The sequence below is a fragment of the Triticum dicoccoides genome, chromosome 5B, assembly GCF_002162155.2.
Source record: "Triticum dicoccoides isolate Atlit2015 ecotype Zavitan chromosome 5B, WEW_v2.0, whole genome shotgun sequence".
Taxonomy (NCBI): Eukaryota; Viridiplantae; Streptophyta; class Magnoliopsida; order Poales; family Poaceae; genus Triticum; species Triticum dicoccoides.
In genome coordinates this window covers 285,261,429-285,313,829 of record NC_041389.1, presented here as the reverse complement: position 1 = coordinate 285,313,829, position 52,401 = coordinate 285,261,429, and the positions used below count along the sequence as shown (strand labels likewise).

General features: G+C 45.9%; 4 protein-coding genes across 6 annotated transcripts; 3 read left to right on the top strand and 1 right to left on the bottom strand.

Annotated features, from left to right (window-relative positions):
• The first annotated feature begins 18,041 nt into the window (after nucleotides 1-18,041).
• Nucleotides 18,042-20,788, top strand: LOC119308454 (bifunctional epoxide hydrolase 2-like). Its single transcript, XM_037584588.1, has 6 exons — nucleotides 18,042-18,239; nucleotides 18,457-18,928; nucleotides 19,031-19,364; nucleotides 19,595-19,693; nucleotides 19,768-19,888; nucleotides 20,097-20,788. The coding sequence occupies exons 1-6, from the start codon at nucleotides 18,083-18,085 to the stop codon at nucleotides 20,309-20,311; spliced, it is 1,398 nt and encodes a 465-aa protein (XP_037440485.1). The 5' UTR covers nucleotides 18,042-18,082; the 3' UTR covers nucleotides 20,312-20,788.
• Nucleotides 20,789-20,885: 97 nt separating this feature from the next.
• LOC119308455 (acetyltransferase NSI-like) lies at nucleotides 20,886-23,814 on the bottom strand. Its single transcript, XM_037584589.1, has 4 exons — nucleotides 23,249-23,814; nucleotides 23,057-23,115; nucleotides 21,552-21,608; nucleotides 20,886-21,379 (listed from the first exon to the last, which is right to left on the bottom strand). The coding sequence occupies exons 1-4, from the start codon at nucleotides 23,714-23,716 to the stop codon at nucleotides 21,298-21,300; spliced, it is 666 nt and encodes a 221-aa protein (XP_037440486.1). The 5' UTR covers nucleotides 23,717-23,814; the 3' UTR covers nucleotides 20,886-21,297.
• Nucleotides 23,815-23,940: 126 nt separating this feature from the next.
• Nucleotides 23,941-26,796, top strand: LOC119308453. 3 transcript variants are annotated; one of them, XM_037584587.1, is made up of 3 exons: nucleotides 23,941-24,145; nucleotides 24,697-26,275; nucleotides 26,728-26,796. In XM_037584587.1, exons 2-3 carry the CDS (start codon nucleotides 24,881-24,883, stop codon nucleotides 26,779-26,781), a joined length of 1,449 nt encoding a protein of 482 aa, XP_037440484.1. In that variant the 5' UTR covers nucleotides 23,941-24,145; nucleotides 24,697-24,880; the 3' UTR covers nucleotides 26,782-26,796. The 3 variants fall into 3 exon arrangements, with proteins under 3 accessions (XP_037440484.1, XP_037440482.1, XP_037440483.1); XM_037584585.1 differs by lacking the exon at nucleotides 26,728-26,796 and having other exon boundaries at nucleotides 23,943-24,145; nucleotides 24,697-26,631; XM_037584586.1 differs by lacking the exon at nucleotides 26,728-26,796 and having other exon boundaries at nucleotides 23,943-24,145; nucleotides 24,676-26,631.
• A 4,269-nt stretch (nucleotides 26,797-31,065) lies between these two features.
• On the top strand, nucleotides 31,066-37,347 carry LOC119308452 (cytochrome P450 714C3-like). Its single transcript, XM_037584584.1, has 6 exons — nucleotides 31,066-31,870; nucleotides 32,300-32,518; nucleotides 35,590-35,816; nucleotides 35,898-36,145; nucleotides 36,298-36,673; nucleotides 36,763-37,347. The coding sequence occupies exons 1-6, from the start codon at nucleotides 31,708-31,710 to the stop codon at nucleotides 37,186-37,188; spliced, it is 1,659 nt and encodes a 552-aa protein (XP_037440481.1). The 5' UTR covers nucleotides 31,066-31,707; the 3' UTR covers nucleotides 37,189-37,347.
• Nucleotides 37,348-52,401: the final 15,054 nt, after the last annotated feature.

Sequence of the window (52,401 nt, the reverse complement as noted above, 5' to 3'; positions counted from 1 at the left end):
ACCTCGGTCATATCGTCGCAGTGCTTAGGCGAAGCCCTACATTGGTAACTTCATCATCACCGTCACCATGCAGTCCTTCTGACACTCTCCCTCGACCTCAGCCGGATCTAGAGTTCGTGGGATGTCGCCGAGCTGAACGTGTGCAGAGCGGAGGTGCCGTACCTTCGGTGCTAGGATCGGTCGTATCGTGAAGACGTATGACTACATCAACCGCTTTGTCATAACGCTTCCGCTCTCGGTCTACGAGGGTACGTAGACAACACTCTCCCCTCTCATTGCTATGCATCACCTACATAGATCTTGCATGATCGTAGGAATTTTTTTGAAGTTACCGCGTTCCCCAACAGTGGCACCCGAGCCAGGTCTATGCGTAGATGTTATATGCACGAGTAGAACACAAATAGTTGTGGGCAATAATAGTCATACTGCTTACCAGCATGTTATACTTTGATTCGGCGGTATTGTTGGATGAAGCGGCTCAGACCGGCATTACACGTACGCTTACGTGAGACTGGTTCTACCGACGTGCTTCGCACACATGTGGCTAGTGAATGTCTGTTTCTCCAACTTTAGTTGAATCGAGAGTGGCTACGCCCGGTCCTTGTTCAAGGTTAAAACAACACACTTGACAAAACATCGTAGTGGTTTTGATGCGTAGGTAAGAACAGTTCTTGCTAAGCCCATAGCAGCCACGTAAAACTTGCAACAACAAAGTAGAGGACGTCTAACTTGTTTTTGCAGGGCATATTGTGATGTGATATGGTCAAGACGTGATGATATATAAATTGTTGTATGAGATGATCATGTTTTGTAAAAGTTATCGGCAACTGGCAGGATCCATATGGTTGTCGCTTTATTGTATGAAATGCAATCACCATGTAATTGCTTTACTTTATCACTAAGCGGTAGCGATAGTCATAGAAGCAATAGTTGGCGAGACAACCACAATGCTTCAATGAAAGATCAAGGTGTCAAGCCGGCGACAATGGTGATCATGATGGTGCTTTGGAGATGGAGATCAAAGGCACAAGATGATGATGGCCATATCATATCACTTATATTGATTGCATGTGATGTTTATCCTTTATGCATCTTATTTTGCTTATTTCGGCGGTAGCATTATAAGATGATCTCTCACTAAATTTCAAGGTATAAGTGTTCTCCCTGAGTATGCACCGTTGCGACAGTTCGTCGTGCCGAGACACCACGTGATGATCGGGTGTGATAAGCTCTACATTCACATACAACAGGTGCAAGCCAGTTTTGCACATGCAGAATACTCGGGTTAAACTTGATGAGCCTAGCATATGCAGATATGGCCTCGGAACACTGAGACCGAAAGGTCGAGCGTGAATCATATAGTAGATATGATCAACATAGTGATGTTCACCATTGAAAACTACTCCGTCTCACGTGATGATCGGACATGGTTTAGTTGATTTGGATCACGTGATCACTTACATGATTAGAGGGATGTCTATCTAAGTGGGAGTTCTTAAGTAATATGATTAATTGAACTTTAATTTATCATGAACTTAGTCCTGATAGTATTTTGCAAATTATCTTGTAGATCAATAGCTCGCGTAGTAGCTTCCCTATGTTTTCTATATGTTTCTAGAGAAAACTAAGTTGAAAGATGATAGTAGCAATGATGCGGACTGGGTCCATGATCTGAGGTTTATCCTCATTGCTGCATAGAAGAATTATGTCCTTGATGCACCGCTAGGTAATAGATCTATTGCAGGAGCAGACGCAGACATTATGAACGCTTGGCTGGCTCAATATGATGACTACTTGATAGTTTAGTGCACCATGCTCTACGGCTTAGAACCGGGACTTCAAAAACATTTTGAACACCACGGAGCATATGAGATGTTCCAAGAGGTATTTCAGACTCATGCCCGTGTCGAGAGGTATGAGACCTCCGACAAGTACTTCACCTAAAAGATAGAGGAGAATTGCTCAGCTAGTGAGCATGTACTCAGAATTTCTGGGTACTACAATCTCTTGAATCAAGTGGGAGTTAATCTTCTAGATAAGATGGTGATTTACAGAGTTCTCTAGTCACTATCACCAAGTTACTGGAACTTCGTGATGAACGATAGTATGCAAGGGATGACGAAAACGATTCTCGAGCTCTTCATGATGCTAAAATCAACGAAGGTAGAAATCAAGAAAGAGCATCAAGTGTTGATGATTGACAAGACCACTAGTTTCAAGAAAAGGGCAAAGGGAAAGAAAGGGGACTGCAAGTAGAATGGAAAGCAAGTTGTCACTCCTGGGAAGAAGCCCAAAGCTAGACCCAAGCCTGAAACTGAGTGCTTCTACTACAAAGGAAATAGTCACTACAAGCGGAAATGCCCCAAACATTTGGCGGATAAGAAGGATGGCAAAGTGAACAATGGTATATTTGATATACATGTTATTGATGTGTACCTTACTAGTGTTCATAGTAGCCCTTGGGTATTTGATACTTGCTCGATTGCTAAGATTAGCAACTTGAAACAGGAGTTGCAAAATAAACAGAGATTAGTTGAGGGTGAACTGACGACGTATGTTGGAAGTAGTTCCAAGATTGTTATGATCGTCATCACACACTCCCTATACTTTCGGGATTAGTGTTGAACCTAAATAAATGTTATTTGGTGTTTGCGTTGAGCATGAATATGATTAGATCATTTTTATTGCAATACGGTTATTCATTTAAGACAGAGGATAATTGTTATTCTGTTTACATGAATAAAACCTTCTGTGGTCATACACCCAATGTTAATGGTTTATTGAATCTCGATCATAGTGATACACATATTCACAATATTGATGCCAAAAGATACTAAGTTGATAATGATAGTGCAACATATTTGTGGCACTGCCGTTTGGGTTATATTGGTGTAAAGCGCATGAAGAAACTCCATGGTGATGGGCTTTTGGAATCACTTGATTATGAATCATTTTGATTCTTGCGAACCGTGCCTTATGGGCAAGATGACTAAAACTCCGTTCTCCGGAACAATGGAACGAGCTAGTGACTTATTGGAAATAATACATATCGATGTACGCGGTCCAATGAGTATTGAAGCTCGTGGTGGGTATCGTTATTTTCTTACCTTCACACATGATTTGAGCAGATATGGTTATATCTACTTAATGAAGCATAAGTCTGAAACATTTGAAAAGTTCAAAGAATTTCAGAGTGAAGTGGAAAATCATCGTAATAAGAAAATAAAATTTCTACGATCTGATTGTGGAGGAGAATATTTGAGTTATGAGTTTGGTCTTCATTTGAAACAACATGGGATAGTTTCACAATTAACGCCACCTGGAACACCATAGCGAAATGGTGTGTTCGAACGTCATAACCGTACTTTATTGGATATGGTGCGATCTATGATGTCTCTTACTGATTTACCGATATCGTTTTGGGGTTATGCTTTAGAGACGGCTGCATTCACTTTAAATAGGGCACCATTAAAATCCATTGAGACGATGCCTTATGAATTATGGTTTGGCAAGAAACCAAAGTTGTCGTTTCTTAAAGTTTGGGGTTGCGATGCTTATGTGAAAAAGCTTCAACCTGATAAGCTCGAACCTAAATCGGAGAAGTGTGTCTTCGTAGGATACCCAAAGGAAACTGTTGGGTACACCTTCTATCACAGATCCGAAGGCAAAGTCTTTGTTGCTAAGAATGGATGCTTTCTATAAAAGGAGTTTCTCTTGAAAGAAGTGAGTGGCAGAAAAGTAGAACTTGATGAGGTAGTTGTACCTTCTCCCTTATTGGCAAGTAGTTCATCACAGAAATCAGTTCCCGTGATTCCTACACCAATTAGTGAGGAAGCTAATGATGATGATAATGAAGCTTCAGATCAAGTTACTACCGAACCTCGTAGGTTTTCCAGAATAAGGTCCACACAAGAGTGGTACGGTAATCCTGTTCTGGAAGTCATGTTACTAGACCATGATGAACCTACAAACTATGAGAAAGCAATGATGAGCCCAGATTCCGCAAAATGGCTTGAAGCCATGAAATCTGAGATGGGATCCATGTATGAGGACAAAGTATGGACTTTGGTGGACTTGCCCGATGATCGGCAAGCCAATAAGAATAAATGGATCTTCAAGAGGAAGACGGACACTGATAATAGTGTTACTGTCTACAAAGCTTGACTTGTTGCAAAAGGTTTTTGACAAGTTCAAGGTGTTGACTACAATGAGATTTTCTCAACTGTAGCGATATTTGAATCCGTCTGAATCATGTTACATATTTTATGAAATCTGGCAGATGGATGTCAAAACTGCATTCCTGAATGGATTTCTGGAAGAAGAGTTGTATATGATGCAACCAGAAGGTTTTATCAATCCAAAGGGTGCTAACAAAGTGTGCAAGCTCCAGCGATCCATTTATGGACTGGTGCAAGCCTCTCGGAGTCGGAATAAACACTTTGATAGTATGATCAAAGCATATGGTTTTATACAGACTTTTTGAGAAGCCTGTATTTACAAGAAAGTGAGTGGGAGCTTTGTAGATTTTCTAATATTATATGTGGATGACATATTGTTGATTGGAAATGATATAGAATTTCCGGATAGCATAAAAAGGATACTTGAATAAGAGTTTTTCAAAGAAAGACCTCAGTGAAGCTGCTTACATATTGGGCATCAAGATCTATAGAGATAGATCAAGACGCTTGATAAGTTTTTTCAATGAATATATACCTTGACAAGTTTTTGAAAGAGTTCAAAATGGAACAGTCAAAAAGGGAGTTCTTGTCTGTATTACAAGGTGTAAAGTTGAGTAAGACTCAAAGCCCGACCATGGCAGAAGATAGAAAGAGAATGAAAGTCATTCCCTATGCCTCGGTCATAGGTTCTATAAAGTATGCCATGCTATGTACCGGACCAGTTGTGTGCCTTGCTATGAGTTTGGCAAGGCGGTACGATAGTGATCCAGGAGTGGATCATTGTATAGCGATCAAAATTATCCTTAGTGAGGACTAAGGAAATGTTTCTCGGTTATGGGGGTGATAAAGAGTTCGTCGTAAAGAGTTACGTTGATGCAAGCTTTTACACTGATCCAGATGAATCTAAGTCTTAATCTGGATACATATTGAAAGTGGGAGAAATTAGCTAGAGTAGCTCCATGCAGAGCATTGTAGACATAGAATATTTGCAAAATGCATACGGCTCTGAATGTGTCAGGCCCGTTGACTAAAATTCTCTCACGAGCAAAACATGATCACACCTTAGTACTCTTTGTGTGTTAATCACATAGCGATGTGAACTAAATTATTGACTCTAGTAAACCCTTTGGGTGTTGATCACATGGCGATGTGAACTATGGGTGTTAATCTGATACCACTTGATAGAGGCAAAGGTGTCCCGTCTTTCGATGAGATGAAGGATATCGCTTTGGTGGAAGTCGACTTTGACGATCCGACTATGAACGTGCGAGGACGTCGCGCCTTAGCAATCACTAAACCAACTCCGAGAGGTTATTGACCACGCCGGAGCACGATCAACCTGACCACGAGGGTCTGTTTCCTGCGAGCAAACGAAGAACAAGCAAGAAACTGAGATTGCAATCTGGATATTGCGAATATAAGATGAAAGCTTTATTGATCCAGGTGGGGTTCTGTGACGCCTGTGTCTGGTCGTTGAACACAAACGAAGTACGCGAAGTTGCAGCTATGGCGAACTTTTAATCTAAACAAAACCCAAAGTCTAAACGGTGCCCTAAGGGCTGTATATATGGAGGAAGAGAGGGGAATTTCATGGCCCTTGGTGGAGGGGTCCGAAATCAACCCTATCTCTTGTTTCCCCACACATACGGACTCTAAAAATAGCCTATACTTATGTATTTCGAAATTACATGGGCCTGGCCCAATAAAAAGGTGACGCAGCACCTATAATAGCCTCGGGACGAAATTTATGAAGTGGCATCTTGTATATTTCGTCCAAGGCTTCATGCACCCATTATGGTGGCTTAAAAGTCCTGAAATCATCACTTGTAACTCCGTTCTTGTTCCCCTTGCACATGGCATCATCTCCATGCTTGTTCTTGCTCCAATGTTCATCCTTCTCCAAGCTAGGCCCTTCATTTGTAAGCAAAACAAATGTATCCAATTTAGGCAGCATCATATTCTCATGAACATTAGAATCATTACCAAGAAACGAAAGTACCTGATAATTTAATTGGCGTGCGCGAGCTCTAGTAATTGGTCCCGTATATGTAGCAGTAGGGGCTGTGGGTGTAACAATGGTATTGATGTCCTCATCATCCTCCCCTTCTTGAAATGAAGTCGTCCTCGATGGAAGCTCATCTTCCTCACCCAAATAAGGCTTCAAATCTGCAATGTTAAAAGTGGGACTAACCCCAAAATCTACAGGCAGCTCAAGTTTATATGCATTATCATTTATTTTCTCTAACACCTTAAAGGGACCATCAGCACGTGGCATTAGCTTTGATTTGCGCAAATCAGGAAATCTATCCTTACGCAAATGTAACCAAACAAGATCTCCAGGTGCAAACACAACATGTTTTCTACCCTTATCTCCAGCAAGTTTATATTTAGCATTCATACGCTCAATGTTTTCCTTAGTTAACTCATGCATTTTTAAAATCAATTCAGCACGTTGTTTAGCATCAAAATTAACCTTCTCCGAAGATGAAAGAGGCAACAAATCAATAGGTGCACGAGGTAGGAAACCATACACAACTTCAAAAGGGCACATCTTAGTAGTAGAATGCAATGAACGATTATAAGCAAATTCAATATGAGGCAAGCATTCCTCCCACATTTTCTTATTATTCTTCAAAACAGCCCTAAGCATAGTAGACAATGTTCTATTGACTACTTCAGTTTGTCCATCAGTTTGGGGGTGACAAGTAGTACTAAAAAGCAGTTTAGTCCCCAACTTAGCCCATAAACATCTCCAAAAGTGGCTAAGAAATTTAGTATCACGATCTGAAACAATAGTATTTCGCACACCATGCAAGCGAATAATTTCACGAAAGAACAAATCAGCAACATTAACAGCATCATCGCTTTTATGACATGGTATAAAGTGTGCCATTTTCGAGAATCTATCCACGACAACAATATGCTATCCCTCCCCTTCTTTGTTCGAGGTAAACCTAAAACAAAGTCCATAGATATATCCTCCCAAGGAACACTAGGTACAGGCAAAGGCATATATAAACCATGAGGATTGAGTCGTGACTTAGCTTTTTGACATGTAGTGCAGCGAGCAATAAAACGCTCAACATCCCGTCTCATCTTTGGCCAAAAGAAATGTGTAGCAAGTACGTCCTCCGTCTTCTTCACGCCAAGTGTCCCATTAATCCTCCTCCATGCGCCTCCCGCAACAACAAAAGACGAATGGAGCTAGCTGGAATGCATAGCTTGTTAGCACGAAACACAAATCCATCGTTAACGACAAACTTGTTCCACATTCTTCCTTCTTTACAATTCTGCATTACATCTTTAAAATCAGCATCATGCACATATTGATCTTTGATGGTCTCCAAACCAAATATTTTGAAGTCAAGTTGTGAAAGCATGGTATAGCGACGAGACAATGCATCAGCAATAACATTTTCTTTTCCCTTCTTGTGTTTAATGACATAAGGGAAAGTCTCAATAAATTCAACCCATTTAGCATGTCTACGATTCAGTTTAGCTTGACTTTTAATATGTTTCAAAGATTCATGATCAGAATGTATAACAAATTCTTTGGGCCATAAATAATGTTGCCATGTTTCTAAAGTCCGAACAAGAGCATATAATTCTTTATCGTATGTAGAATAATTCAGACTAGGCCCACTCAATTTTTCAGAAAAGTATGCAACAGGTTTGCCATCTTGTAATAACACACCTCCTAATCCAATTCCACTAGCATCACATTCAAGCTCAAAAGTCTTATTAAAATCAGGAAGTTGGAGTAAAGGAGCATGTGTCAACTTATCTTTCAATACCGAGAAGGCTTCTTCCTGTGCGGTACCCCAAAGAAAAGGCACATCTTTCTTTGTAAGCTCATTGAGAGGTGCAGCAATGGTGCTGAAATCTCTCACAAAACGCCTATAGAATCCAGCGAGGCCAAGAAAACTCCTCACTTGTGTGACCGTTTTGGGCTGCGGCCAACTCTCAATAGCTTCAATCTTGGCTTTATCAACTTCAATTCCCTGTGGAGTAACAACATAGCCAAGAAAAGATACTCGGTCGGTGCAAAAGGTGCACTTCCCAAGGTTACCAAACAAACATGCATCACGTAGAGCAATAAAAACAGCACGTAAATGTTCCAAATGTTCTTCCAAAGATCTGCTATAAATCAGTATATCATCAAAATAGACTACCACAAATCATCCAATGAAAGCACGTAAAACTTCGTTCATTAGTCTCATGAAAGTACTAGGCGCATTAGTTAACCCAAAAGGCATGACTAACCACTCATATAATCCAAACTTAGTTTTAAATGCTGTTTTCCATTCATCTCCCAATTTCATACGAATTTGATGGTATCCACTACGCAAATCAACTTTGGAGAATATTGTAGAGCCACTCAATTCATCAAGCATATCATCTAGCCTAGGAATAGGATGACGATAACGAATAGTAATATTATTAATGCCTCTACAATCAACACACATACGTGATGTACCATCCTTTTTCGGCACTAGAATAATAGGAACAGCACAAGGACTAAGGGATTCACGTATATAACCAAGTAATAAGGAACATGCTTGCATAGGTACCACATCACAATCAACATAATCAGCATATGTAGAGATACTAAAATGCACATGAACAGTACGTGTTACCTTAACCTTGCCGCTGTTGTTGAACCATTGGATGTAGTAAGGATGTGGATGTGGTCTTGTGGTGAGAGAAAGCTTCTCCACCATCTCCATGCTAGCCAAGTTGTTGCAGCTCCCTCCGTCTATGATGACGCGCACAGAACGTTCCTTCACAACTCCCTTGGTATGGAACAAATTGTGCCTCTGATTTTGCTCAGCTTGTGTGACCTGCACACTCAAAACACGTTGAGCAACTAAACATTCATACCTGTCAGCGTCTTCAGGAGCCATGTATTGCGTCTCATGATCAGAATCATCTCCACCATGTTCTTCACGTGTAATAAGAGCCAACGTCTCCTCATCATAGTCACTAGCGGACTCATATCCACCATCCGCGGTAGCAATCATCACACGCGGAGATTTGCATTCTCTCGCATAATGACCTCCTCCCTTACAACGACGACAAATAATATCACTTGTGTGCCCTGTTGATGCCATGGAAGAAGAAGAACGCTGTGCAGGCCCCGCAGGTGCGCTCTTGGCAGATAATGGTGGTTGTGCCTGTTTTCTTGTATCGCGGCTGGAGGTGGCACCGGATGGAGGTGCTGGTGCAGTTGAAGTAGAAGATGCACGTGGTGTCCATGATGAAGGTCGGCCTGCAGAAAAGTTAGTTCGCCCCAATGCTTGTCGATCCTGCACTTCACGTTCAGCTTTACAAGCAAGATGGAATAAACGAGTGATATTAGTATACTCCTTATAGTCTAGAATGGTCTGAATCTCTCTATTTAATCCACCCAGAAAACGTGCAAGCATAGCTTCATTCTCCTCCACAATACCACATCTAATCATGCCAGTTTGTAATTCCTGATAATATTCTTCTACAGAATTTTTCCCTTGTCTTAAACGCTGCAATTTTTGAAGCAATTCACGTTGATAATATGGTGGAACCCAACGCGTACGCATAGCAGTTTTCAAAGCAGCCCAAGTAGTTGGAATAGGATATAATCTACAATGTTCAGACCACCATACACATGCAAAACTAGTGAAAGCACAAACAGCAGCAGCAACTCGTCTCTCCTCAGGATATTGTAAACATGTAAATCGTTGTTCAGTTTCTAACTCCCAAGTAAGATATATATCAGGAACATATCTACCCTCAAATGGTGGAATATTCAATTTCAGTTTAGGAATATGGACATCATCTCGTACCTGAGGTGGTGGTGCAGGCCTACCATTACGAATATATACCTGAGGTCGACCTGCTGGTGGTGGTGCAGGTGGCTGCACGTAGTGCTAATTTTGATCGACCTCATCCTCATAATCGCCCGCATACTCATCATCCTCCTGGGTACCAGCAGCAGCAGTAGCAGGAGCCAAAGAAGCACCAACAGCAGTAGCAGCGGCACCAGAATTTTGTCCTGGCTCAATAGGAACACGTTGTGCTCGTCCATACTGATTCGGAAGGGGCCGTAGTTGTTGTTGTTGCAGAGGTGCGACAGGTGCAGCCGGTGGTGGAAGACGCGCAAGCAGTTCATTAAATCTGTTATCGAGCTTTGTTTCGAACGTCTTCTCAAGGCCAGTGATCTTCTCCATGGCCTCTTCAAAATTGTTCAGCACATCTTGTACATGTTCAGTCATCATTTGCTGAAACTTATCATGAAGCTCCTTGTTCGATAAGTTCTCCCAGTCAATCTCGTCGGCTTGTGATCCTGGCATGGTTAGCAGCAATAGAAACACACAAGAATATGATCCTACAGACTACGAACAAGTGGTGGTGGTGGATGTCACAAATCCGTCAAGCAAAACTCAAATTCTTACCAGTTCTTACCCAGCAACAGGCGGTGATCGGCAACCGTTGTAGTCAAAACTCTCAAAGCTTGGATAGAGCGATTACCAGGGAGAATCAAACGCACGACGTAGATGTATGTGGAGCTGGGAAGGCTTATAATATGGTAGCAAAAAGGGGTAAGCAATAATCAATTCAGAGATGCAAAGTTGAATAAACGCTCAACGACGATACTGTGCTGGTCCTAGGCTAGACCGTGCTAGAGACGCGAGCCTAGAACACTAACAAAATCATGGCGCTGCACGTAAACAAGGGAAAAGCACACTCTGGAAAAAAAATTCGCTCCTTTTTTTTGCACTGTTTTTTTTTGCGCTGCTCTTTTTTTTGCGAAAAATCACTATAATGGCGAGTGTCTCAAAACTCTTCCCAGGTCAAACTGACAGGATGGGCACGAAATTTTTTTTGACCAATTTCTTTTTTCGACTGCCCGGACCCAAAAACTGGAAACGGGTCAAAAAAACTTTCTATAACGGCGACTGTCTCAATACGCTTAGAAACACCTAAAAATAGGATAGCCAGAATTTTTTTCGACAAGTGCGTTTTCGGAAAATTTTGGGCCTAAACGGAGGGTGGTTTCCGGACTCTTTTTTTCTTTTTTTTCCGAAACCTACTCCGGCAAGGAAACACGAATCGGAAACTAGATGGATCCCGAAAACAAACCTAATAAGCAAGGAACTCGGATTGGTGGTGGATATATGGTGGTGGTATATGGCAGCGGTGGTGGTAGCGGTGGTAGTATATGGATATGGATCGGTGGTGGTATATGGACACGGATTGGTGGTGGTATATGGATACGGATTCGGAGCGGTGGTGGTAGATGGCAGGGGCGATGATGATGGTGCGGCGGCGGCGTGACAACTTATGACCAGAACTCGAAACTCTAAAAGACTAGACTCTAAGACCAGCAACTAGACCGACGATGCAACCGCAAATTCAACAAAGCAAAACCCTAAAAAGATTATGCAAAGGCTCAGATTGGTTCGGATATGATGAACTAACCCTAATTTTTTTTGTGGCTTTTTCATGGACTGTAGGTATGAAGAACAGACTCGATCTAAACTACGAAAAAACTGTAAAATCTCACCGAGCAACCTGGAAATCTGATACCACTTGATAGAGGCAAAGGTGTCCCGTCTTTCGATGAGATGAAGGATATCGCTTTGGTGGAAGTCGACTTTGACGATCCGACTACGAACGTGCGAGGACGTCGCGCCTTAGCAATCGCTAAACCAACTCCGAGAGGTTATTGACCACGCCGGAGCACGATCAACCTGACCACGAGGGTCTGTTTCCTGCGAGCAAACGAAGAACAAGCAAGAAACTGAGATTGCAATCTGGATATTGCGAATATAAGATGAAAGCTTTATTGATCCAGGTGGGGTTCTGTGACGCCTTTGTCTGGTTGTTGAACACAAACAAAGTACACGAAGTTGCAGCTATGGCAAACTTTTAATCTAAACAAAACCCAAAGTCTAAACGGTGCCCTAAGGGCTGTATATATGGAGGAAGAGAGGGGAATTTCGTGGCCCTTGGTGGAGGGGTCCGAAATCAACCCTATCTCTTGTTTCCCCACACATACGGACTCTAAAAATAGCCTATACTTATGTATTTCGAAATTACATGGGCCTGGCCCAATAAAAAGGTGACGCAGCACCTATAATAGCCTCGGGACGAAATTTATGAAGTGGCATCTTGTATATTTCGTCCAAGACTACATGCACCCATTATGGTGGCTTAAAAGTCCTGAAATCATCACTTGTAACTCCGTTCTTGTTTCCCTTGCGCATGGCATCATCTCCATGCTTGTTCTTGCTCCAATGTTCATCCTTCTCCAAGCTAGGCCCTTCATTTGTAAGCAGAACAAATGTATCCAATTTAGGCAGCATCATATTCTCATGAACATTAGAATCATTACCAAGAAACGAAAGTACCTGATAATTTAATTGGCGTGCGCGAGCTCTAGTAATTGGTCCCGTATATGTAGCGGTAGGGGTTGTGGGTGTAACAATGGTATTGATGTCCTCATCAAGAATTGTATTAACCGGAAACTTAGTACATGTGTGAATACATAGACAAAACATAGTGTCCCTAGTATGCCTCTCCTTGACTAGCTCGTTAATCAAAGATGGTTATGTTTCCTAACCATAGACATGTGTTGTCATTTGATGAACGGGGTCACATCATTAGGAGAATGATGTGATGGACATGACCCATCCGTTAGCTTAGCATTATGATTGTGACAGTTTCATTGCTACTGCTTTCTTCATGACTTATACAAGTTCCTCAGACTATGATATTATGCAACTCCCGAATACCGGAGGAACACTTTGTGTGCTACCAAACATTACAACATAAATGGGTGATTATAAAGGTGCTCTACAGGTGTCTCCGAAGGTGTTTGTTGGGTTGGCATAGATCGAGATTAGGATTTGTCACTCCGTGTATAAGCCTTGCAAGCATTGTGACTAATGAGTTAGTTGCAGGATGAAGTATTATGGAATGAGTAAAGAGACTTGCCGGTAACGAGATTGAACTAGGTATGATGATATTGACTATCGAATCTCGGGCAAGTAACATACCGATGACAAAGGGAACAACATATGTTGTTATGCATTTTGACCGATAAAGATCTTCGTAGAATATGTAGGAACCAATATGAGCATCCAGGTTCCGCTATTGGTTATTGACCGGAGATGTGTCTCAGTCATGTCTACATAGTTCTCAAACCCGTAGGGTCCGCACGCTTAACGTTCGATGATGATTGGTATAATGAGTTTATGTGATTTGATGTACTGAAGGTTGTTCAGTGTCCCGGATGCGATCACGGACACCACGAGGAGTCTCGAAATGGTCGAGACATAAATATTGATATATTGGACGGCTATGTTCGGACACCGGAAGTGTTCCGGAGAAGTTTCAGATAAAACCGGAGTACCGGGGGGTTACCGGAACCCCCGGGGGGTTATTGGGCCTCATGGGCCAAGTGGTGGAAGAGAGGAGGCAGGCCAAGGTGGGGCTCGTGCCCCCCTAGCCCAAACCGAATTGGACTAGGGGGGCAGCCCCCCCTTCCTTCTCTCCTTCCCCTCCTTCCTTCTTCTCCTAGTTGGACTAGTAGGATTCCCCCCTTAGGGCACGCCCCTTGAGGCCGGCCGGCCCCCTCCTCCACTCCTTTATATACGGGGGAGGGGGGCACCCCATAAACACACAAGTTGATCAAGTTGATCTTTTAGGCGTGTGCGGTGCCCCCTCTAGAGATTTCCACCTCGGTCATATCGTTGTAGTGCTTAGGCGAAGCCCTACGCTGGTAACTTCATCATCACCGTCACCACGCCGTCGTGCTGACAAAAATCTCCCTCGACCTCAGCTGGATCTAGAGTTCGTGGGACGTCACCGAGCTGAACGTGTGCAGATCGTGGAGGTGTCGTACCTTCGGTGCTAGGATCGGTCGGATCGTGAAGACGTACGACTACATCAACCGTGTTGTCATAATGCTTCCGCTTTCGGTCTATGAGGGTACGTATAAAACACTCTCCCTCTCGTTGCTATGCATCACCTAGATAGATCTTGCGTGATCGTAGGAATTTTTTTGAAATTACCGCGTTCCCTAACATGTATAGCACGGTTAGACAGGCAAAATCCACCCGAACCAGCGCGGATCCAGCAAGACATCGGAAAGGGACAGGACATCGTCGCATCCATCCACCCTCTAGGGAAAGCGACGCGGTCCTCCACCCCATTCGGCGAGGAAGGAAGAGCGCAAGATTAGACAGAGATGGCGGCTTCCAGTCTTCGGGCCGCCAGAATCAGCTGACCCTGCATGCTACAAAGGGCAGACATGTTTTTTTAGGTAAACAAAGGGCAGACATGTAAACCTGAGTGAACGCAACAACGCCACAACATGATGGAGTGGGCCCAGCGGCCTCCAAAAGTGTTTCACCATCTCACAAGCCAGGCCCACGAGCGCTACCACAGCCTTGGCGCAGCAGAGGCCGCGAATTCTCGGGAGCTTAGTTTCCTGCTTAGTGTATGAGGGAGTGACTAGGGGTGAAACCAAGGGTGCCAAGGAGGTAGACATCTTCGCTGTTATTCTCTGCCAACAGGTTAACTTGAGCATCAATTTTTTGATCTCCCTTATTGCTTCCAATAAATACTGCTAAGTTGCCACCTTTTTTACCTCTTTTGACAACATATCAAAAAATTCCATTAGAACAGATTATAGTCTGACACATTTCCTACTGGATCATTGGGTGAGCACAATCGGAAAAGCAGATCCAACTAAAGAAATACGTAGTTTTTCCTGTAAGAAACAGAAAGGCCTAGACCGGACAAACCATGTAATGCTCCAAAACACTTACCACTCTCCCAAAAAAAGTAGGAGAGCTGCTAGAATTTGTTGTGCACAAGTATGTCCCAATCTTTGGTAATCCTCTAGTGGATGCTTCTTTTTGTCACATAAAAAGGGTACTCCTTTTGTCTGCACCAAAAAATTCACCATGCATACATAGAGCGATGTCCTAAAATTAATTGGAATATGATCTCAACTACATACTTGCCATCCATCTTATCCAGCATTGAATGGCAATATGTAAGGCGGAGAAGGAGCAGAGGTGAAGGGAAGTGCAAGCCAACTGTTTGCCGGGGAGGAAAACCACCTGCAAAGATAACAATATAACCATGGCCACAAATTTCAGAACGGCCGCGACACAACTTGTCCGGCTCTGAACATGCACCTACACAGCCTGCAAAAAGCACAAAGAGGAACAAATAACACACTTCAATGGCAAGACAGATTGATAAATAGAGGAAAAAATAAACGGTCAAAAGTTGGAGGAGCTGAACCCAGCACTGCGGCGACCTGCTCGCGGCATCCGACCAGCCTCTCACTGGAATGGCGAAGGATCCAACCCCACGCAATCGTACACCAAGCAGCGCTCAATCCACGACGCCAGCTGAGGAACGAACATACTACGGGCACCCACAACGAGACGGACAACAAGAGCAACATCAAGCAAAAGGAAAAAGAAGAGGATGCGCTACCTTGGACAGGCAACTAAACTGCTTCATGCACGATGTTGGTGCCCGATGTACGCACGACAACGAAATCCATTGGCAGGTGCTCGATGTATGCATGCATGTCCGGCCGGATTTTAACCATCATCTATGAGTCGTCCGAATACAGTTCGTGTGTATAGCACGGTTAGACAGGCAAAATCCACCCGAACCAGCACGGATCCAGCAGGACGTCGGAAAGGGACAGGACATCATCGCACCCATCCACCCTCTACGGCGAGCGACGCAGTCCTCCACCCCATTCGGCGAGGAAGGAAGAGCGCAAGATCCGGCAGAGATGGCGGCTTCTAGTCTTCGCGCCGCCAGAATCAGTTGACCCTGCACGCTACAAAGGGCAGACATGTTTTTTTAGGTAAACAAAGGGCACACACGTAAACCTGAGTGAACGCAACAATGCCACGACATGATGTGAGTGGGCCCATCGGCCTCCAAAAGTGTTTCACCATCTCACAAGCCAGGCCCACGAGCGCTACCACAGCCTCGGCGCAGTAGAGGCCGCGAATTCTTGGGAGCTTAGTTTCCTGTTGAGTGTATGAAGGAGTAACTGGGGATGAAACCAAGGGTGCCAAGGAGGTAGACATCTTCGCTCGTATCCTCTGCCAACAGGTTAACTTGAGCATCAATTTTTTGATCTCCCTTATTGCTTCCAATAAATACTGCTAAGTTGCCACCTTTTTACCTCTTTTGACAACATATCAAAAAAATCCATTAGAACAGATTATAGTCTGATACATATCCTACTGGATCATTGGGTGAGCACAATCGGAAAAGCAGATCCAACTAAAGAAATACGTAGTTTTTCCTGTAAGAAACAGAAAGGCCTAGAACGAACAAACCATGTAATGCTCCAAAACACTTACCACTCTCCCAAAAAAAGTAGGAGAGCTGCTAGAATTTGATGTGCACAAGTATGTCCCAATCTTTGGTAATCCTCTAGTGGAGCTTCTTTTTGTCACATAAAAAGGGGTACTTCTTTTGTGTGCACCAAAAAATTCACCATGCATACATAGAGCGATGCCCTAAAATTAATTGGAATATGATCTCAACTACATACTTGCCATCCATCTTATCCAGCATTGAATGGCAATATGTAAGGCGGAGAAGGAGCAGAGGTGAAGGAAAGTGGAAGCCAACTGTTTGCCGCGGAGGAAAAGCACCTGCAAAGATAACAATATAACCATGGCCACAAATTTCAGAACGGCCGCGACACACCTTGTTCGGCTCTGAACATGCACCCACACAGCCTGCAAAAAGCACAAAGAGGAACAAACAGCACACTTCAATGGCAAGAGAGATTGATAAATAGAGGAAAAACAAACGGTCAAAAGTTGGAGGAGCTGAACCCAACACCGCGGCGACCTGCTCGCGGCATACGACCAGCCTCTCACTGGAATGGCGAAGGATCCAACCCCACTCAATCGTACAACAAGCAACGCTCGATGACGCCAGCTGAGGAATGAACATACTACGGGCACCCACGACGAGACGGACAACAAGAGCAACATCAAGCAAAAGGAAAAAGAAGGGGATGCGCTACCTTGGACAGGCAACGAAACTGCTTCATGCACGATGTTGGTGCCCGATGTACGCACGACAACGAAATCCAGCAGCAGGTGCTCGATGTATGCATGCATGTCCGGCCAGATTTTAACCATCGTCTATGAGTCGTCCTAATACCCTTCGTGTGTATAGCACGGTTAGACAGGCAAAATCCACCCGAACCAGCACGGATTCAGCAGGACGTCGGAAAGGGACAGGACATCGTCGCACCCATCCACCCTCTACGGCGAGCGCCGCAGTCCTCCACCCCATTCGGCGAGGAAGGAAGTACGCAAGATCCGGCAGAGATGGCGGCTTCCAGTCTCCGCGCCGCCAGAATCAGTTGACCCTGCACGCTACAAAGGGCAGACACGTTTTTTTAGGTAAACAAATGGCAAACATGTAAATCTGAGTGAATGCAACAACACCACGACATGATGCGAGTGGGTCCAGCGGCCTTCAAAAGTGTTTCACCATTTCACAAGCCAAGGCCCACGCGGGCTACCACAGCCTCTGCGTAGCAGAGGCCGCGAATTCTAGGGAGCTTAGAGTTTGTAGGGATATGCTTTAACGACGCGTGCAACGACCTAATGCCAAGTTTTTTTTTTTGTGTGTGTGTGAATGAGCTAATGCTAAGCTGGTCGGCACAAGATCCAAATTTTGAAACAGGGGCAACGTACCATAGCACTGACACATCGCTAGCTCCCGGATTACAGCCTCAGGCCGTCGTGCCACTGCCGGCGGCCCCCACGCAATCCACGCTAAGCTTCCGCCGAATCCTTCCAGCCAACGACCATCCGCCCGTCAGCTTCCCGCGCCGGCTGGGGCCTGATCAGATGCTGACGCTCCTCTCCCTCCGACCCCCGCCGCCCGCCGTCGCAAACATTCTCCCCTCCACCGCCGCCGCCGCGCACAGCCGTCATCCACTTCTCCGCGCTCGCCGCACGGCCGGTCCTCCCCCGCCTTCAGCCGCCGCCGCCGAGTTCCCTGCCGGTAACTTCCTTTTCTTGCATTGGGAGTGAAAGATTTTACATTTCGATAGGATAGGAGAGATGCTTCAAATTGGTGTTCCGAGAAAAGGAGGTTGGGGTGCTCTTCTTCTTGGAGCGAAAAATTGGGATCGTTGCGCTAGAAAGTGGTTCGAAATTGCGAATATCTTTTTTCACTTTCCCCAAACACAAGCACGCACTAAACCCCGAAGCAAACGCAGGATCGGTTCCGGGCAGCGGTACGCAGATGCCTCCGCGCCGCCGCCGGCTCGTGGCCGGCATCGACCAGGACGAGCTCCTCGACCCGGACGCGCTCGCGGACCCTGACAGCAGCTTCTACGAGATCAACGGCGTCAGGGTCCACCACAAGGTCTGTGCTCATCACGAGGACGAGGATTCCGGCGACCAGTCCTCGGGCTCCGCCGTCGCCAGGAGTCAGGTCGGGCTGCCTATAGTGCTGCTTCAGGGCTTCGGCGCGTCGGTATTCTCCTGGAGCCGCGTCATGCGGCCACTCGCCCGCATCGCCGGTGCCAAGGTCCTCGCCTTCGACCGGCCGGCGTTTGGCCTGACCTCCCGGGCCAGATGGTCCGGCGATGACACCAAGCCTCTCAACCCTTACTCCATGGCCTTCTCGGCCATGGCCACACTGGCATTCATAGACCACCTCGGCGCCGGGAAGGCCGTCCTTGTTGGGTACAGATGCACACTCTGCACTGCATTTTTCTGTATCGCTGCATTGCTAGTTTTGTTTGATAAGGGACATTGAGATTAATTTTCCGGTTTGGGTCATCCCAGGCACTCTGCCGGTTGCCTCGTTGCAGTGGAGGCGTACTTCGAGGCGCCCGAGCGGGTAGCGGCGCTGGTGCTGGTTGCACCGGCGATTTTCGCGCCGAGGAAGGGTGAGAAAGAGAACAGCGTAGAGGAGCAGGAAGGGGCAGACAAGAAGGATTCTGATGATAACAATGCAGCACCAAATCCATTTGCTAGGATATGGAGAGGGTTTCTTGGCATGTGTATGTGGCTTGCAGGGCTTGTTCTCAAGTTGGTCATGGCAATACAGGATACGGTCAGAGCTTTGTCTTCTAAGGTTCTTGTGGCCTTTCTACGATCTTCACTGGCGGCGAGTCTGGTATGTTGCTCTTTCCTGACTCACTACTGACTAAAACACAAAATTTAGGACCCTAAAGAACCCGCAAAATTTAGAATTTAATCCCCCCGTTCCAAAATACGTCCTGGTTTTAGTTCAAATTTTGAACAAAAACCAGGGCAAGAATTTTGGAACAGAGGGAGTACTTCTTAAATAGTCAAAATACAGACTTCTAGTTCCTGCAACTTTTGTGGTTGGATTCCTTTTCATAGGTGAGATTGATCATGGATAAATTCGGCGTAACGGGCGTTCGTAATGCATGGTATGACCCAAGCAAAGTAACTGATCATGTTATTCAAGGCTACACCAAGGTGAGTTCTCTGTAGGAAAATATCTCCAAGTGAGAAAGACCTACTCATATTGTTGTTCATGGAATTTCTTTCAGCCACTAAGATCCAAGGGATGGGAGACGGCTCTCTTGGAGTACACTATATCCATGATCACAGATTCTACACCTAAGTCAAGAGTGCCAGTATCGAAGAGGCTCTCTGAGATCTCATGCCCAGGTTCAACTATATGCTTCTTCTAGTGGTCATGTTATCCTTATCTGTGTAGTTAGTGCTACTGCTGGACTAAATATGTGCTGATGTCCCTAGAAATTTCAGATGAAGTTTTGAATGCTCTAATACACGATACATAAGACAATCTTCTCTTTAACAGAAGATCGGTAAACAATGTTATTTCTGAATAGTTTTGATTGTCTTATCATTGCAGTGCTAGTGGTGACTGGCGACACAGACCGCCTTGTTCCAGCTTCAAATGCTGAACGTCTAGCGCGTGCGATTCCTGGCGCGACATTTGAGGTTATCAAGAATTGTGGGCACTTGCCCCAGGAGGAACGAGCTGAAGAATTCCTTTCTGTCGTCGAACGGTTCCTACAGAGGGCCTTTGGAACTCCAGATGAGCATGTGTTCCAAGCAGCTGTATGACATGCATGCTGGTAAATGCATATGCAGAAGACCTGTTCTCAAAAAAAAAAAAAACAGATGGACCTACACTTGTCTCGACAGGGATAACGAGATTGCAGTTTAACGATTGGAGATTGCATTTCTGTTGGAGATCCATCATTTAATAGCCATGGGTGTTTATATACGATGAAGCTTTTGTGCAAAGTTGGATAAGAGAATCTTACTGCACAAAACCCAGAGGCTGAGAAGAATTCATTGGATTGGTTGGTCCCATCGAATCATCACCATCTTCCTGTAACTAAAACTTCTTATTTGTAAAGTGGTAGACGTAGAGCAAAGGGTTGTTGTTTACAGAATGTCATGGATGTATCAATTACTCTCTCTGCCCCATAATATAAGAACGTGTGTTAAAAACGCTCTTATATTATGGGACGGAGGTAGTACTGTTTAATCTTTTGCATAGAGTTGAAATCCTGCGGACATTTCCCTTGATTTATTTATGCTGTTGTCTATCCTGCAACATAACTTGATGAAGGAAAATTTCCCAATAAAATTTGACAGCACCAACCGTCCACAAATCTACAGTTTATGTATATCAAAGTTCTCTTTATGTGATTCACTCTTTGTGTGCCGACATCCATGACGACGAAAACAATGTGTACAAACATTTATCTCTGTAAACACACAAGCTTTTACCATCAGTGGTAAATTTACAAATGCTGGTCCGGATTCTGAACATGCTATAAATAATGCCATCTTCCACACATGATAAAAAGGTGAAGTGTACTACCGTGTCCACAAGTTTCTCTAATTTATTCGGCCGGTTTCCTCGGAGACAGAAAAGGCTGGGGCACCATGGATACCGGATCCAGTTAGAGGGGTAAAACCACTGCTGGATCGCAGAACCCTCTTTACAGTCGGCATTCTCAGGTGGCAGCAGATAATAACCAGCAAAAAAGGAGCCGTGGTAGTATCATTGTGCAGATTGCCAACCATCCATAGGAATGCTACTCGTGCAAGTTTCTAGTGTACATCATTGTTGTGGCACCCATGGCATCATCATCGAATCCACATGCTTCAAAAAATGGCCTGCAAACAGTACCAAAAGATGTGTAAACATCATCATATACTGTCATAAGATTCTATTGCAGGTGATATGTGGAGGTAGAAGTAGATCACCGCTTCCCCCTTTACAGATAACACGAAAGATAGTACGTAAGGACATTCATGAAGTCCACCAAATTAGGTAAGAAAGCCATACCTCTCCTTTCCTGTGCATAATGCGGAAATGTCATAAATACCTCTGCTATGGAGTACCCTGGAGAGATTGTTTCAGAAACAAGCAAATTAGATGAAGCTTAAACTTTGGACAGCAAATAAATCAGCACCTTTTAAAATATACTCCCTCTGTAAGTTAATATAAGACGTTTTTTGACACTACGATTATCTCTGCTCAAGTACTTTGTATTGTGCATAAGCATGTTGTTCCAACCTCTGAGTTTAGTCGATCCAGAGATACATTCACTGTTCATGTTTCAATATGCAGTCAAAGTAATACAAGAAAACTGTGAAGTCTGTACCCCAAGAAAAACATAACATAAATCACTTTATAGTCTGTCGGTCAAGTAAGCTTTGCTACCGACAAACAGCCGTGCTAATGTTACCTGTCCAGGTAAGTACTCCCTCCGTCCCAAAATTCTTGTCTTGAATTTGTCTAAATACGGATGTATCAAGTCACGTTTTAGTCAGGGGCGGAGCTTTGTAGGGGCTAAACCGGGCTATGGCCCGCCCAGGTTTTTGACATTTTTTTAGTAAGCTATGTACATTTTCCCAACCCAGCTCAATTGTACTTCGGTTACTAGGCGGTAAATTCCTCAGGCAAGCAGCGCATTGCTCCAAACTCTCCCCGTCTTAAGCACGAAGCAGCGCTGCAGAGCAGGGAGCATCCATTGCCCGCCGTAATCTTCTCCCAATTCAGAAAAAAGTAATCTTCTCGCCTTGATTAACACCTTGCTGCAGCAATCAACGCTCACTAATTCAGTTGTCCCCTTCACAGTTACTACAACACAAATGCATGCATCAGCCACGGTCAGAGACATCTATGCAACCGCCACGTTCGTGCTAGCCTACTGCAATGTATATCTCCCTAAATACTGTATTTTTAAAATTAATACCTTGATTATTTTTAGCTTATAAAAATTGTAATGTGGTACAATTGATTTGGTTTTTTTACATCATGGATAGAGTACTAAAAGAAAAAATGTGGTTATGACCAACTTTTTCTTGGTTCAATTTTAAAAAAAAATTATGCTCTTCTTTTTTTTGGCCCGCCCAACTTTTTCTTGCAAGCTCCGCCACTGGTTTTAGTATTAGATACATCCGTATCTAGACAAATGTAAGACAAGAATTTTGGGACGGAGAGAGTATGATATATGCGTGATGACTGGGATACTATGTTTAACAGAGAAACACAATACCCTGAAGATAGTTTTATCAAGTAAGAAGCATATTTCAAACGCAGGATATTATCTTCTGTTTGCTTATCACTCGGTCGTTTCTTTCCAATGGTGCAGGAGATTTGTATGTTTCGGTGCAAGAGGTCTCTATTTGAGCCCATGAAAGGAACATCATGTGTTTTCTGCTTCGTTATTGCTAACTTGCACAGTTTACATAAGAAGGCATGAATGCTATTTTCCCTCTATTAGGTCAACTCAGAAGTTAGCCCCTTTCAGACTTCACCAGAAAAATCCAATGTCAGCAACCTACCTTGTAATTTTTTCAAGTATTTTGCGCCCAATTCCTCTCCTCTGCACTGATGGATGAACCTGAAAGTCACTGAAGATAGTTCCATGAACACACGCGCTGGAGCGATAACCATTGGTTTCACGCCGTTTGCCACTGTAAAATCAAGAACGCCTCACTGGCAATTCTACAAGCAAGAAGAGAGGAGAAGATCACCACGACGTCATGGACGGAGGCGGTGAGCCCCATGTCGGATACGGCCCGTCCGAACCCGACGAGCCGCTGCTCCCCACGCCGCCCGAGCCCGAGGTCTAGCTCCAGGCCCATGAAGCGCCGGTCGTCCCCTCCGTCGTCTTCCTCCAAGAACCTGGTCCCGCAGAAGACGGACACGACCAGGAAGCTGTGCGCCACGGCGGTGCGGAGCTTGCGGATGTCGACGGGCTCCGGCCGCGCGGCGGCTTCCGGCGGGGAGAGGCGTATGGCGCAGGAGTGCGCGCAGGCGAGCATGAGGGCCTGGAGGTGGGCCGGGTCGACGAGGGCTGGGTCCATGGAGATGGAGATCGGCGGGGGCCAGAGCCTGGGCCTGGCGACGCGCTTGTTGGGGCCGAAGGGGCTCGGTGTCGGCGAGGAGAAGACCGCAAGCGTGGTGAGACGCGGCGGAAGCCTGCTCACGCCGGCGGCCATGGGGAGGGTGACGAGTGAGTGGTCGTGGTCCCGTGGAAGTGGAGCTCTGCGGGTGGGCGCCAATGGAGGTTGGTGATGGCGACGAATCGAGCGGGAAAGACGCTACTGCCCCTGGGACATCGGCGTGCGTGTGGTTCTCAATGGGCCGAGCGCCCAAGCTTCAATGGGCCTACTCGAACAAGCCCGCCACGGTTGTCTCTTTTCTCCCGCAGAAAAAACTCGAAATAAATCCTGCAACTGTTAAAAAAAAAAACTCCAACCTTTCCCTTTCCTCCGCGATCCGCCGATCTCCAACCCCCAATTCCGACGTCGTGCTCTTCCCCTAGCCGAGCCCCAGCATCGCCGAGATTGGTCTACGACTCCCAGATCGCTGTTCCCGCCGGCGAAGTTCTCTCCCGCCGCATCACGGCCTAGATTTTTGAGGCGAAGGTGATTTTCTTCGAACCCTTGGACCTTACCGTCAACTGATTGTTTGCTGTCGCATCGCAAATGGCTGCGGCTCTTCTCCAAATCCGCGCAAAATATTTTCCCCTCGCGTTTGATATTAGCGCCCCGTTGTGGTGGAAATCGGGGAGTCGGCTGCTCGTTAATGAAGCGCGTACGATCTCGGTACCTCTCCTGTGTAGCCAGTGCTGCTTTTCATTATTGTTTAGTTTGTCTGCGTGGATCTCTTGCGGCAGGTTGTTCCGTGATAAAAAGAGGGTGGCGATTAAATTGATAAGATCGTATGTTAGATGAAACTAATGAAGGAAAACACGGGGGACTCCGCAAATGATTTGGTTGGTGTGGTTGCTGGTCCTCAGTAGTAAAAGTATCCAGTTTGGTCATGTGAATACGTTGTTTGTTAGCTGCTGCATTCTATTTGCAGATATGCTTAATCGCTTATCCATTTTTTTTTTATCATAGTCATCTGGTTTAATGTACGCTGCATATTTCTACTGCGTCATTAACTGGAGCAGTCGCTTGCTTTTCTTTGTCAGGTTGACATCTGGAAAGAACTTTTGTGCGTGCTCAACAATGTATCTGATAAAGACCTGACCCTGGAATTAAGCAGGACATACCTCTGTTTCCATTTAGACCACTTGTTATCTGCAACAGCGCCCCTTGTTCTTTTCACCAGCGCACTGCTTACACATCTCAGTGTGTCAGATTTACTAGTACAAGATGCCCATGTCTGGCAATCAGACACAATCTAGCGACTTTGAGCTCGTTGCCAGCCAACCAGATGCTCAATGCCTAGTTTGCACGAGACCTTTTACTTTGGATACTGAGGTGACCAATAGCTTTGAAGCTTTAGCTATATGCAGGGAATGCAAGGCTACTGTGCTTAATGATAGCCAAAGAGATGTAACAACCAGCACTAGTCAGCAGAGACGACAAAGAAGGCGGAGATCTAGGACTGCAAGTCTGGAATCTAATGAGGATGCATTCTCACAGCAGTTCTCCCAACTGATCAACTTAGCTAGACAAGGCCATGAAGCAGATATTGATTCTCCGACCGTTGTGCGACAGCTGGCACCTTATAATTCTACACCAAACCAGTCCCAACGGTGGCATGCTTCAGATGATGAGAGTGATGGCCTCAGTTATGCTGATTCTGTGTTTGACGAGCTTGAATCAAACATCAGTTTTGGTGACTATGGCGGGGAGTCAGATGCTTCTCTAGGTCAACGTAGCATGATGGGAAGGGAGATTACCATTCAACTTGACAACGAGAGCTACATGAATACCGATACAGATATTGATCCCATGAATGCTGGAATAGACCAGTGGGATTCAGATGACCAAGAGGATGAAGATGTGCAGTTGGAAGAGTCTGATTTTGATGAAGCAGTTGACGCCAGGCAGCAGCACCAGCCGCAATCACGTGGCATTGGCCCCAGTGAATTGACTGGGTGGGAGTCTGAAGATGGGGTATGGACTTGGAGAAGTCAAAGACCAAATATGACCAACTTGATGGCAGACATGGAAGGGCCAGATGTCAGAGCACCTTTTGTTGGGAATCCTGGTGATTATGCTGATGCAAGACAGTTTGAGATGATTCTTGAACAATTTGCTGAGGACGACAGTTCCAGAAGAGGAGCTCCACCTGCAGCGACATCCTTCATTGGAAATCTTCCCTCTCTGGTTATCTCCACAAGCCATGAGGCAGATGGTGGTGTGATCTGTCCAGTCTGCAAAGACCCGATGCCTATCAGAACTAGAGCAAAACAGCTACCATGCATGCATCTATATCATTCATCGTGCATCTTGCCGTGGCTTAGTTCCAGGAATACATGCCCAGTTTGCCGATATGAACTTCCTACAGATGATCCAGAATCCGAGAGGTCTGAGCGAGCTGCAACAAATGAAAGAGATGTCCTTGGGGTGGAGGAACACACCCATCTGCAGGAAATTGGTGAAGAAGGTTCTGATGAACCTGAGGTTGAAGAAACTCAGGACATGTTTAATGATGCAGTGGAAGTGACTAATACAAGTGAACATGGTGTTCATGTTGCTGAGCAGTCAAACAGAGCACGTAACCACCGTCGATGGCTGTTTATTGCAGTTGCTCCAGCAGTAAGCTTTGTCGGTTTAGCTCTGGTTTTGTGCTTTGCAAATCCTACCAGTAGTGGTAGAAGGCGACTGTGTCGTGGATCCCAGAGTGCCTCTGCAGCACTTGTAGACACAAAAAGAAGTTGGTGGTCCATGTTCTAGATATCCAGTACATGTGTACTGATCCCGAATTTACTGTGTGGTGGTACTCGATTGTTGGCAGTGCTTTCTCTGTAAAAAGTTTGATTTGAAGTTTTGGTCAATGTGATAAGTGAGGAGACCCATTGAGTTGTTCCTGTAACCGAGTTCAAAACTATATATTTTCCACCACTTTGCTCAGTTCAGCAAAGTGTGTATTGATGCCTGCTGTTGTTATTCAACTGCTACTTGTGATTGGATGTCCTCTGCTTCATATTGCTGTAACTGCAATTAATCTCTGCTTCAAAGTTCAATCCATGTCTTAATATAATCTGCAGTCTGAAGACTCAAGATGCCTCCAGACTCCAGTTCACCTCACGTTAGAAATTTAACCAGCGCTGGCTGTGAGGTATTTCTCTATTCGTTGATGCTCATGTATAGGTTTGTCTTGCCCCTTTTGCTTTTCCATAAGTAGCTCTTGCCTAGCTAAACTAGCTGCTTGCAGCATGAGTGCATGACTGCTGCAGAGGTATTCAGGTATAGGCCTCCTTTGGTCCATAGGATAGGAATATCATTGTAATAGGAAAATCATAGGAAGTGAGATGACATGCATCTCAATTCCTATAGGGAAAGAGATGTCATTTGATGCATAGTATAGGAATTTTTCCATTGAGTCTAGGCTAATGTTTCTTTTTTCCTTTGAAATGTGAAGGATTGATTCATATCCTATGCAGGAATAGGAATCCATTCCTACAAACCAAAGGGCTCCCAAGAAGTTTTTCCTTTAAAAATCCTATCCTACAGAATTCCTACAAACCAAATGAGGCCATATATTTTGTGGTAGCTTGTATGTTTTCATGAGGTAAAACAGGGCAGCGAATAGTACGCAAGCAGAAGGCGGAAACCAGTTTGCTACCATCCTACTGATGAATAGACACCACCATGCATTGAAGATCAATGAAGGCTGTCTACTTGGTGTTGCCTTGTGATCTGAAAACAATGTTTTAATGGTGAGAAATGAATAGATTAGGAAAATAGGAAGTGACATTCATTTCAGGAGAGTACGCGTATGAAGGAGCTGAGCACTAATTACCTCCCATCTCAAACTCTTGTTGACTTATATGAACTGTATGGTAAGTCTAGAGAGTAGATGTGTGGTAAGGAAAGGAATAAACGGTCCCAAGCATGTGTACCTCTATGGCAACACCCAGCAGATGAAGAGGATCCACATGAGGCCATTCCAGATACATTCTATTCCCTTACCTCATTTCCTTCTCTAGAGGAAGACTCGATGCATGCATTTGCTCTTGTATGTGTATGTATGTCTATACTTAGAATCTCAGACTCACAAGGCTGCAACACATCTGCAACGCCACCCAACCCCATCAGTTCATTGACCTTTGGTTGCTTCTCAGAAATATTCAGCTTTCAGATGTGGTCCACAAAATTTCTTGGAAGTGGACTCCTAACTTGAAGTACTCGCCTAGCTCGGCTTATCTGCAGCAGTTCACTGGTTCTTCTGCAGCCACCAATGTCTGGAAGCTATGGAAGGCTAGAGTTGAACCCTAGTGTAGATTTTTCATTTGGCTATGGCTTTGGGAACGCGTCCTCACCAACGACAACCTTCTGAAGCGGGGCTGGCCGAACAATGGCCCTTGCAACCTCTGCGATCAACAGCCTGAAACCCCTGCACATTTGCTACTCCATTGCTCCTTCGCACGTGAGGTCTGGCACCTGACTGCGGATTGGCTTCAGCAACCGGCACTCATCCTGCCTATCCCCGGCCTCTTGGTGGACTGACACTGCATGCAAGCTCCCTGCCTACCACCTCTCGGTGTCTATCTATGGCTGCTGGAACATTTGGAAGCAGAGAAACATGCGAGTCTTTCAAAATTCTATCTGCTCGGCTGACCAGGTACTTAGCATGATCAAAGTGAATATGGCCCTTGCTCACTCCATTACTTGAGATACCTTCGGAGAAAACGAGCCAGAGCCTGAGCCGGATTAGTTTTCTATGCTTTCTTTCTTTTCTTTGGGAAAACTACCTTTGCTGTCTTGTAACTGACAAATCTAAGACAAGTAATATGGATCGGAGGGAGTAACTGACATTATATTGCTTCCCCTCTGAAATGCATCGGCAGTACAACTGCATGTTCCTTTAAAAAAACAATATGAACATTATCACTTGCTGCATTTTGAACCCTTGAGTTTAGTGGCACATCAAATATTCAAATCTAGATTCTACATCTGCTTCATACAACTTCGTCAAACAAAGTTCTGAGCACATTATTGCTTAAGCAGATAGTCAATAAGCATACCTTTATTTAAATTGAGCATGCCCATACGGGTGAAAGCACAGTTTAATATTCGGATCCTTCTTGTTTACCATTCATGTTCATTGTTCGGGTAAAAGATCAATTTCCCACGTACGTAGTTTGTGAGATCACTACTTCATATTTGTAGCGTATTGTTAGATGGTACTCCCTCCGTTCCAAAATACTTGAAGTTTTAGGTTTGTCCTAGCATTTTTAAGTTTGACCAAGTTCATAGGAAAATATACCAATATCTACAATATCATATTAGCTCAGGCGTTCAAGGAGAGGGTCATTAAGGAGGGCCCTTGGGAGGAAGGAGGGGATGCGGACATGGTGTGGATGAAGATGGCGACTTGCATTTGTAAGGTGGCCTCAGAGGAGTTTGGAGTGTCTAGGGGAAGGAGAAGCGAAGATAAGGATACTTGGTGGTGGAATGATGATGTCCAGAAGGCGATTAAAGAAAAGAAAGATTGCTTCAGACGCCTATACCTGGATAGGAGTGCAGACAACATAGAGAAATACAAGATGGCGAAGAAGGCCGCAAAGCGAGCTGTCGTGAAGCAAGGGGTCGGGCGTATGAGGACCTCTACCAACGGTTCGGCACGAAGGAAGGCGAAAGGGACATCTATAGGAGATGGCCAAGATCCGAGAGAGGAAGACGAGGGATATTGGCCAAGTCAAATGCATCAAGGACGGAGCAGACCAACTCCTGGTGAAGGACAAGGAGATTTAAGCATAGATGGCGGGAGTACTTCGACAAGCTGTTCAATGGGGAGAATGAGAGTTCTACCATTGAACTGGACTACTCCTTTGATGAGACCAACATGCGTTTTGTGCAGCGAATCCAGGAGTCTGCGATCAAGTTGGCTTTAAAAAGGATGAAAGGAGGCAAGGCGATGGGCCCTGTTTGTATCCCCATTGAGGTGTGGAAAGGCATCGGGGACATAGCGATAGTATGGCTAACCAAGCTTTTCAACCTCATTTTTCGGGCAAACAAGATGCCATGAGAATGGAGACGGAGTATATTAGTACCAATCTTCAAGAACAAGGGGGATGTTCAGAGTTGTATTAATCACCGTGGAATTAAGCTGATGAGCCATGCAATGAAGCTATGGGAGAGAGTCATTGAGCACCCTCTTAAGAAGAATGACAAGCGTGACCAAAAATCAGTTTGGTTTCATGCTTGGGAGATCGACCATAGAAGCCATTTTCTTGGTACGACAACTTATGGAAAGCAAAAGAAGGACTTGCATATGGTGTTCATTGACTTGGAGAAGGCCTATGATAAGATACCGTGTAATGTCATGTGGTGGGCCTTGGAGAAACACAAAGTCCCAACAAAGTACATTACCCTCATCAAGGACATGTACGATAATGTTGTGACAAGTGTTCGAACAAGTGATGTCGACATTGATGACTTCCCGATTAAGATAGGACTGCATCGGGGGTCAGCTTTGAGCCCTTATCTTTTTGCCTTGGTGATGGATGAGGTCACAAGGGATATACAAGGAGATATCCTATGGAGTATGCTCTTTGTGGATGATGTGGTGCTAGTTGATGATGTGGTGCTAGTTGACGATAGTCGGACGGGGTAAATAGGAAGTTAGAGTTATGGAGACAAACCTTGGAATCGAAAGGGTTTAGACTTAGTAGAACTAAAACCGAGTACATGATGTGTGGTTTCAGTACTACTAGGTGTGAGGAGGAGGTTAGCCTTGATGGGCAGGTGGTGCCTCAGAAGGACACCTTTCGATATTTGGCGTCAATGTTGCAGGAGGATGGGGGTATTGAGGAAGATTTGAACCATCGAATCAAAGCCAGATGGATGAAGTGGCGCCAAGCTTCTGGCATTCACTGTGACAAGAGAGTGCCACAAAAGCTAAAAGGCAAGTTCTACAGGACGGCGGTTCGACCCACAATGTTGTATGGCGCTGAGTGTTGGCTGACTAAAAGGCGACATGTTCAACAGTTAGGTGTGGTGGAGATGCGTATGTTGAGATGGATGTGTGGCCACACGAGGAAGGATCGAGTCCGGAATGATGATATACGAGGTAGAGTTGGGGTAGTAGCACCAATTGAAGAGAAGCTTGTCCAACATGGTCTGAGATGGTTTGGGCATATTCAGCGCAGGCCTCCAGAAGCTCCAGTGCATAGCGGACGGCTAAAGCGTGTGGAGAATGTCAAGAGAAGTCGGGGCAGACCGAATTTGACATGGGAGGAGTCCATTAAGAGAGACTTGAAGGACTGGAGTATCACCAAAGAACTAGCTATGGACAGGGGTGCGTGGAAGTTTGCTATCCATGTGCCAGAGCCATGAGTTGGTCGCGAGATCTTATGGGTTTCACCTCTAGCCTACCCCAACTTGTTTGGGACTAAAGGCTTTGTTGTTGTTGTTATCTATCTACAATATCATATTAGTTTCATTAGATTCATCATAAAATATATTTTCATACTTTATATAGTTGATGTTGTAGACGTGATATATTTTTCTATCGACTTGGTCAAACATAAAGATGTTTGACTTAGGATAAACCTAGAACTTCAAGTATTTTGGAAAGTAGGAAGTAGTACTCAGTGTGGATTAGGTTCCACTTGCAATGTTTTGATCTTGTGTGAGCATGCTTTTCGTGTCCAGAAAATCGTTGGTGAAAATGACTGGAAGTTGACACAAGAGCATGAAAGCAGTGTGAATATTATACCATCATGTTTTTCAGGACCGCAAGCAACTACATACTTACAATATTATGTATCCTTGTTGTCCCTGTCACAATCTTTGTACAGTTTTTTTTACTGTTAAAATTGTAAAGCAGTACTAACATAATTAGTAAAATTTACTAGAGAAAAGACAAAACTTTAGTCAGCCACATATTTTGACTTGAAAATAGAAGTATTGTATGTTCTACTTACTGCAGAAGCACACATGTTGTCTCACATGACTGGATAGTCCTAACCTTATAGGTTGTCTGCATAGGCCTCGTGGCACCATTTTCCAGGGCTTGTTCGATGTTGCACACTTGTACCTCATGGAAGCCTCAAGCGTGGAAGCCAGCGCATATTTCACACGCATTCGGGCATGAGACGAGGAAAAGCTCACAGCAGCAAACCGATGCTCCAGCAAGCGTGCCAGCTCACCAAGCTTGCCTTCACTCCATCACTCATCGCCGAGGTACCGGCACATGCCATCTGTCGTATGTCGAGCCAGAACGTATTTGCCTGACCGATCATAGTTAATAAGCTTGCTATACATGTAAAATCTGGTTGTCAGTTGCCATGGATCTTGTGATTGCTCCAACTACACTTAGTTGCCACAACTCTTTCCTGGGGCTCGCTAACTGGGGCTGCTGTGGCATGGACCATCTAACAATAAACTAATTGTTAATGAATGCCAAGATCTGAAAATAGCGTACCATTAAATAATCATACACCAGAAGAGCAAGTCAGATTCATATGTTCAGTCTCAAACAAATAAGAAGGGTTCTGGCATTGTCTTGTATCTGAATGTTTGACTGGAACACTTCCTCGCCTCCCTCCAGCTCCATGCCTCCTCGCATGGAGAGCTTACTTTTGCTAATACTTGCTCTTCTTCTTTGCTTAGCTTTGTTTTGCTTGTGTAACATCCTATGGCTAAGGCCAGAGAAGATAAGGAAGAGGTTGAGAAGGCAAGGTGTGAAGGGTCCCAAGCCTACTTTGCTCGATGGGAACACCAAAGAGATGAAGCGTATCCGACATGAGCTCAAGCCTATGAAGAAGCAAGACAGCAACAACTACATCTCCACCCTCTTCCCTCACATCCTTGTGTGGAAGGAAACTTATGGTATGTATGCAAGTGTCTTTTGATGCTATGATCTTGCTATGTTCGTATGTGAATATTTCAGGCTGATCCTGTGATCTTGATCTTTATTAGATAGATATTTCTAGTCACTTACAAATTTTGTGAGGCGAATTATCCCCACGAATCAGTTCGAGAGATTGACTGCTTTGGAAAACGATTTAGTTAACAACAATCTTTTAATTGATTTGTACACTGACATTTGATATGTTATATGGATCTACACAAGTGAGTCAGTAACATCAAGTTCTTTAAACAGCAGTTGTCAGAGAAATGGCTACATCGCATTTTTCTAGTGAGTTCATTTGTCCTTTTCAAGGGTAAGTAATACCTAATCCATGTTACACAACTCATTACTAGTAGTACTTAATTGCTATTGATCAGATTGTTTTTATAATCTGAACATTAGTAAATCGATGGGGCAGGTGGGTAGAAGCTGACAAAAGAGCACACAATATTAAACTTCTGCTGTCATTTGCGCCGACTCATGTCATCAAAAATATATATTTTGGCATTCAGGGTGACAAGACTAAAATACCGTCATATCTAAACTTATCCCTGCTACTCTCTATCACTGCAATTTTCTTACAGCGTTGACAGTACAGATTACTTGTTTTTTCTCGAACACGCACACAAACGCACGTCGTTTTGTATTAGAAGAAAACGTCAAGATGGCACCAGATCCATACAATACAGCCCCAAAGGAAAGCTCAAAACAAAAAAGTACACACTACTTCAACTAACATATTTTCCAAAAAGTATAGAACTACAGTCTACAACCCTGAAAACGTTGAATCCCGTACCCTTGCATTCACCTTAGGTTAGTACATAGATAGTCTTGTAAATAATGTACCAAATATTTGTATTGACAACACTTCCACCACCACTAAGTTGCTTTCAAGTGGTGTTTAGATTGAGAAGTATTAGATTTTTTACCTCTCCCTTGACAAGTAATTTTTTTTTGCACTATAAGCCATGATAATATATGCTCCTTTGCACATGCCTGTGTGCACCCAACTAAGCACTCAAAGCATTCACTTACATTTCTCTGTCATTTTGTATCAATATGACTTTCAACTCTGAACAGTCATGTACCCACGTGGATGATGCAATCAATAGTTAAATTGTGATTAATATTTCCATTGACTGAATCTGTACCTTTTCCCTGTATTTTGTGTTGCGAAGGCTATTCATTTGCCAACCACTTTAATATCATGCAAGTTATGCTTTGGTAGAAGGTGTAGGTATTTTAGAATGTAAAATGATGATCAGCTTTATTCTAAGTTATATGTGCGACGCTATTCTTCAGCTTCTGGAACACCTTTGGTGCAGCATCAGGGTTGCGCACCAACATCCAGAAGAGCTCCATGACACCAATTCACTGCAGCGAGGAAGATATTGAGGTCTGCGCAGCGCCTTGCTTGCCCAATGAAGGCATTCCCAATCAATTACTTGGGAATCCTGTTATCTGTTTGGAAGCTTATCCTCGACAAGATAAACAGCAAGCTAGCTGACTGGCATGCTCATGAAAGGTGGCATGCTCGTCATGATCAGGTATTCTGCGCAGTGATCTCAGCTGCACCCATCGATACCATGCTGGCAATTGATATGCCGAGGTGGCTGCGGGAAGCCATTGATAAAAAGCAGGGGAGCTTCTGTTGGACGGGCTGGCAAGACGCCAGCGGTGGTAGCTGCTCGGTCATGTTGCATGAATCTGCCACCCTATGAACTTGGGTGGCCTGGGCATCAAAGACCTGAGAAAGGTGAACTGGTCGTTGAGGGTGCGCTGGCCTTGGTTGCAATGAGCTAACACCTCTCAACCTTGGTCGCAACTCCTGATCAAAGCTAGCTGGCACGTCACCGCTCTTCTCCACATGGGCTCCAGGGTTACAGTTAGTTGGTGACAGTCAGCAGACCCTCTTTTGGACTGACGGATGGACTGGAGGGCAGTTCATCGCTGAATTGGCAGGTTGGATCTCAGACGCTCAAGGCCAGGACCATCGGCGCAGCGCTGCACCAAAAACGGTGGATCCAGGACATCAGCTGAGCACTAAGGGCGTGTTCTGAATCTCTCTAGCTTCTCAAAACTTCACAAATCCGGCTTCTTGAGCTAGCTTCTCACTTCACCTGGCTATTCTGATGCGTTCGGCTTGCTTGGCAGCTTCTCCCAGCCATTCCGATGCGTGCGGGCGGGTTGTTGCGGGGAACAGGAGCCACACGACTGTGCGAATCGTTTTTCACGACTTGGCGGTGGCATCCTCGCTGTAAATACGCTGGACTTCTCGCTTCTCCGGTTCGTGAAGCTGGCAAAAGGCTGCTTCAATATTTTGCACTAGACGCCCGCAGCGCTTCGCGAAGCCCACTCCGTGGAGCTCAAACGTTCGGTCTAGCTTCGCTCGCGGAATTGGAGAAGCCTGGAGCGGGAGGAGTTCAGAACACGCCCTAAGTGTGCAAGGAGTGATGGAACTTCTTCATCTGGTGGAGGCCATTGATGGCATAGACCTCGACTCTGAAGTTATCGACCAGTTTATTTAGTTAGCAGGTGTGAAGTGCGCTGAGAAGGCTCCTTCTGCACGCTAGACCCCCAGATGGTTCTTAGGCCAAGGTCTTGCTGTAGTTTTAGTTTATCTCTGTTCTTTTCAGTGGGTTTTCTAGGTTCTCAGGTTGCCTTCAGTTTCCATTTCATGCTAGGCCTAGGTTTATGTTTTCTGTTTTGCTTGCTGTCCTTTTGTCTTCTTGACACCTTTCTAATGAAAGTGACACACAGTAAGTTGTGTGTCCGAGGAAAAAAAAGAATATTTGAAGTCAGTTCAATCTAAGTGCATCTAAGAATGAATTAAGTTTGTTATGTATTCATATACGTCTTTTATTCTACTTCCTCCGTTCCTAAATATAAGTCTTTTTAGAGATTCCACTATAGACTAGAATCTACGCTCTAAAATTTGTCTATATACATCCGTATGTAGTTTGTAGTGTAATCTCTAAAAAGACTTATATTTAGGAACGGAGGGAGTAACTCTTACATGGAAGTAACTGAAAGTATGAATTTGGGACAGGCTCTGTGTTCCTTTACTCGTCAGGAGGTCGGGAGATATTGCACGTTTCTCAGCCAGATATGGTGAAGGACATAGGCCACTGGACACCATCAGAGCTTGGGAAGCCTAATTATCTGAAGAAAACTCGAAAAGCCCTCCTTGGGGGAGGGTTATTTACGGTGAATGGTGATGAATGGGCCTATCAGAGGAAGACCATGGCACCGGAGTTCTTCATGGACAAGATTAAGGTAACGACACACAGTTTGCTTACAGAGTTACAGTTAACTTGGACTAGTATTCATGGCTATAGGTATGCTGTATATATGCAGGGTATGATACAGCTGATTGAAGATGCAACTGCTCCGCTGTTAGAAGCATGGGATAACATTCTCGACAGTGCAGGAGGTAGCACAGAGATAGTTGTCGATGATTATGTGCGGAACATCTCAGCAGATGTAATCGCCAGGGCTTGCTTCGGGAGTAGCTTCGCAAAAGGAGAAGAGATATTCTGCATGCTCAGGAAGCTTCAAAAGGCGATTTCTCAACAGGATGCATTTGTTGGACTCTCTGCACTGTGGTAAGTAAAAAATATTGTTAATCCGTGTTCCGTGCTTAACCAGTATTTTTCTATACGTTCGGTCAGGGAAGTAGGAAGGCATTTATTTCAGTGGACTGTGCATGAAACAACTAGCGGTGGCCAATCATGCTAATTCTTTCATGCTGTTGCAGGAAGCATCTGCCTACCAAGAGCAACCGAGAGATACGGAATCTGGTTGAGAGAGTCAGGCTACTGATCTTGGAACTGGCAAAGGACAACGTGAACGAGAATGGAGCTGAGAATGTGGCAACTCATAACGGTCTTCTGCGTGCGATCATCAAAGGCTCCCATGGTGGTGGCCATGGCGGCACTGCCGAGGACTTCATCGTTGGCAACTGCAAGACCATATACTTTGCAGGGCACGAGAGCACGGCGGTCACCGCCATTTGGTGTCTGATGTTACTGGCCAAACACCCGGAGTGGCAGGAGCGCGCCCGCGTCGATGTGCTGGAGGTTTGCCATGCGAGGAGCACGTTGGACGTCGACGCCCTCCACCGACTGAAAATTGTGAGCAGCCAACATTCTGTCCATCATCATCATATAGCTAGACATCGTGTATTTGCTATTCATGCATTGCACCGGGCACCGAAATGCAGCTGACGATGGTGATCCAAGAAACTCTCCGTCTGTACCCACCGGCGTCGCTGATGATGCGTGAAGCCCTGACGGACATAAAGATTGGCGACCTGGATGTGCCCCGTGGAACGATCGTCCAGGTGACCAGATCGATGCTGCACCTGGACAAGGAAGCCTGGGGCCCCGACGCCGACGAGTTCCGCCCGGGCCGGTTCGCCAATGGTGTGGCCGGGGCGTGCAAGCCGGCGCACATGTACACGCCATTTGGGCTCGGCTCCAGGACCTGCATCGGGCAGAACCTGGCGATGACGGAGCTGAAGGTGGTGCTGGCGCGCCTGCTGAGCAGGTTCGCCTTCTCGCTGTCGCCGACGTACCGCCACGCGCCGGTGTTCCGGCTGACCATCGAGCCAGGGTTCGGCATGCCATTGGTGGTGAAGAAGCTGTGATCACCATCGTTGCTCATTGACCTGCAGTCGACCAGGTTCTGAACTTGGACAGTCAACACTCACCAGGCGTGCGAGCCACATATATATACTTCATATGTCTCAAAATATAATACGTTTTTGAGTTTTCAGACAGTCCTCAAAACAGTGTGAATAGTCATTTCTACCCTCAACAGTTTGATTCTCAAATTTGTCTCGATCCTGCTTCTTCCTCGCCGTGCACCAGCGCCAGCCCTGCGCCAGCGCGCCGCCCAACGCTAGCATCAGCGCGTCGCCGCACCAGCACCAGCGTGCCCGCCCCTCGCCCAAGTGGAGGCCACCACCGCACCCAGGCTCTTCCTCGCCGCGCCTGGGCTCGCCCTGATCGCCCCACATAGTTCACCCTGCTCACCTCATGTCCTCGCCTTGTTCACACTGCATTCAAACTGCAATTGTGATACTCCATACTCCATGTTGGTGAATTAGAAACTGGAGTAGAAAGACTTGGTGATATTCCATAGTAAATCAAGTTGTGGCAGATCAGAAGTAAAGCAAGCAGCAGTTGCAATATAGCAGCAGTAGAGCAAGTAAATCAAGCTGCCTACCAGCAGACCTCTTCTTGTTCTCCCAGCAGCAATAGAAGATGAACTTTGACCTGAATTTCTCTCCACCTGGAAAAGATGAGGATCGACCTGTGGCAAAGAAGATGATCAACCTGAAGGAGAAGATGATCAGCCTGGAGGATAAGGAGGTAAATTTAGTGAATTCATCTTTTAAAGTTAACTGAATTACAGTGAATTTAAAATTCAGTTAACTGAATTTAAACTCCGTTAACTTTACTTAATTTAGTTTACTGAAGTCATTAACTTTAAAATTCACTTTAACTACATATAAATGCACTTAAGTGTTAAAATGCATTTGAATGCACTTAATTGCATTTAAATTCAGAAAAGCAGTTAACTAAATTTAAATTCAGTAAAGTATGGAGGAGAGAATCCTTTCAAAATTTCACATGTGAACAAGCAAAGATTTGAAAGGGATGGAATGCTACCTCCTAGGATTCATTTTTCTCGTGAAGTCTATGAAAATGCCTTGGAGATTCTATGACAAGATGTCCATTCAGCCTTGTGTGGAGAGGCTTGTGCAGAGAGGCTTGTGATGAAAGACTTGTGTGGAGAGGTTTGTGATGAAAGGTTTGTGTGGAGAGGCTTGTGTGGATAGGCTTGTGTGGAGAGGTTTGTGATGAAAGGCTTGTGTGGAATTTCTCCATATGTTTGTAAGAATTTTGTAATCCATATGTTTGTGTGGAGTATGTTGGAGTATTTGTAAGAAATTTGTGATTGCCCCATATGTTTGCAAGAATTAACAAGATGTCCATTGAGCATTTTTGTGATCATTTTTACTCCATATGTTTGCAAAGGCTTGTGTGGAGTGGATTTTTTTTACTCCATTTGTATGATCATTTTTTACTCCATAAGTTTGTAAAGGAGTATGATTGTTTTTTGTATTTCATGAAAGTTTCTGAATTTTGTAACGGCTTTGCTGAAATTACTCCAAGTTTTTGAATTTTATGAAATTATCTGAATTTTCTTAGGAGAGGAGAGTAGAGGAGAAATTTCATGAATTTTCTGTTGTTTGTTGGAGAGGAGAAACTTAGGAGTAGGAGAGGGGAGGAGAGGAAGGCAAGGAGAGGCCAAAGAAAGGAGTATTCCAAAGCACAATGCTTTGTGCCTGACATGGAGTACTGGAAGTATTCTAAGAGCAACTCTAACGGGCCAACCCAAATGGACGGCGATTTTGTCCGCATTTTGTCCAATTGGGTCGGCCGCCCGCCAGGCGTTCGCCTTGTTTCAGATTTGGGTCGGCAATGCGCCCAACTCGCCGACCCATATCTGCCGGCGTGGCCGGCTGGCCGCCTTATTTCAATAAATAGCTTATTTTTGCATTGCTTTTGCATCGAAACATATAGTCAAATAACATAGTTTTAACCGAATAAAATAGCATAGTTTTGCAAGTTGAATACAAGTAAAAATGTCTCACATAGTTTTGCAAGCCGATAAAGAAGATACATCTATTGGTTGCAGAGGTTAGACAAGATGGGCGACTCCGCGGGTGAACGGGGCGACGGCCGTCGGGGCGCGGCCCTCGGCTTCTACGCCTCGCCCGGGTGTTGGCGGCCGTTTCTGGGCGCTTGCCGGATCGGCGGACGAGGACGGTGAAGATCCGGCGGTTACGCCGCCAATGCCAACCCCGTCCGACTTGGTTTGTGAGTTTTTCAGTGCGGGTTACGACGAGGATGACGTTGCCACGACGGTAGACTCGATCCTGCCGGCGGACGATCCGGCGAGGGTTGGGCTACACGCGGGAGAGGGGAAGGGGATGGTCCGTCGAGTTGTTCACCGGAGAACGGCGGCGATGGCAATCAGACCTTGGAAGGGTCCGCTCCTGAAGGTTAGTATTCCTAATCTTACGCTATTCGATTTGATTAAGCCAGATTCGTGGATTACGGTTCGGAGGAAGAAGAGATCGGGGCGGCGAGCGAGGCATCCACTGATGCCGGCGGCGGCCGTGGCGGCGCAGCCGGCTGTTCAGCCGATCGGGATCGCGATCGCTCGGGCGCATCATTTGAATTCCTTGTTGGGCCGCGAGCTGGGTTCGCCAGGGGGTGGGCCGGTTCTGAGTGAGCCGGGCCCGTGTGTAGCTGGGATGGAAGCGACTGGGTATGTGGCCCAGTCCATCCCGAGCACTACGTCGCCTCCTTCGTTCGACCCATGCACGTTCGTTCTCCCTGGGCGTCTGTAGAAGCTGCAGGCTAGGGTTTTTCGTTGTGGCCGGCCTGCCTTCTGCGATCGTGGTGCTGGGCGGGCGAAGCGCACCCCCCCGCTGAGGGTCATGGCCGGCAGAGGTGCTGCACCGCCTCCGGGCAAGAGTGCAGCGGCAGGTGCCGCTGGCCGCGGAAGTCAGGCCCCACCGCCGGGAGCTGGCAGGGGCGGAAATGGCCCGCCGCCGGGGGCCGGGCGTGAAAATGGCCCTGCGCCGGGATCGGGCTGCGGTGGAAGTGCTCCGGCGCGGGGGGCTGGTGCCGGCAGGGCTGCTCCCGTGGTGATCGGCCCCAGGCCGATTGCGGCCGGCGGGGCGACCGGAGTTGGTGCGGCTGGCCGGGGCTATGGTGCCCCGGGCGCTAGAACCACGCAGCCGGTGGTTGGGCCGCAGCCGGCGACGAGCCGTGGTGCTGTCAATCCGCGACCCCCGGTGCCGAACCCGACTTTGTCGGCCGCTGCGGCAGGTGTGCAGTCACCTCTTTGTCGACCGGCGACATCTCAGACTGGCGTGAGACCGCGCACTTTGTCGCCCGGCAGTCGCAATCTAGAGCCGCGCCGGTGGTGACGCAGGCACCGCCGCCGCTTCTATCGGCGGGTGGAGCTAATACGGCTGCGCCTCGTGGTCAATGGGGTGATGACGGGTTTAATGCTTATGGAGATGGTCAGCATCGGGGATCCTCGTCCACGGGTGGTGGTCGGGGGTATGCCTGGCAGAGTGATGGTTCGGTTGAGAGGCCTTTCATGGGTCCGACGAGAGGCTTTGTTGAAGGGGCGTCCGGTCCAGGAAATCGACACCGCGGTGGTTTTCGCAGTCATCGTGGTGGCCGAGGTGGTCGAGGTGGCCGTTATCGTCCACGCCAGCCTCATCCACCTGTAGTGGTCGAGCAGACAACCGCTGGTGGGGCTGACGAGGAGTCTGGGTTGTCTGCCCAGGCTATGGAGGTGGTGATGGCACTCGCTGATGTTGAGGTTCCTGGGAATGTAGGCTCGGGGTCTATCTCTGTGGAGGCGTCGGACAGGGCTGATTCGGACAGGGCGTCCAAGTGGGCGCGCAAGAAGGAAAGAATGTTATGTTATCATTGTGGCGAGAAGGGCCATTTTATTGCGGAGTGTTTGGCGGTGTTGTGCGATACTTGTGGCAAACCAGCCCATGATCGGAGGGGTGTCCGCTTTTGAGGGATCAGGTACCGTCACTTATGATGTATGGATTGTACTATGCTGAACTCACCTTCTTTGAGTCTCCGAATGAGAGGGAGGCTCCTGATGAGGTTCAGAGTACGACTACTGGGATTGTCAAGGTGACTAGAGGACAAGTCTCCGAGCCACAGATTGTGCAGCGACTCCGAGAGCTAGCTCCTGGAGACTTCCATTGGGAGCTCGTCAGTCTTGAGGCAAATATGTTTAGAGCTGACTTCCCGTCGGTGGAAGATTTGCAGAGGCTGCTAAGTTTTGGGATGTGCAAAGTGGTAGGTACAGACGGCATCCTAGAGTTCCATGAGCGGAAACTGGTGGAGCCTAAGGGTAAGCATCTTACCCAAGCGTGGCTGCATTTCTCTGGAGCTCCTTCTAAGCCTATGCAGGATACTAGGGTCGTTGCTAGCTTGGGCATCATGGTTGGAAAGACTGAGCGAGTGGACATGTGAAGGAAATATGCCCTAGAGGCAATAATAAAGTTATTATTTATTTCCTCATATCATGATAAATGTTTATTATTCATGCTAGAATTGTATTAACCGGAAACATGATACATGTGTGAATACATAGACAAACATAAAGTCACTAGTATGCCTCTACTTGACTAGCTCATTAATCAAAGATGGTTATGTTTCCTAACCATAGACATGTGTTGTCATTTGATTAATGGGATCACATCATTAGGATAATGATTTGATTGACATGACCCATTCCGTTAGCCTAGCACTTGATCGTTTAGTATATTGCTATTGCTTTCTTCATGACTTATACAAAGTTCCTGCAACTATGAGATTGTGCAACTCCCGTTTACCGGAAGAACACTTTGTGTGCTACCAAATGTCACAACGTAACTGGGTGATTATAAAGGTGCTCTACAGGTGTTTCCGAAGGTACATGTTGGGTTGGCATAATTCGAGATTAGGTTTTGTCACTCCGATTGTCGGAAAGGTATCTCTGGGCCCTCTCGGTAATACTCATCACCTAAGCCTTGCAAGCATTGTAACTAATGAGTTAGTTATAAGATGATGTGTTACAGAACGAGTAAAGAGACTTGCCGGTAACGAGATTGAACTAGGTATTGGATACCGACGATCAAATCTCGGGCAAGTAACATACCGATGACAAAGGGAACAATGTATGTTGTTATGCGGTTTGACCGCTAAAGATCTTCGTAGAATATGTAGGAACCAATATGGGCATCCAGGTCCTGCTATTGGTTATTGACCGAGAATGGTTCTAGGTCATGTCTACATAGTTCTCGAACCCGTAGGGTCCGCACACTTAACGTTACGATGACAGTTTTATTATGAGTTTATAAGTTTTGATGTACCGAAGTTTGTTCGGAGTCCCGGATGTGATCACGGACATGACGAGGAGTCTCAAAATGGTCGAGACATAAAGATTGATATATTGGACGACTATATTCGGACACCGGAAGTGTTCCGGGTGATTTCAGAGAAAACCGGAGTGCCGGGGGGGGGGGGGTTACCGGAACCCCCCGGGAGAGTATTGGGCCTTATGGGCCTTAGGGGAAAGGAGAGAGGGGCGGCCAGCATGGGCCGCGCGCCCCCTCCCCCCTCTGGTCCGAATTGGACTAGGAGGGGGGTGGCCCCCCCCTCCTTTCCTTTCCACTCTCCCCCTTCCTTCCCCCTCCTAGTAGGAGTAGGAAAGGAGGAGTCCTACTCCTACTAGGAGGAGGATTCCTCCTCCCTTGGCGCGCCCAAGGGGCCGGCCGGCCTCCCCCCTTGCTCCTTTATATACGGGGGCAGGGGGGCACCCCATAGACATACAAGTTGATCTACGGATCGTTCCTTAGCCGTGTGCGGTGCCCCCCTCCACCATATTCCACCTCGGTCATATCGTCGCAGAGTTTAGGCGAAGCCCTGCGCCGGTAGAACATCATCATCGTCACCACGCCGTCGTGCTGACGGAACTCATCCCCGGAGCTCGGCTGGATCAGAGGCCGGAGATCGTCATCAAGCTGAACGTGTGCTGAACTCGGAGGCTCCGTACGTTCGGTGCTTGGATCGGTCGGATCGTGAAGACGTACGACTACATCAACCGCGTTGTGCTAACGCTTCCGCTTACGGTCTACGAGGGTACATAGACAACACTCTCCCCTCTCGTTGCTATGCATCACCATGATCTTGCGTGTGCGTAGGAAAATTTTGAAATTACTACGTTCCCCAACAGTGGCATCCGAGCCTAGGTTTTATGCGTTGATGTTATTTGCACGAGTAGAACACAAGTGAGTTGTGGGCGATACAAGTCATACTGCTTACCAGCATGTCATACTTTGGTTCGGCGGTATTGTGAGATGAAGCGGCCCGGACCGACATTACGCGTACGCTTACGCAAGACTGGTTTCACCGTTACGAGCACTCGTGCTTAAAGGTGGCTGGCGGGTGTCTGTCTCTCTCACTTTAGCTGAATCGAGTGTGGCTACGCCCGGTCCTTGCGAAGGTTAAAACATCACCAACTTGACAAACTATCGTTGTGGTTTTTGATGCGTAGGTAAGAACGGTTCTTGCTTAGCCCGTAGCAGCCACGTAAAATTTGCAACAACAAAGTAGAGGACGTCTAACTTGTTTTTGCAGGGCATGTTGTGATGTGATATGGTCAAGACGTGATGCTATATTTTATTGTATGAGATGATCATGTTTTGTAACCGAAGTTATCGGCAACTGGCAGGAGTCATATGGTTGTCGCTTTATTGTATGAAATGCAAATGCCCTGTAATTGCTTTACTTTATCACTAAGCGGTAGCGATAGTCATAGAAGCAATAGATGGCGTAACGACAACGATTCTACGATGGAGATCAAGGTGTCGCGCCGGTGACGATGGTGATCACGACGGTGCTTCGGAGATGGAGATCACAAGCACAAGATGATGGCCATATCATATCACTTATATTGATTGCATGTGATGTTTATCCTTTATGCATCTTATCTTGCTTTGATTGACGGTAGCATTTTAAGATGATCTCTCACTAAAATTATCAAGAAGTGTTCTCCCTGAGTATGCACCGTTGCCAAAGTTCGTCGTGCCCAGACACCACGTGATGATCGGGTGTGATAAGCTCTACGTCCATCTACAACGGGTGCAAGACAGTTTTGCACACGCGGAATACTCAGGTTAAACTTGACGAGCCTAGCATATGCAGATATGGCCTCGGAACACGGAGACCGAAAGGTCGAGCGTGAATCATATAGTAGATATGATCAACATAGTGATGTTCACCATTGAAAACTACTCCATCTCACGTGATGATCGGTTATGGTTTAGTTAATTTGGATCACGTGATCACTTAGATGACTAGAGAGATGTCTGTCTAAGTGGGAGTTCTTAAGTAATATGATTAATTGAACTTAAATTTATCATGAACTTAGTACCTGATAGTATTTCGCCTGTCTATGTTTGTTTGTAGATAGATGGCTCGTGCTGTTGTTCCATTGAATTTTAATGCGTTCCTTGAGAAAGCAAAGTTGAAAGATGATGGTAGCAATTACACGGACTGGGTCCATAACCTGAGGTTTATCCTCATTGCTGCACAGAAAAGTTATGTCCTGGAAGCACCGCTGGGTGCCAGGCCTGCTGCTGATGCAACTGACGACGTTAAGAACGTCTGGCAGAGCAAAGCTGATGACTACTCTACAGTTCAGTGTGCCATGCTTTACGGCTTAGAACCGGGTCTTCAACGACGTTTTGAACGTCATGGAGCATATGAGATGTTCCAGGAGTTGAAGTTAATATTTCAAGCAAATGCCCGGATTGAGAGATATGAAGTCTCAAATAAGTTCTACAGCTGCAAGATGGAGGAGAATAGTTCTGTCAGTGAGCATATACTCAAAATGTCTGGGTATAATAATCACTTGATTCAACTGGGAGTTAATCTTCCTGATGATAGCGTCATTGACAGAATTCTCCAATCACTGCCACCAAGCTACAAGAGCTTTGTGATGAACTATAATATGCAAGGGATGAACAAGACTATTCCCGAGCTCTTCGCAATGCTAAAAGCTGCAGAGGTAGAAATCAAGAAGGAGCATCAAGTGTTAATGGTCAACAAGACCACTAGTTTCAAGAAAAAGGGCAAAGGGAAGAAGAAGGGGAGCTTCAAGAAGAACAGCAAGCAAGTTGCTGCTCAAGAGAAGAAACCCAAGTCTGGACCTAAGCCTGAAACTGAGTGCTTCTACTGCAAGCAGACTGGTCACTGGAAGCGGAACTGCCCCAAGTATTTGGCGGATAAGAAGGATGGCAAAGTGAACAAAGGTATATGTGATATACATGTTATTGATGTGTACCTAACTAGAGCTCGTAGTAGCACCTGGGTATTTGATACTGGTTCTGTTGCTAATATTTTCAACTCGAAACAGGGACTACGGAATAAGCGAGCACTGGTCAAGGACGAGGTGACGATGCGCGTGGGAAACGGTTCCAAAGTCGATGTGATCGCGGTCGGCACGCTACCTCTACATCTACCTTCGGGATTAGTTTTAGACCTGAATAATTGTTATTTGGTGCCAGCGTTGAGCATGAACATTATATCTGGATCTTGTTTGATGCGAGACGGTTATTCATTTAAATCAGAGAATAATGGTTGTTCTATTTATATGAGTAATATCTTTTATGGTCATGCACCCTTGAAGAGTGGTCTATTTTTATTAAATCTCGATAGTAGTGATACACATATTCGTAGTGTTGAAACCAAAAGATGCAGAGTTGATAATGATAGTGCAAGTTATTTGTGGCACTACCGTTTGGGTCATATCGGTGTAAAGCGCATGAAGAAACTCCATACTGATGGACTTTTGGAATCACTTGATTATGAATCACTTGGTACTTGCGAACCGTGCCTTATGGGCAAGATGACTAAAACGCCGTTCTCCGGAACTATGGAGCGAGCAACTGATTTGTTGGAAATCATACATACTGATGTTTGTGGCCCAATGAATGTTGAGGCTCGCGGCGGGTATCGTTATTTTCTCACCTTCACAGATGATTTGAGCAGATATGGGTATATCTACTTGATGAAACACAAGTCTGAAACATTTGAAAAGTTCAAAGAATTTCAGAGTGAAGTGGAAAATCATCGTAACAAGAAAATAAAGTTTCTACGATCTACTCGTGGAGGAGAGTATTTGAGTTATGAGTTTGGCCTACACTTGAAACAATGTGGAATAGTTTCACAACTCACGCCACCTGGAACACCACAACGAAATGGTGTGTCCGAACGTCGTAATCATACTTTACTTGATATGGTGCGATCTATGATGTCTCTTACTGATTTACCGCTATCGTTTTGGGGTTATGCTTTAGAGACGGCCGCATTCACGTTAAATAGGGCACCATCAAAATCCGTTGAGACGACGCCTTATGAACTGTGGTTTGGCAAGAAACCAAAGTTGTCGTTTCTTAAAGTTTGGGGCTGCGATGCTTATGTGAAGAAACTTCAACCAGATAAGCTCGAACCTAAATCGGAGAAATGTGTCTTCATAGGATACCCAAAAGAGACTGTTGGGTACACCTTCTATCACAGATCCGAAGGCAAGATATTCGTTGCTAAGAATGGATCCTTTCTAGAGAAGGAGTTTCTCTCGAAAGAAGTGAGTGGGAGGAAAGTAGAACTTGATGAGATAACTGTATCCACTCCCTTACTGGAAAGTAGTTCATCACGAGAACCGGTTCCTGTGACAACTACACCAATTAGTGAGGAAGCTAATGATAATGATCATGAAACTTCAGATCAAGTTTCTGCTGAACCTCGTAGGTCTACCAGAGTAAGATCCGCACCAGAGTGGTATGGTAATCCTATTCTGGAAGTCATGTTACTTGACCATGATGAACCTACGAACTATGAGGAAGCGATGATGAGCCCGGATTCCGCAAAATGGCTAGAAGCCATGAAATCTGAGATGGGATCCATGTATGAAAACAAAGTATGGACTTTGGTTGACTTGCCCAATGATCGGCAAGCCATTGAGAATAAATGAATCTTTAAGAAGAAGACTGACGCTGATGGTAATATAACTGTCTATAAAGCTCGACTTGTTGCAAAAGGTTTTCGACAAGTTCAAGGGGTTGACTACGATGAGACTTTCTCACCCGTAGCGATGCTTAAGTCCGTCCGAATCATGTTAGCTATTGCTGCATTTCATGATTATGAAATTTGGCAAATGGATGTCAAGACTGCATTCTTGAATGGATTTCTAGAAGAAGAGTTGTATATGATGCAGCCGGAAGGTTTTGTTGATCCAAAAGGTGCTGACAAAGTGTGCAATCTCCAGCGTTCCATTTATGGACTGGTGCAAGCATCTCGGAGTTGGAATAAACGCTTTGATAGTGTGATCAAAGCATATGGTTTTATACAGACTTTTGGAGAAGCCTGTATTTACAAGAAAGTGAGTGGGAGCTCTGTAGCATTTCTAATTTTATATGTAGATGACATATTATTAATTGGAAATGATATAGAATTTCTGGATAGCATAAAAGAATACTTGAATAAAAGTTTTTCAATGAAAGACCTCGGTGAAGCTGCTTACATATTAGGCATCAAGATCTATAGAGATAGATCAAGACGCTTAATAGGACTTTCACAAAGCACATACCTTGACAAAATTTTGAAAAAGTTCAAAATGGATCAGGCAAAGAAAGGATTCTTGCCTGTGCTACAAGGTGTGAAGTTGAGTCAAACTCAATGCCCGACCACAGCAGAAGATAGAGAGAAAATAAAAAATGTTCCCTATGCTTCAGCCATAGGCTCTATCATGTATGCAATGCTGTGTACCAGACCTGACGTATGCTTAGCAATAAGCTTGGCAGGAAGGTACCAAAGTAATCCAGGAGTGGATCACTGGACAACGGTCAAGAACATCCTGAAATACCTGAAAAGGACTAAGGATATGTTTCTCGTATATGGAGGTGACAAAGAGCTAGTCATAAACGGTTACGTCGATGCAAGCTTTGACACTGATCCGGACGATTCTAAATCACAAACCGGATACGTGTTTTTATTAAACGGTGGAGCTGTAAGTTGGTGCAGTTCTAAACAAAGCGTCGTAGCGGGATCTACATGTGAAGCGGAGTACATAGCTGCATCGGAAGCAGCAAATGAAGGAGTCTGGATGAAGGAGTTCATTTCCGATCTAGGTGTCATACCTAGTGCATCGGGACCAATGAAGATCTTCTATGACAATACTGGTGCAATTGCCTTGGCAAAGGAATCCAGATTTCACAAGAGGACCAAGCACATCAAGAGACGCTTCAATTCCATTCGGGACCAAGTCCAAGTGGGTGACATAGAGATTTGCAAGATACATACGGATCTGAATGTTGCAGACCCGTTGACTAAGCCTCTCTCACGAGCAAAACATGATCAGCACCAAGACTCCATGGGTGTTAGAATCATTACTATGTAATCTAGATTATTGACTCTAGTGCAAGTGGGAGACTGAAGGAAATATGCCCTAGAGGCAATAATAAAGTTATTATTTATTTCCTCATATCATGATAAATGTTTATTATTCATGCTAGAATTGTATTAACCGGAAACATGATACATGTGTGAATACATAGACAAACATAAAGTCACTAGTATGCCTCTACTTGACTAGCTCATTAATCAAAGATGGTTATGTTTCCTAACCATAGACAGGTGTTGTCATTTGATTAATGGGATCACATCATTAGGATAATGATGTGATTGACATGACCCATTCCGTTAGCCTAGCACTTGATCGTTTAGTATATTGCTATTGCTTTCTTCATGACTTATACAAAGTTCCTGCAACTATGAGATTGTGCAACTCCCATTTACTGGAAGAACACTTTGTGTGCTACCAAACGTCACAAGATAACTGGGTGATTATAAAGGTGCTCTACAGGTCCGAAGGTACATGTTGGGTTGGCATAATTCGAGATTAGGTTTTGTCACTCCGATTGTCGGAGAGGTATCTCTGGGCCCTCTCGGTAATACTCATCACCTAAGCCTTGCAAGCATTGTAACTAATGAGTTAGTTATAAGATGATGTGTTACAGAACGAGTAAAGAGACTTGCCGGTAACGAGATTGAACTAGGTATTGGATACCGACGATCAAATCTCGGGCAAGTAACATACCGATGACAAAGGGAACACCGTATGTTGTTATGCGGTTTGACCGATAAAGATCTTCGTAGAATATGTAGGAACCAATATGGGCATCCAGGTCCCGCTATTGGTTATTGACCGAGAATGGTTCTGGTCATGTCTACATAGTTCTCGAACCTGTAGGGTCCGCACGCTTAACGTTACGATGACAGTTTTATTATGAGTTTATAAGTTTTGATGTACCGAAGTTTGTTCAGAGTCCCGGATGTGATCACGGACATGACGAGGAGTCTCTAAATGGTCAAGACATAAATATTGATATATTGGACGACTATATTCGGACACGGGAAGTGTTCCGGGTGATTTCGGAGAAAACCGGAGTGCCGGGGGGGGGGGTTACCGGAACCCCCCGGGAGAGTATTGGGCCTTATGGGCCTTAGGGGAAAGGAGAGAGGGGCGGCCAGCATGGGCCGCGCGCCCCCTCCCCCCTCTGGTCCAAATTGGACTAGGAGGAGGGTGGCGCCCCCCCTTTCCTTCCCCCTCTCCCCCTTCCTTCCCCCTCCTAGTAGGAGTAGGAAAGGAGGAGTCCTACTCCTACTAGGAGGAGGATTCCTCCTCCCTTGGCGCGCCCAAGGGGCCGGCCGGCCTCCCCCCTTGCTCCTTTATATACGGGGGAAGGGGGGCACCCCATAGACATACAAGTTGATCTACGGATCGTTCCTTAGCCGTGTGTGGTGCCCCCCTCCACCATATTCCACCTCGGTCATATCGTCGCAGAGTTTAGGCGAAGCCCTGCGCCGGTAGAACATCATCATCGTCACCACGCCGTCGTGCTGATGGAACTCATCCCCGGAGCTCGGCTGGATCAGAGGCCGGAGATCGTCATCAAGCTGAACGTGTGCTGAACTCGGAGGCTCCGTACGTTCGGTGCTTGGATCGGTCGGATCGTGAAGACGTACGACTACATCAACCGCGTTGTGCTAACGCTTCCGCTTACGGTCTACGAGGGTACGTAGACAACACTCTCCCCTCTCGTTGCTATGCATCACCATGATCTTGCGTGTGCGTAGGAAAATTTTGAAATTACTATGTTCCCCAACAACATGGCCTTCACTAGAGCTCATGCGGTAGCTCGGTTATTGGTTAGTATTTTGGACATTGAGTTTGTACCTGATGTGGTTAAGTGGTCATATCGAGGTCAGATATACAGCCTTGGGATTGAGTTTGAGGACGATAGCCTCTTCGCCGAGGCAGATGTCGCGACTGATGATGATATGCACGAGGGTGATGATGGCGCGGGAGCAAAGGAGTCTCCGGTCACTGATCCTGGACGAGAGTTATCCAAGGAACAGGGGTCTACTGCTCAGACTACTGGGGACGGGACGGCTCCACCCTCCTCGGTGCCTATGACCACTCTGAGATTTGGGTCAATCGAGCCGGCTTCTGCACCTCCGAGATTGTGGAGTGAGTGAGTTGAGTCTTTTGAGGCTTTTGAGCACGCATTACCCGCTTTGGGTTTTGAGGGTGCTTCAGGTCCTGTCCTTGGGACTTCGCCAAACTTGGTCAGGGGAGAGGATAAGGAGGCTCCTACCCATGTTGGGGTTCTTTCTCAGACTGAGGGTCTGGCCGTGTGGGTGTTCTCCTTGGGAGGGGGTCCGGGGCTGGTGTGCTCGGCTCCCTGTCCTCCTGGCGCGACGACAGAGCTGCAGGCGGCAGTTCCTGTCGCTGGAGGGGGCACAGGGCAGGTGGCCTCGGGGTCCTCCTCTCCTATCGCGACGGCCGAGATGTCGGTGATGGAGGCTCTTGCTTCGGGAGGGGGTCCGGGGCTGGTGAACTCGGCACCTTCTTCTCCTATCGCTTGGACGGAGTTGCAGGCGGTAGTTCCGATCCCTGGAGGGGGCCCGGGGCAGGTGGCCTTGGGGTCCTCTCCTCCTGCGGCGTCTGGGGTGGCCGGCCCTCCGTTGGCGCCGGTGCGCCCTTCTGGTTGGCGTGCTGGGTTGGGTGGGGAGCTAGGGCAGGCGGCCCATGTTACCCCATCACCCGGCCTGGTGCCATCTCCCGGCCGTGGGGACCGGCTTGGTGTTCGGGGTGGGGCAAGAGGCCCCGCCCCGGGCAGCTTCACTCGGGAGGAGGTGATTGTGTTTGGCGGGATTCCGGATCTGGTCTCTGAGGGGAGACGGTTGAGTTGCCATCTTCAGGACCATCCGGAGGTGGACGATATTCAGCAGTGGTGCGCCGTGAGGGCGGCCAAGCTTCGTGACATTGAGGTCACTTCTGGTATGTCGGTTAATACTTCTAATTCCATTTTGCATTTTTTAAACGATGAGATTATTGATGATGCAAACCAATTAGGAATTTCACTAGGTAGTAATGATGGTGAAATTTCAAGTTCTGTTAATGACTTACTGGATTTAGAAGCCGAGAGGGCTTTAGAAATGATTCGTAACTTAGCAGCGGTCAAACCCATGAATGATTCCGATATTGATGCTTTGGGGGTCCGGGTGCTGGATAATTTTTGTGCGGATCTTGCTAATCCCTTATCCGAGCCTGGGGAGGAAGATGAGAGTGTTGAGAATGCTCTAGCAAGACCTCCTGAGCCTGGTTGTGAGGACCGGCTGGAGAGTGAGACCTGCCCTAAACACAAATGGAAGCGGAAGATTTACCCAATGTCCGTTGTGCGTAGGAGTGCTAGGATTCGCACGGCTAAAAATTTCCAAGACGAGATGTGAAAGGAATCTTTTGGAATAGCAGAGGTCTCAAGGACTTGGCTAAAAGAAGGTTTCTTGCAGATGCGTCTATCGAGCATAGGTTGGACTTTATTGCTCTGTCGGAAACTGGTCAAGCTAATTTCTTGCCACAATTTCTCAATACTTTATTGGGTGGTATTGATTTCGACTGGCACTGTCTGCCGCTGCGGGGAAGATCGGGTGGGATCTTACTCGGTGTTAGATGCGAGTCCCTCGAAGTACGAAGTGTGGTCATGGGAGATTTTGCTGTTAAGTTTAGGGTGCGCTCGAAAGCTGATGGATTTGATTGGGCTCTCGTGGCGGTATACGGTGCCGCACAGTCAGAATTCAAACCGGATTTCTTGGCTGATCTAGTTAGAGTGTGCGGCTCTGAGCAGCTTCCAATC

Coding starts and splice junctions, on each gene's coding strand:
- LOC119308454 (XM_037584588.1), top strand. CDS start 18,083: ATGCTGACGCTCCTCTCCCTCCGACCCCCGCCGCCCGCCGTCGCAAAC. Junction 18,240..18,456: donor CGCCGCCGAGTTCCCTGCCG/GTAACTTCCTTT, acceptor AAGCAAACGCAG/GATCGGTTCCGGGCAGCGGT. Junction 18,929..19,030: donor GGGAAGGCCGTCCTTGTTGG/GTACAGATGCAC, acceptor GGGTCATCCCAG/GCACTCTGCCGGTTGCCTCG.
- LOC119308452 (XM_037584584.1), top strand. CDS start 31,708: ATGTTGCACACTTGTACCTCATGGAAGCCTCAAGCGTGGAAGCCAGCG. Junction 35,817..35,897: donor TCTTCATGGACAAGATTAAG/GTAACGACACAC, acceptor GTATATATGCAG/GGTATGATACAGCTGATTGA. Junction 36,674..36,762: donor CCCTCCACCGACTGAAAATT/GTGAGCAGCCAA, acceptor ACCGAAATGCAG/CTGACGATGGTGATCCAAGA.
- LOC119308455 (XM_037584589.1), bottom strand. CDS start 23,716: ATGGCCGCCGGCGTGAGCAGGCTTCCGCCGCGTCTCACCACGCTTGCG. Junction 23,116..23,248: donor CCTCCGTCCATGACGTCGTG/GTGATCTTCTCC, acceptor AGTGACTTTCAG/GTTCATCCATCAGTGCAGAG. Junction 21,380..21,551: donor TTATGCACAGGAAAGGAGAG/GTATGGCTTTCT, acceptor TACTGTTTGCAG/GCCATTTTTTGAAGCATGTG.
- LOC119308453 (XM_037584585.1), top strand. CDS start 24,881: ATGCCCATGTCTGGCAATCAGACACAATCTAGCGACTTTGAGCTCGTT.